This window comes from Lucilia cuprina, chromosome 2, assembly GCF_022045245.1.
Source record: "Lucilia cuprina isolate Lc7/37 chromosome 2, ASM2204524v1, whole genome shotgun sequence".
Classification (NCBI taxonomy): Eukaryota; Metazoa; Arthropoda; class Insecta; order Diptera; family Calliphoridae; genus Lucilia; species Lucilia cuprina.
In genome coordinates, this window is record NC_060950.1 from 807,899 (window position 1) to 859,205 (window position 51,307).

At 28.5% G+C, this 51,307-nt stretch overlaps 2 protein-coding genes across 3 annotated transcripts; both read left to right on the forward strand.

Annotated features, from left to right (window-relative positions):
• Positions 1–1,150: 1,150 nt before the first annotated feature.
• Positions 1,151–1,863, forward strand: LOC111683932 (NADH dehydrogenase [ubiquinone] 1 subunit C2). The gene is made up of 3 exons (XM_023446052.2): positions 1,151–1,371; positions 1,463–1,606; positions 1,680–1,863. The coding sequence occupies exons 1-3, from the start codon at positions 1,212–1,214 to the stop codon at positions 1,727–1,729; spliced, it is 354 nt and encodes a 117-aa protein (XP_023301820.2). The 5' UTR covers positions 1,151–1,211; the 3' UTR covers positions 1,730–1,863.
• Positions 1,864–3,040: 1,177 nt separating this feature from the next.
• LOC124421315 lies at positions 3,041–40,478 on the forward strand. Of its 2 annotated transcripts, XM_046956296.1 has the most exons (4): positions 3,041–4,117; positions 15,521–18,852; positions 18,892–19,521; positions 40,337–40,478. In XM_046956296.1, exons 1-4 carry the CDS (start codon positions 4,109–4,111, stop codon positions 40,461–40,463), a joined length of 4,098 nt encoding a protein of 1,365 aa, XP_046812252.1. In that variant the 5' UTR covers positions 3,041–4,108; the 3' UTR covers positions 40,464–40,478. The 2 variants fall into 2 exon arrangements, with proteins under 2 accessions (XP_046812252.1, XP_046812251.1); XM_046956295.1 differs by having other exon boundaries at positions 15,521–19,521.
• Positions 40,479–51,307: the final 10,829 nt, after the last annotated feature.

The window sequence follows — 51,307 nt, forward strand, 5'->3', positions numbered from 1 at the left end:
TAGTTTATTATATGTACTATTAGGATGTAAGATGACAAATTCAATGTTTGTAAACATATTTAAAATGTAATTAATACCTTATTGTTATATTATATATATTATATATATATATATATATAATATATATATATATATAATATATATATTATATATATATTATATATATATATATATATATATATATATATATATATATATATATATATATATATATATATATAATATATATATATATATATAATATATATTTTTAATATGTAGATATGTATTTACAACATAAAACATTTAACTAAATCGAAAGACTTGCCTTTATATAAATTGTATTCTGATAAAAAAATATATATGTAAGAAATAATTTATGAATTTGACAAATATTTTTATTTTATGAAATGAATTTTGTTTAAATTTAAAATTTGTATTTAGATTGGGTTAAATAATTGGTTTACTGATTTGAAATTTATTAACGAAAAAAAAAACATCAACAAGTGTCTTGTTAAATACAATATGCCTTTTTATGCTTTTTATAATAAAATAATTTTATAAAATTAAAATTTACTTTAGGAAAGAATAAAAAACATTTAAATTATTATTAGTAATGAAAAAATTATGGTTTTGAAAAATGTTTGTGTTTTGTTTAAGGAAAAAACAAAAAACGGTAAAAAAACTTAATTTTAAAATGTACGTAATAATATTTAACAACAAATATTTAAATTTCTTGTATTCGCTCTGTTTTATACAATTCTGGATGCAAAAAATACAGAAACAAAGGTAAAGGCTTTTCTATTTGGGGAAGCCTGTTATCTTTTTAAACATATGTCTTAGTAGTTTAAAGTTTAGAACATACTGTCTCTGTTCCTCTAATTTCTTTCTCATTTTAAATTAAAAAAATTCTAGTTAGATACAATTTTTTGGTGTCCAAAAATTTCAACAACAGGGCTATTTGAAATTAGATTATAATATTTAATATTTTAAGAAATAAATCTGGTCTGTATTTTAATTTTATTGTCATAAATCGATATATTGATATGATAGTTTATAGAAAAATTGCTTTCAAGTCCCAACTCTGATGATAAAGTTCAACTCTGTTTTTTGACGTTTACGCTATTATCGACAAGTTGATTAGTGAACAGCTGTTTGTCATTTGTGTTTTCGTTCATTGCTTTTCGGCAGTGTGTTTGGAATTTTGTGCTAATTGAGAACTTTTTAACAAAATGCCATCTCCAGTTAATGATCCATTGGTTTTGTTGACCAATAAAGGTGAACGTCAACCAAATTTCTTGTCAACTATCTACAATCCGTTAGCATGTGCTGCCGCAGGTTGTGGTTTGGCTATGATTTTGAATTGGGGCTTCCGTAGACCTGTGATGTCTGGTAAGTTTAAAGTGACGTAACATTTGGAAAATTAAATTATATTCATTCTTCCAATAATAACAATCCTGTATTAATTATAATTGTTGAAAAGGTATTCAAAAACATATTGCTTTGACCGCTGCTGGTGGTTTTGTCGGCACTTACCTCGATAAGAAACGCAATGAAGCTTTAGCCACCCGTGATGCCGTACTTAGACATTATGTGCAATTGCATCCAGAGGATTTCCCAGTAGTGGGTGAGTAAAATTGTTTGTATAAAAATTAATAGTTCCTTAATATTATTTTACTTTTTGTTTACCTTTAAAACAGAACGTAAAAAGTATGCTGATGTTTTAGAAAAGTGGGTACCCATCCGTTAAGATGCCGCTGCCTTTTGAAAAGTTTTATCATTACATTGGATGTGGTCGTCTATTAGTTTCTTTTATCGATAAGTTAAATTAATAAAGAATATAACAAAATAAATTAAAATTTGTTCTCTGCCGGAATCGATATATGAAAATGAGTTTTAAAAATAGTGGTACGAAATAGAGACATGGAATTTTAATATTCTCTTACAGATGATCTTAGTAATAAAGCGAAATAAACACCGTAGTAGCTTTAGATCTACTGCAGTTCATGCCAAAACAAAATAAACAAAAATACCGTTTTATTATTTAACAAAAACGAAAAAATGTTCCATGTCTTCATTAGATATAAATACTAAACGATTTATACACTCTAATTAATTTTACAGGGGATAATTAAATTAAATAAATAATATAAAATAGCTTAATTTTGATAATAAATCTTATTAAAAATGAGCAATATCAGTCCAAGTTTTCGTATAGCTCCCATGCAAGTAAGTGGGTCTCCGAAAAAAGCTTTAACAGTCATAACTGTTTTAAAAATGCGAGTTCAGCGTTGGAATTCGACATAAATAAAAAGCCAATTTTTTTGTAGCATATTTTGTGAGGATTGGTCAAAAAAATGTAACGCCCCTTAATGGCTTAAAAATACGAGTTTAACCTTTAGAAATTGTCATATTGGCTTAAAAATGCGTGTATGTATAGCTATGATATTCGGTACACAGAAGTAAGATTCTTACAAGCCAAAATCTTATAATAATATCAACCTAATGTTTAAATTAGACCTTTCCATTTACTGCATACAGTTTGATGGTGGTATATAAGATTCGGCATAGTCGAATATAACACTCTTACTTGTTAATACTTTCTTAATGAAATTTAATTATTTTTATTTAATTTCTTGATTAATTCTTAATTTTACTTTATTAATTTTGTTTTTTTTTTTTTTTAACTTTTAAGTGTGTTGGCGGAGTATTAAACTCACAAACTGCCAGGTTATCCCACAAAAATAGAAAAGTTACATCATTGAATCATCATAATCAGACTACAGGTCTATTTTAGCATCTCTCAGAAATTCAAAAAGTAACTTGAAAACATTAAAGTCACCCGATTTCAGATTAATTTCTTAATTAAATGTTAACACCATAGGTATTTATTCAAAGACGTTGCCAGTCAAAAATTTTCTATAAAAAACAGAGTAGTTATTGGTTAAATTTTAAACATATCTGTATAAAGTTCAATACGCATGTCTCTAAAAAGTACCGTTATCATTTCTCTTACACTTGTTGTTTTTGGGAAATATTGTATATTCGACATTTCTGTTTTAAAGCAGTCGTGATTTTTTCTTAGCTTAGTTGAGTTACGTGAGTTCAACATTAAACACGGTAAAATTGCAATAACAAGTAAATACGGTCTTATTGAAAAAAAAAAACTAATAAAAAATAAGTGGAGCATTTTTATATGCAAAGGAATTTGTGAAGCCTACACACAACCCCATAAAATTAGTGTAATGAAAAGAGAAGGCCTCATTAAAAGCAAAAAGCAAGTCATAAAGTATGAAGATAATGGAATATTATTAAATTATATACAGTTTTATATTTGTGAAAATTATTGAAGGAGGAGCATAAACTAAAAGTAATCTCTGGTGGAAAATACTTTTAAAAACATAAAATTTAAAAAATTATAATATTGGTAAATTAAGTATTAAAATACTTATGAATTTAAATGCATAAGGAAATTTTACATGAAGAAAAAATCGATAAAAACATTCCTTTTTCAATATTGAGGTCTCACTTTATAAGAAAAAAAAATCTGTTACTGCTTCTCCCAATAACAATGTTGATAATGTAGATGAACATTGTCATGTACATTTTAATTGTGTGTTTCTTTTAGTTCGTTTGTATGTTAGTTACAGTGTGTTTTGTATGAACGTGTTATAATGGAATATAAATAAAAGTTATATAAAAGAAAAAGGTGTAAAAATAATATAAATACTAAAAAATCCATTGTATGTCTATTTTGTACTTTAACCGTTATTTAATAAGACAAAAAATAAAAGAATTTTACATGTAAAAAACGCAAATAAGAAACAAAACAAGTGTAAAAATAAAAAAGGTGAGCTGCAGGGGTATGCCTGTATAATTTATGGTACTCCATATTTTTTACATGTGTGGTCAAATCCCTAAAACTTTATGACCATAACAACAAATTAGAATGAAAAATAAAACTACATTCAGCCATTAACCAACATTAATAACTAAATTCCATCCCTGCTTTTGTTGTTGGTATCATTTACATGTAAACGTTAAATAAATTTGCTGTGTATCTTGTGTTTCTGTGTTGGTACTTACTCTTCTGGAAGGAATAAAACCGAACAAAGTAGAAACCAAAGCAATGGCTAAGGTAAGTTTTTGCTCACTCAAACGACATTAACTGCAATATTGTATATTAGCCTTTTCCTGAACATGGTTTTCGGCGGAAAAATTAAAATTATTATTAAAATTATTTAAAAATTACGATTATGAGAAAAAAATATGTAGGTATATGGGTAGTTCCATGAAAAGATAAATTTAATGAGTTAATTTTGTTTGCTAGTTTAAACACCCAATGAAAGTGGATTAAACTTGAGAATGAAAAGCAAAAGTGTAAAGAGCTGAAGCAAAAAATAATAATAATACAAGTTTTATAAAAATAAAATATATATAAGTAAGATTAGTTAATCTAAAAATAACTTTATTCTGATGTTAATCCCCTTTGATGTTTGTTTTTGAGTTCAAGATTTAACTACTCTAAGTACTTACTTCCATACAAAATAACAGAAAACGTCACTGTTTGTTATCAAAACAATGCATGTTTTGTAATAAAGAAGAAGATTGTTGTAAATGTTGTATGAAAATTAATAAAAACTTATATTTAAAACAAAAAAATATATTGTGAAGTGCCTATAATTATACTAATCGATAAATCAATAATTTTAATGTTTATTTTAGTAAAAATTGTATTAATTTTTTGCATCAGCTGTTAACAACTTTCGAGGATTATTTTAAATTTAATCCCTAATCCTTTACCTAAAGATTGGCCCTTGTACATTTTAAATGTTTTTTTGTGTTTTTCTGTTGTTATATTTTGCAGACTTAATTTCAATATATGTAGTTATACATAGATGTGTTTATATATATAAGGAAGATTTTTACAATTCGAGTGATATAATTAATGTACTTTTAAAACATATAAAAATCGTATATTTATTCAAATACATTCGTATATGCAATTATAACTTTGTTTAAAAACTGTTTATAAAAGTTCAAGCCAAAAAACGGGATTACGTAATTACTCGAATTCATTATTCAGGAATTGACCCTATTTTAACGGTTTCAAATTTCCAAAATGCAAATGAAACATTTTGAATACGAGTGTGCTCATTCGAGAACAAGTATGTGCATACATGTGTTACGACATATATTTGACAACAGATATACGTATACAGCTTTTTATCATGTGGATTTATGATGAAATACATATACATATATACAGTATTGTTCGAAACCTAAGCAACTTTTTTTGGCATTGTATACAAAGTGCTATATTTTCTATTTTAATTGATTTATTCAAAATTATATAATTGATAATAATAACATTATGTGTCTACATTATAATAACAACAACAAAAGTTTAATTCCATTTCGCTGTGAGTTACAAGAAAATAATAACTGAATTAACTCCATAAATAGCTGTTCGAAACTTAAGCAACTTTTTGATCTTCTTATAAAAATCTTTGGTCCCTTTGAGTTCCAAACACCTTTATGGAGTAGATTAGTTACTAGTGTAGTTCGTAATTAATCCCAAGCGAATTTTAAGCCATTCGAAAGCTGCAATGTTTTCTAAAACTTCGAGTTTCGACCCAGCGCTTCAGAATGCCGAACAGCATCTCTAATGGACTTGAGTCGGGAGATTTTGATAGGCAATCAATAAATTACTCGATAACTACTCTTAGATCAACTTTTCCAAAGGTTTTGATTCATTATCATGCTGAAAATCGCAATAAAGTAAGTTGTTCTGTTCAATGTACTTAATCCTATGGTTCATTTTGTTGGCCAAAAATGTCCCAGAAAGTAAAACAATCCAATTTTATTTGCATTTCAACATCAGGACTTTCTCTACTCACCAAAAATCTTGCCCACAACCTTAATTGTTTGACCTTCATGTTTTTTAAGCCTTTAATGTACGATCATGTAACCGCATATGAATCCCGTAGTGACATGGCACAGAGTTTACTTAAAGAAATTCGATTTTTTTTACAAATTCTATACAATTTTGGGTAGAATATTGAAATAGATTACGCAAGACTAATAAAAAACAGTTTTATTTATAAACGGGTCCACATTTTCCTTCTTAAATTCAGGCAAAGTATGTGAGGCTCAAAGGCTGAGGGAAATACTATAACATATCCTTTTAGTGAAGGCCCAATAATGAATGGAGAGCAAAAATTTATGGGTGTTGCCATGATGTTTTGAAGAGAAGGGTTAATCCTGATGTTGAAACACAAACAGAGTTGGATTGTTTTTCTTCTTGGGACGTTTTTCGCCAACAAAATGAATTATATGATTGAGAACAACGAACAGAACAACTTAATTTATTGCGATTTTCAGCATGATAATGAACCAAAACCTTTGGAAAAGTTGATCTAAGAGTAGTTATCGAGTAATGCGACCCAAATTATTTGATTGTCCATCAAAATCTCCCGACTCAAGTCTCTTAGAAATGCTGTTCGGCATTCTGAAACGCTGGGTCGAAACTCGCAGTTTTAGAAAACATTGCAGCTTGCGAATGGCTTAAAATCCGCTTAGGATTAATTACGAACTACACTAGTAACTAATCTATTCCATAAAGGTGTTTGGAACTCAAAGGGACCAAAGATTTTTATAAGAAGATCAAAAAGTTGCTTAAGTTTCGAACAGCTATTTATGGAGTTAATTCAGTTATTATTTTCTTGTAACTCACAGCGAAATGGAATTAAACTTTTGTTGTTGTGATTATAATGTAGACACATAATGTTATTATTATCAATTATATAATTTCGAATAAATCAATTAAAATAGAAAATATAGCACTTTGTATACAATGCCAGAAAAAGTTGCTTAGGTTTCGAACAATACTGTATGTATATGTATGGAAGCAAATGCACTAGAGTGTCCCGAGGAACAGCCTTCTTAAGAATTTCATGTAGGAAAACCTCTCAAAAATTAATGTACTAATAACGAGAAAAATAAAAAATAACGATTTAAAACTGTACTCTGTTCCCTATCAGCGATTGAATATCCTGAACTCAGTATTATTTATGAAGAATAAAATATCTTCGATTATTTTGAAATTTAAAAATATTTGAAGAGTATATTTGGTCTACAAAATAATTTTTAGTGGGAGACATATTATTTTTGGTTTTTATTGAAATAGGGGCTAAAATAATTTTTATTTTAAACAGAAAAATTAAAAAAATATTTATTTAGATTATTTTGAATATTATATAGCCCTAAAAATACACTAAAAATCGTTTTGCGGACTAGTAAGAGTCTAAAAAATGTTATTTACTTTTCCCGCGATAACCTTAAAATTACAGAATTTTTGAGACCCATTTCGAAAATATCGCAAAAAACATTATTTAAGGATATTATACTGAGATCAATATCTTTAATTGCTGGTAGGGAAATGATGGACTTTTAAAAAATATTTTTTTGTTTTTCTCGTATTTAGAACATAAATACGCTTCGTTTGAGAGGCATTCCTCTCGAAAATTGGGACATCTTAATATGAACCAAAAATATAATAAACTGTACAGCCATCAATTGCTCCTTCAATTTGGTGTATTTTTTGGAGCCCAACTCAAACAAGCAATAATATGATTTACCATGACGTATGATTAATATTTATACGGGGACAACTCATTTGCTATCACCTTAAAATATGCAATGAATTTATTATATTTCAACTCGTGTCTTTAAATGCGATCCAAAAACGGCATATAAAATCGAAATGTGTAAATAAATATATATTAAGAGGAAATGAGAGTCTGTATTTTTTATTATTATTATTATTTTTTTTAGTCATCGACTATCTCTCAATGCGAACGGTTGTCTTTCTCATCTGTCTGCATTAACTCATATTCGTAATAGTCTAGAGTAACGGTTAACGACTTTATTGTTGTTTTTCTTTTTTATTCGCGTTCTTTTCATTTGTTTTTGCATTAATAACAAAGTTACTTTATTTATTTATTGTTCTATTAAAAACAATAATATGGCGCCGGGCCCACCGGACAAATACTCTAACAATAAATTTTATCCTCTCGGAGATTATGTAAACAACCCTACAAAAAAACAAAAGCAAAACGAATTCCCAGATTTACCAACGCCTCACATTAACAATAAAAACCAGCCAAAATACGTCTTAATCTCATCAACAGACTCAACCAAACAACTTGCAAAGTTAAGCCCCTTTGCCATTAAAAAAGGTGTGGAAGATATTAGCACGGAGTACACCTCTATTTCCCTTTTAAGGGATGGTAATCTACTGATTCTTGCCCGTAATTCGCGTATTGCAGATAAGTTTGTAAGAGCAAAAACTCTCTCAAACGTCTGCTCTGTTTCATGCAAACTTCATGACACACTTAACTCAGTAAAGGGTGTCATATACGCCCCATGCTTAATACATGTGCCTGAAAAAGAAATTGTTGAAGAGATGAAAGATCAAGGAGTAACAGACGTTTACAAATTCACTAAACCCAGTGAAGACGGTAAATCTCGCATTCCAACTGGAAAAATGATCATAACCTTCGATTTATATCGTTTACCGCAATCAGTTGATGTTGCTTGGTACAAATGCAAAGTAGATCATTACTTTCCGAATCCCATGCGATGCCTTAACTGTCAACGTTTAGGACACACACAAAAGCGTTGCCGTGGTGACGCTACTTGTCCCGAATGTAGTCTACCCCCCCACCATAAGGAAAAGTGTCAGCGTACTTTTTGCACAAATTGCCATGGAAAACATTCATCTTCGGACAAAAACTGCCCTAGATATCTCCAGATGAAAGAAATCTTAAAAATCAAAACAATAAATTACTGTAGCATTGGAGAAGCACGTAGAAAATATAGAGAAAGCAATCCAATAATAACAGCTAGCGACAATACATATGCAAATATCACATACGAAACACCTACAAAGCGAAAAGAGGCAAAGAATAACGAGAATAAGCAAAAAGATCAAATTTTTGACATCACAACTCCACTAAATAACACTAAAGTTAACGAACCCCTAGACACACCAAAAACATCAAAACCTAAACCTACAACAACGAAGAAAGTTGAAAATCAAAAAGAAAATTGCAAATCTAAAGAAAACAATGATAACAAAAGTAATAAAACAGAAACAGCTGTTTCCTCAAATAAAAACTTTGGAAACGAAAATAATGCTTTAAATTCTAATAACACATTTATTTCCCCTATTATCAATTCCAATAAAAACTCAAAACTAAGACAAAATAGTTATTTCTTGCCGTCGGTCAACGAGGAATCCCCCGATGACCCTGAAATGGAGCTCTCACCTCTATAATACACTCATTTTTAATAAATCCATCATTTAACAATAATCATATCCCGCCCAGACCATAATCATACTTTTTTGCTCTCAGCTTATGAGTTTTACTGTTTTACAATGGAATATACACGGCCTTTTGAATAACTTTCAAGAGCTACAATTACTTATAAAGGATATGGATCCCTGCTTTATATCGCTTCAAGAAACTCACTGTGCTTACAACTTTACACCTATACCTCCCAAAAACTACAACGGGTACTTCGTGAACTCAGTTCTCAACTCCACCTCTAAACAAGGAACTGGTATTTTCATTAAGTCAAACATACCTCATAGACAAATCAACATAACCTCAGTGTACCAAGTAGTTGCAATAGAAGTCAATCTAAGTAAAACGTTTACAGTCCTCTCATTTTATATACCACCATGCCAGGATATCTCTATAAATGAAATCTCCAACATCATATCATCTATTACCACGCCATTGCTGATTTTGGGCGACTTTAACAGCTGGAACACGATATGGGGCTCGACAAATAACAACAATAGAGGGATCTTAATGGAAAATATTATTGAACGAACCGATTTGTGCATATTAAATAATGGTAGCCCAACCCACTTCTCCACCCATAATACTTACTCCCATATTGATCTATCGCTTTGCTCGCTGGACTTGCTCCCCCTAGCATCCTGGGATGTACTTAATGACTTACATGGCAGCGATCACTTTCCTATTAAATTAATTCTAAAATTGTCAGAAGAAATCTTCAGGCCTGTCAAAGCTAAGAAATTTTTACTACATAAAGCTGACTGGTACAACTTCTCAAATTCTGCAGATAAAGAGATCGCATCCCGTCAAATAACACAATCCAGCAACCAATGTGCCGCAACAGTGACTAAATGCATTCTTTCTGCCGCCAATTGTCACATACCACAACTCACACATAACTATAGACCAGCTAGGTCGCCAGTCCCATGGTGGAATGATGCTCTTGATGATTTAAGGCACCTTAAGATGAAGGCATGGCAAAAATTTAAATCCGCCCCTCATCAAGAGAATTTAATTGCATATAAAAAGCAAAATGCGATTTTTCGTAGAGAGTTAAGGAGAGCAAAAATTCTAAGTTTTAAACGTTTCACTGAGGATATACATAGGGACACGCCCATCTCAACAGTTTGGGATAAAATCAACAGAATCACACGAAAATCATCTACTACCATTATCAAGACCATTAACACACAGCATGAGTCAATCTCTGATCCAAACAAAATCGCTAACCATTTCGGTGAGGAATGGGCCAAGTATAGTTCAGATGAAAACTTCCCACCTTTATTTAACTCGGCCAAGAACTCAGTCAACTCAATAGTCATAAATAGCACACAAGATAGGATTGCCAGTCAGCTTGAAGTTCCAATTTGTTTGTCAGAACTAAACAACTGCCTAAGTAAAGTAAAGGGCACTACGCCAGGCTTAGATCGCATTTCATATCAAATGATTAAACACCTTAAGCATACATCGAAATTAAAACTACTAGAAGTCTACAACACTATTTTTGACAGTGGCGTATTGCCACACACCTGGAAGCTGGCAGTAGTAGTTCCCATACCAAAAAATAAAAATCCTGCAACGGTTGGTTCCTTTCGGCCAATATCTCTTCTACCGTGTCTTTCCAAAGTTATTGAAAGGATTATTGCTGCAAGAATGTCTTGGTTTATGGAAACAAAAAAACTAATCGCTAAGGAGCAAGTTGCTTTTAAAGCCAATAAGGGGTGCGATGACGCACTGCTGCATATGGACTACTACATCACCAATGCCCTTTCTGCAAAAAACCATGTCACTGCTCTTTCTATTGATTTTGAAAAAGCATTTGATAGAATTGGGTCACATGTTATTTTAAACATTTTAAAGTCTTGGTCGATTGGTCCTAAAATATTCAACTTTATAAAATCTTTCTTGGCAAATAGACGGTTTAAAGTCAGAGTTAATGGAACTTTATCAAAATCATTTCCTCTAAGTAACGGTATACCACAAGGATCACCGCTGTCGATAGTCCTATTTCAGATTGCTTTTAACGAAATCAGTAAAATTATTTATGTTCACCGGATTTTAGATCATTGTCTTTATGCAGATGATTTATATATTTTTTGTAAGAAGAATGACAATAGTGAGACAACTGATATTTTAACAGGCCTCCTCCAAGAAATAAACAACTGGACCAAATATTCCGGGGCAAAAATCTCTTTAGATAAAACAAAGAAATTTCATATATGCCGTAAGCACAATTGTGATTCTAATAATTACTCAATACAATCTGATGGTACGAATATACAAAATGTAAATAAGCTAAAAGCCTTAGGCGTTATATTTTCTCACAACTACAGTTGGAAAGAACACCTGCTTCAACTTAAAAACTCTCTGTTGCCTAGGGTAAACATTATTCGCTATTTATCACATAGGAGCTTCGTGCATATCAACACTTTGTCATACTTAACTAAAACTCTCGTTTTATCAAAAATAGACTACGGCCTCATTCTTTACGGTAATTCTTGCAAAACTAGTTTAAATATAATAAAACCAACTTACCACCGTGCTGTCCGGGCATGCTTATATGCCTTTAGAACCACACCGATTAGCAATATGCTTGCTGAAGCGGGTCTCCCCAGTATAGAGGACAGATTTTATGAGGTCAAAGCAAGGTATTTACCAAAACTTCTAAACAGTACCAATTCTGTTATTGACAAGGACATCACCTCTATTATTAATAGTAAAAAGCCAAAGAGAATAATTTCAGCGATTGCAAAGTCTCTTGCTCTGACAGAAGAGTTAAACTTGCAACTTAAAATGTCAAAAAAAGTTATTAAGAAGGCGCCTTGGATATTCAATTACTCCTGTATTGATCTTTCTCTGTCCAAACTCAAAAAGAATGAAACTTCCGATATTACCTTCCTCAGCTTATTCGCAGAACAGAAAGATAAACTAAAAACTGAAGGATGGCACTTTTTATATACGGATGGCACCAAATCGCAAGACACCCTTCCGGCATATGCCGTTGTAGGCGAAGATGGTAGGAACCTCATCTTAAAAACTCTTCAAGACTACTCATCTGTTTTTACGGCGGAAGCTTGTGCCATATACCAGGCGATTCGTCTCGTCTTAGCTGAAAAAATGAAATGTATTATTTTCACTGACAGCCTGTCAGTGATGAAAGCTATTTTAAGTACTTTCAACTACAAAGGGAACATTATCATCAAAATACGCGAGTTACTTATAGGAAACGAGAATAAGGTAAAAATTTATTGGCTCCCAAGCCACATTGGCATCCCTGGCAACGAAAATGCAGATTTGGCTGCTAAATATGCGTCTAGTGCCCCAGTAATTATGGATGCAATAACGGAGAAAATTGATATTCGTCGTTATATTGCAAACCACGTTAAAAACAAACAACAAGAAACTCGTCTTCAACATTCTCACTACTCTAATGTGAACCTCAACAACAAACCGCCTAAGTATCCAATAAGTTTGGAGAGGGACAAAATCAGAGTATTTTCAAAACTCCGATTAGGTCATGCTTCGTTCTCTCACGAGTGGATTCTCAGAAGCCTAAACACTGCACCAAACTGTAATACTTGTAACAGACGTTTTACGATTTGTCATGTCCTTGATGAATGTCAGCTTTTCGCCAGCCAGAGAACTAGACTTTTCCAAAATAATCCTGCCATTGTATTTCTCAGAGAACCTTCTACTCAAAACATAGACAAAATATACAATTTCATCAAACTAACAAAACTGAAAGTATAACTCACTTGTACAATTACGAGCTGATGGCCGCAGATGCTAGTGCTCTATGCTATTTTTCTTAGACTTAGAATTTATTCTTAGGTTTAAGTTGAAATAAATAAATAAATAATAATATTATTTTTTTAGGGATAACGTCATTTTCGTCTAATATTTTGATATTTAATATTTCAAAAAGATGTAAACCACAAAAATTGGTTGAAAATGTGAAAGTTATTAAAAATTTAAAAATAAATAATATTTAGAATTTCCCAATATTGCAAAATTTGACTTTTGACCTCCAAATTTTACGCCTTAAGGTTAAACTATTTATATAAAACTTCAGGGACATATTTAATATTATCCGAAATATAATATTCTGTAAATATTTTGTTTAAAATGTATAACAGTAAAGAATTAGGGCATATTTGATAAAATATTACAAAAAATAGTTTTTCGCCAAATTCGCAGAATTCAAATCGCAGGTAAAGTTTAACTAAAAGACCTAATTTTTTCACCGTTTCATTTCGTTTTATTCAATCAATTTTTGTGTTTCTTTTTGAAATATATTTAGACATGTACATTATGATTTTATTTTCTTTAGAAATTTATACAAGTTTTGTACTATCCAGAAGGAGAACTTAATTTAGAAGGGTGTATGATTAAAATTGGATTATTTGTACTGCCCCCACCAGCCAGCCCTATCTAAGTCGATTTGGAGAAAATTATTTAGATTTAATTTAAAAAAAATAAAAACTCAAAGCGCCGATCCCTAAAACAGGTCACTATTTATATAGCCCATTTTATAAACATATGTTCCTTATATACATTCAAAGTTTTTTTCTATCACACGGTAAATTACGTCACAGTGGGCACTTTTATCAAAAAACAAATCTTTTGGAACACATTTTTTCCACTTTAGGAATTTCGGTATTTGTGTATAAAAATGTGATAACTGGTAGCGGTATTATTTTAGAAAGACTTGGGCCTGTTTATGTCCAAAATTTTGTTCCGATATCTTCATACGTTCAAATTTTACATTAAATTAAATTTTATATTTGAGATTTAAATAAAAAATTGTATTAAGGTTTTTTTTACATTTTGGTAAATGCTGTTCTAATAAAAGATCCGTTTTATTATTAAAGTTTAATCCTTATGTCATTAAGTTTTCAATGATACCAAATACGTATAAAAAATAAACTTAATCTCCAGAAAGTTTAAAACTTATACTCCATTTGATATTTTGAATGCTTTTTTATGATTATTTTTTCATTGCAATGGTATTTTCAAATCTTAATATTTTTGAAAGTACATAATTAATTTCTGTTACATAACTTATCAGAGCATCACTCTCTGGCCCATAGTACCATATCCGTCTATCCGAAATTTTTTTAATTATAAATAAAATTTCAAAAAATTAGTCGACATAATCTGCAAAGTCAGGAATATATTTCCACTAAATTTCATTAAAATAAGAATAAGATCTCAACTAGCTGTAATATAAACAACCGGCAATAGTGTTTTTACTCTTTTGAATATTAAAAAATTGTTACGAATTCTTTAAAGATAAAGTTTAATTTTAATAAAATTTGGTAGGAATATTATCAAAAATAAGTGAATTGTGACCCCAATTTTTTTCAAATTCTGATCATAAAAATTTTGAGGGCTAACCACTGCAGCCCATTTTGTCTTCGACCACAACTGTAAATCAACTCGAAAACACCTCAGCTCCAAACATATAAAATTTAATCGCGATACGAAATCAAAAATTTATAAACCACTTTGTGCAAATCGGAAAAAATGGAAATTTATTTGGCAAACTCTAATATACATTTGTACATATTTAATTTTTCTTGAATTATTTTTAAACATAATGTAATTCAGTTTGGTAAACTTTAAAGATCGCTCTCTTGAGTGAAAATTTTGGCTTAAATCGCTCTAAAATGTGGCCATCCATTAGCATTTGGGTGACACTATTAGAGTTCACATTGTTCGAGAAAGGTTTAATAAAGTGTAATTTGCTTAGAAAACGTTTTACTAAGGAACCACTCATTAGTAGAGTCAATAAAAACTAGCTCCGTGATTTTACAAAACTTATCAGCATTGATAAAGTTTACAGCGTATATAAAATTTCTTACTAGTTGGCCTAAACATTCTCTTCAATCAGCAGTCATATGTGAGGAACAATCCATTTTGAAATGTAATCACTGAATATATGCCAACCATTTACAGCATCATCTAACCAATGCTTAAAACATATCTCAAATTCAATGCGTTCCTTAATGGATTTCCATTTTCCCATATGCTTATTTGCAAAACTGGCAACGTAAACTGAAATCTTTCGTTTGCCGATTTTGACAACTTAATTTTTTGGGAGCCATAAAGTGATATTTTAAACTGAGTATATTAAACATGTGTATTTAATAAAATCTTTTTTCTTGTAGGAACCAACATCAACTCGTTTACCCATGTCAGGACTTTCACGTATACCTTTACCTGGTCTAATACGCCCACCAACAGCTATTTCTTTGCCTAGAACGTCGCTATTAAGACCACCAGCAACATTTGCAAAAACACGACCAATTTCTTATTCTGGCTTAAGGCCGCCAATACAGCAGTCACTCACTATTAAAAAAAGTAGTTCAGGTGACCGTATAAACACGTTAAATAGTACCGTGAATATGGTGAGTAAGAAGACTACAACGGTTTTTAAAAAATTCTTTGCAAAAGCAGATCCAACTCCAACAAAAAATGATGCAACAGTCTCCACAAAATTGCAAAATGTAACTACTGTACTCGATACTCCTCGACCTACGCTTACAAGGTCAGAAACATTTGTACGTGTTGACAGTCCAGAAAACTTAATATCTACACCAATGCCGGTCACTGGTGGAGCAAAAAGAGGAGCTTTATGTGAAAGCACTCCATTATTAAATACAAACACCAACCATTGCCTTTATATTACGCAAAGTTTGGACTCAACGTTTATTCCCAATTGTGAAGTAAACCAAGCACCAATGCAACGAAAACACACTTTAGAAAGCACTCGTTTGTCGAATATAGGTTTCGGCAATACTATGGACATTGATTCACCTAAAAATAAAACACAAGTGGCCAATGCAGGTTTCGGCAATACAATTGATATAGATACGCCGAAAAATATAGCAAAGAAATTTGATACTAACAAGGGCGATGAAGATATAGATGATTGTACACAAACTTTTGATATGATTTCTGAAAATAAAACGTTCAATAAAACTCACTCTATTAATGAATTAGATAGACCAAATGCCACTCATAATATTAATGCTACTGATGTTATGGGACGCACACTTTGTGTAATATCACCGCAAGTTAGCAAAGTAAATGAAAATATCACTAGAACTTTGGATGATACACAACTTTTGGATAAACTTACAAATGTAAACGTGACACAAACTGTTGACAGTGCCGCCAATACTAAGTTAACTGAATATACTGATATCCTTTCACCGGCAACAAATGCCACATATTCTAACCCGGGTTCCAACGAAAATCTTCTTATGATCGATGATGTTTCCATACCTTCAGGATTTGAAGAAGATATTGCCATGGATGTTCAAAAACATTTAGAAAAATTAAATCATCAACAATTTTTGGATATAACTACCGAGAATCTTGATGATACATTAAAGGCGCTGGCGCCCGATAAAGCAAACATGAAACTTCCTTTAAATTCAACCATGAATACCGAGCGTCTTTTGGATATAACAGAACATATGAGTACTCCTGCTAAGCACATGCAATTGATCAATTTAACTAAAGATTATATAGATACACCTAATATTAAAAATACCACCCAGCTGCTCTACATGACACAAACTTCTACATCTTGTACTACTACACCAGATCGAAATGCTTGCAATAAATATAACAATCCCATGTATCAATTAACTCCTATTCCTGTTCATTTGCAATCACTGAAAGGGGCTCAAAGTGATTTGGTATTACCCATACGCACCCCAGATGAAGATGGCCATCAAGAAGTCATGGATATTGACACAACGCTAATATCGTCTGGAGGAAGGACAGATGCATTTTATCAACAGGCCGATATTCCTCAAATAACATCTTCTTTGCAAGACGTCAATAACCCCAACAAGAAAAGCCGTTTTTCTTTCGGTTTGGATCTAACTGAGTCTACATTAGATTGCTCCATAGAACTGGTTGATGTATCTTTGTCATCCCAAGCTATTAATTGTAGTCAAAATAGTACACATAATATGACTAATTCCTCTTCGACCCAACAAATGCAACAACAGTTTCTGAAAAAGCAAAATTCTTTTGATTTGGATGAAAGCTTGGGCATCTTAACTCCAGATCAAATGAAAGAATTCCTTGACTCTGCTGCCACAAATAATACCAACAATCTCGATTTACCACTTTTGCTGAATAATTCAAATAATTTCAACAATCATAGTCACAAATTTGTTTTGCAACAAATGCGCATAGACCAAACACCCTCTCCCGAAGAGTTGCCCTTGGATCCAGTTGAAGTTAAGACCGACATCAATGATATGGTCTTGCAACATCAGCAGTTGCAGTTGCATCATCAGCAGCAAAATTTGCAAAGCCAAATAACATTTTCCAACGAGGATCAACAGCAGCAATGTTTGGAATCGTTGTCATTACATACAGACACCGAGCCCAGTAAAACGGAAACTATTAACAAGTCCATCTCGTCCAGTGTTTCGAAAATTTCTACTAGTTTCATAACCAGTGTTACTAGTGTCACAAGCCTAGATACTGGTTATCAAGGTGATGGAGAAATGTCGAGGCCTGCTTCTAGAGGACCATGTGACCACTCACCCTCAAATGGCCCTATACGCAAAGGAGTGTCGCGGCAGCCCAGTTTCAATCAGCAACAGGGAGTTGGAGGTCATTTACCGCCCGTCAGACGACAAGATCCTATGACGGATTCGGATTTTTTTACAGAATCCGATGCAGATGATGTTTTTCATCGAGGCGACCGCAGAGCCCAAGTAATTGACGGACAACTCTATGGTCCCATGTTACAACCAGCTGCCTCGGTATTTATTTCAGAAGATCCTCAAATGGAAGACTCTTGCATGGAGTCCTCTGGAATATTCACAGATGTTGAAAATCGTTGTGACGAAGATTTGGCCCAAATTCGCCGACAAGATACTCACGAGACAACTAATGATCTATCACCTGACAATGATCTAGATGGGGATGATTCAACTGAAACCGTGAGATCTAATCGCGAGAGTACAACCAAACGTTTACAAAACTTTTCTCAATGCAGCGAAAAGTCTACAGCAACCCCAGGGAGTGTTATGTCAGCAACACATACTTCCAGTGCTGTTCACGGTCAAGGCCATTTAAGCAGTAGCCAAACATCATCCACAATACGAAGTAGTATGAGTACTGATCACCTCTCAGCTGATACTACACTATCCAATCGTACCTCATACTGTAGTGTGGATGGTAGCAACGTCAATATTAATAGTATTGGTGTGGATTTTAAGAGTTTCTGCTCTCTTGATGAAGCTTTCGATGGGGAGCATAACAAAGATAACAACAAATACGATGACGACGTCAACACCGCATACAGACCAGTTAAACTAACAAAAAGCTCAACGACTTCCACAACTTCGTGGTGTGAGCAACCATTGCAGAAACATTTAATGGCAGTACAAAAACAAACTTCGCCGCGTAAACACTCGTCGTTAACGTCGCTAACAACAGAAAACGGCGTGCACAATAAAACAATAACAACAAAACTAAATAATACAACAACATCGCCGTTGTTTGTAACACAAAATAAAATTCTAAAATCTCGCAAACATTCCGATCAAGATTCTTTACGTTCCGAAGCTGTTTCGGTATCCGGTACAGGTTCGAAATCTTCACTCAATGAAAGTGTTAAATTATCTCAAACTCCAATTTCGTTAAGTGGAAAACACTCGCCTCGTTACAAATGTAATACACCGAAAAGTGCCAAAGTACGATCGTCGCCGAGTCAATCAGGTTCAAATAAAAATAATTCACCTCCGGTAGTGCGTAAATACCATCATTCACCCAATAAATGGGATGCCGTTATGAATCAAATTGCTAGTAATAAATCAGTGATAAGAAAAAATTATAATGACGTTAAATCAAAAGTGACCACTCGTATAACAACGACCACTGGTGCGGTTAGTGGTACAAGTACGGGTGGTGGAGGTGCTTCTGGCTCCTCAGCTAGTGTTTCGCCCACACAACGTAGATCACCTTTAAATAATATAAGCATAAATCGTAATCTAAGTCCTAGTGTTACTAAAGTGTCTAAAATAATTAAATCACCAGAGCCAACAGCAATATCATCATCAGTATTGTCAACTCATCCAGCAACTTTAAAAAGTTCATCTCCAAAACGTCTACCACAAAATTCACATATTAATCGGTAAGTTTTTCCATATTTATCAATTTTATTTTAAGACAATTTGAATAACTTTTGAAAAAGCATCTTTCGTTAATAAAAATAACAAATGTCAGTAGAATAAAATACATACATACAAAGCTTGGAAAGAATGAATTCTATTTGGAATTAATTCCCTTATATTTTTAATTCAGCTTTAAATTTTTGAATGTACCATTCTTTAAAATTATTCTTTTAATTTAAATTCTTAAACTGAACTCCTTGGCTTTATATTCCATCGAATTAATTCCTAAGAGAATTCATTCTTTATAGGAATGAATTCAATCGAATGATCACTGTTTTTTAATTTCTTCTATTATAAATTGAATGAAAGTAAAAATGTTTAATTCAATTTTTAATTATAACACAAAATCTCCATTCAATCTATTTCAAATTGAATGGTTGAACAAAAATTTCAATTCAATTTGTAATATATTGAATTAAAACAATATTAATTCATTCATAAGGAATTTAACATTCTATAGGAATTAATTCATTAGAAAATGAATTTAACCACATCGAAAGCTTTAAGAATTAATTGTAGGAGTTAAATCAGAGGGAATGAGTTTGAAGAATTGCTAATTCTTTTAAATATAATTCAATTTCAAAAAAAGAATTAGGGAGCTTTGCATACATATATAAATTAAAAAACATTGCTTTTTTGGAATTTATTAAACATAATTTCCACATAAGGTAAACAAATTTACTAAGTGCTAATTTTGAAGTGGTGATAAATGCAATTGACATTTTTCATACAAAAAATATTTAAACCGGCAGAATATCTAGAGGTTAATGATAACTTGAGGTGGAGTTAACGCGACTAAGAAGAATATAGCGATGAATTTCGACATATCTAAGTTTTTTTGAAAATGGCCCCCTTCAGAAAATGACTTTAACGCTCATTACTCGTTCAAAAATACGAGAAAAGCGGTTTAATTCGGCACACATAAGTTTTAAATGAGTCAAAATCTCTCTACCAAGTTTTGTGAGAATCGGTCGAAAAAATTACTTATTGGCTTAAAAATACGATTTATAAATTCGACATGAGAAAATTTTATACGCACATTAATCTTGCACATTCTTCATGCGGAATTTCTCCTCTACTCCCTATATAAGCCCCCCTCAGAAAATTACATTAACGCTAATTCCCATTACAGGACATAAAATATTTTGGGTATCATCATAAAACAAAAAAAAAAAAAAAAAATAAATAAATTTTGAGAGGGGTAACAAAATCACAATTTTGCTTTCCATACAGAGTGAGTCGGTCTAATATTCATACATATGTATGTATATTGTTAAACAAATAAATGCTAAGCTAAATACGATTCAATAACAAACTGAAATTCTCTATTAATTGCGAATTAAAAGGGTTTTAAGAGGGGATAGGGGAATCTACTTCATCTATTGTGCAAGCAGCAGCTTAGATCACTGTTCTATTTAACCTGTTGTGACTAGTATATAAAACTTGTTCATTGGTAAATGTTTTATTTCAATTGATACTATTGTTTTTGTTGCACTATTAGACTTAATCGCAAAAAATATATTGTAAATTCCCTCATCGATTAATGAGAATAAAGTTTAAAATGAGAGGAAACGATGTATAGAATCGGTGATCGAATGATGGCATGGTGATGATAGTGTAGTGTAGAAGCGTAGACATAAAAAATAGTCTTATAAAGTTGTACCTCGTTAACATTTCAAGTCTAATGAACCATCATCATCACACAATTAAACTTTGGTTTTGTTGTTGTTTTTGTCGTCAACTTTTCTATGTTGTTTCTGTTGTTCATGAGTGTGAGAAAAAAATCCAATCATGTTGTTGTTGGGGTCGTATTTATGTTTTTATGTATATATTAGATCTGTATTCTTCTTGTGGCTTTAAAAACAAGATTTTGCAATTGTATAATATATAAATTCAATATGTTTTCTTGTTTTTATTTTCGTTTTATTAAAACACATAAAAACCATAATCAATAAAGACTTAAGGTTGTTTTTTAATATTGAAATATTTTGCTGAAATTGATAAATAAAAATAACAAAGAATTTAAACCTGGGAGTTTTATAATAATAAACATTATATAATAATAAACATTATAGGTATAATCCATGTGAAAGCCGACAGTAGTCGTATTAAATATCTTCGATTTTAATGAAATTTAACACATTTTTAATATACACAATATGTTCCTTAGATCGTTGATCGTAGTATCCGAAAGGGCGCCTTTAGTAATTCAAAAATTTACAATTACAATAAATTGGCAGTAATATAAATACCATTTAATTAGTACTTCGAATGCATAAGATTCATAAAAAATATTGAAAATTATAAACTTCAGCAAGAAGTTAAAAAAAAAATAATAAAAAATTCTGCTATTTTAATTTGTTGCAAAATTTTTCCGAATTTAATAGGTTTATTTTTTAATTTTGACATAATTGACACTATGGATTTTCAAAATTCATGTAAAGTAGCCATAAATTAAAAACAGACAGCAAAACAAGGCGGAATAATTTAGTAAATTCACAGAAGTAGATTAAATTGAATATTTGAAATTAAATAAAACACTTAGTTGAAGCTACAAAAACAAATATCTGATTAAACGTGAAACACATGTTATCATCAAAAAACCAAAAACAATAAAAGATAAAATAACCAAACAAATCAAACAAAACTTTTAAGTTGGTTAAAAGAAAAAAAATTACACGTCTTCGAAACAATAACGTGGCATAAGGTGGGTAAATATATAGGGGTGTATGTTGTTATACAAATATGTATTTGTATGTCAATGTGTGTCTAGTAAATTTAGATAAAATATGTACTATACTAAATATAACAAAACAGACAAAAAGTAACTGCGAAGGCAATCTTGAGTATTTAATAATTCACTTCAATTCTTTAATATATTTTTAAATAAAGCTTTTACAATTTCCCTGTAACGGTAGAGCTCCTTTAAGAGATCTGTGGTTACTAAAAGTCGAAGCTTTCTTTGGAGCAATAGGAGAAAATGAACTTCCAAATATTTAAAAAATTATTCTTGATGTCCATCCGCATCCCATTAAGCAACTAACTATAAAGCCCTTAAAGAAAATTCAATAAAATTATTAAAAAACAAAATGTCTAATTTTGACCCCCTTTAACTCCGGCTGTTTTAGTCTACTAACCTTGGTGCGAATTCCATCCAAACCGATTTCTTGGGTTTAGTCACTTGGCACGAAATTGCCCATATGTATAATAATCACTAACCCCCGTATTCATAAAGATATTAATCGCTAATTTAAGGTTTATTATGCACATTTTTCATACAAAATTCCTACAATAAGCCATCAATAACATTAATAAGCATTTATGAATATGGGGGTTACACTTTTACAAGGTCATCCCATTTTAGCTAAGTATATATGTACATTAATATGAACAAACAAATGAAATAAAAAAACACTTGTAATTTAGAATGTTTTTTTTTTTTTTCAAATACATATGTATGTTTGTATATTCTGTTATAATTATAATTTGTTTTTGCTTTTAATTTTTTCTGTAAAAAACTTTTTCTGGTTTATTTGTTGTTCTTATGTGTATATCAAAATTTAAGAAAGATTTTCTATTGTTGTTTGTATTTGAGTACATATTTATAATTACATGTAAAATATAATATAAAAACTAGTTACAATATAAAAATGTAATTTAATATGTATTTTTGGTTACCAATGCACTATGGTTCAGACAATCAATTTTCTTCGTTAAAACTATTTATTTTGGTATCGCATTTTAGCAACCTATCAATGTTGTAATGTAGGCCATACTTCGGAGCTAAAGAAAATGTAGGGTAAAAAATATTCCAGCCTATTATTTGTTATTATTATTATTTGAAAACTCATTCATGTATAATTTAACTATCACTGCATCATACTTTTCAAATAATGACGTCATTATCAACACCAGCAACTGACACATATTATTGCCACGGTGACAAGTGTTATAGCACTAATAACAAGTGTAATAATACAAAGTCACTCTGACTGTCTGATTTATCTGCCATACTGTTTTTAACTTCACCAAATGTGCATTTAGTGAATGGATATTTAGAAATCTATATAAGTAATAATTATATTTAACAGTTATTTTAATAGAAAAATTGAATAAAAGATTTTAAAGGAGGTCCCAAACAGGTTTTATGAATTTGTCAGATTTTGACACAGATACCAAACTGTCAAAAGAACTTTGGCCATTCTGACACTGCTAATACAAATGCTATTTAGTTCCAAAGTTGTTCTGTCAATTTTAATGGTTAAGAAAGTAAATGATTTTAAATTTAAATAAATAGCTTCCAATAATGTAATAAGTACATTTATATTTTAAGTATATGTAACAGTATTTACATACAAACATATTTGCTAAAATAACAGCAATCTGTTTTATAAAATAACAATAAGCAGAATTTATATTAGACTGTCTATCTCAGAAAAATATAAGTTGTTTATCAAGTGTATAAGTTCAAAAACTAAAAGAAATAATTAAAATTTCATAAAAAATAATTTAAAAAACGCAATTAATCTATTTTAGTAAGAGAAATACTGCGATCATACATATGTATGAATTTTTGGTTTTAAGATTAAAAATAAAAAGAATAGGCAGTAATGTAATTACACTGAAACGAAATTTTAATGAAAGTTTTCTCCAAAAAATATATAGTCAAAATTGCGAGTTTTCGGTAGACTTTATTTTTGCACCTAAATTTGTGAATTAGACCGTAAACAAATACGACTGAAGTGTGTTCTGCTCGTAAAAAAGTGGTGGAAGCAACACAAGTAAATGCGTTTAAAAAAAATAATGATTTCAATTAAAAGTTTAAACAAACCAAATGGATGGTTGATTGTATATATTCCGGCTTTTTAAATTTATGACTAATTCTTCTTAGTTTACTTGTGTTATTTTCATTATTTATTTACTCCAATGAGTAGCTACTTAGTGATGATCTAACTAAAATTTAAAATATTTAAATAAAATGTATTTAATTATTAAAAAAATAAAAGAAAGTCGTGAGAAACCTTTTGTTAGCAATTCATTGTTTTTAAATTTTATTTTTCTATATTTATGTTATATCTGAAATATTTATGTATTTAAAGAAAAATGACTCTGGATTATATTTAAATATTTTAATTATAAACTTTAATTATTAGGCGCCAAACAACTAATTTGTTTAAAAAATGTTCCTCCCAATGCCACGCAGTTTTATTCTTCTAAAAATTATTATACGAAATTATATACAGCAAACATATAATAACCAAATGCTAAACAAGTTTATCGATAAAATACTTTTATTAATGAGTAGTCCTCACTCTTACGTAGGAAATTGTATATAATATGTATGTCATTTAAGTCTTGATAACCAAAGAATGATAAAACATGAATACAATTTGTATTATTTTTCATGTAAGGGTTTGCAAAATATTATTGAAAAGCAATAAAATTAATAAAAAACAATCAGGTTTCTTGTTATTTAATTAACCGAATAATTTTAAATTATTCGATTATTAACCGCTTTGATTGCATTGATTCAAATCTATGAACGTTTTTGAAAATGTTCTTAACTAAATAACGTATTTTTCAAATTGTTTTCAAATTAAAAAGTGTAGCCTTTAAAATAACCATGATAATTACAAGAAACGTTTAACAAAATATAATGTCTAATATTTATAAAATTTTATTTTTTTCTAAGTTTTGTTTTAATTAAACTTAGAAAATTTTCTTTCAAAAAATAAATTATTTAAAAAAATAAAAACGGAACATTTTTTATACAAGGGAGCGAAAAAAATGTTAAATATAGGAGAAATAATCCGAGATATTTTTGAAAATATGAATTATGTATGAATGTCGTATTTTTATGTGAAAAATATATAAATTTAGCATGAAAATACTACTAAAAATACTTGAAATACGTTTGAAAAAATTTTCAGTTTCAAACTTACTTTCAAATTTGTTCTCAAAGGCTATGTATGAATTTTAAATACTTATGTTTTCAAATAAATATTTACATTCTTTCGAAGGTTTTTGCTTATTGGAACATAAAATAAAAATAAAAATGTAGTATATTGAATTTTGTATGAAATACACATATACATATGTGTATCAAAGTTATTTAATTTTTTTCGGATTTATTTTATTTTTCCAAGTTTGGTGGATTTCCTTAAACAAGTGTCATGGACAGCCGGCCTTCGGCTGGGCGGATGGATTTTAAACTCTCTTATGTATTTTATGCCATTATGATTATGGAAATTGTGATACTTTTAAATGTATCATAATTTCATGGACTCTATGACACTTTAACTAAGTCGGTGTGTGAAATAACAAGTCGGTGTGTGAAATCCTTGCGCCCGCTGTCCAACCCGCTTTCTTATGGAGTTGGGAGCTATTTCACTTATTTTGGGAATAATTTCATTGAAAGTTATTTTACACAAATATATTGGTTAACTTGGGAATTATTTAATATTTTTTGGGATTTGTTTCATTCGGAGTTATTTTGCCTTTTCTAGAACTTAAATTTCGAAACTTTTTGGGAGTTATTTCATTTGGGAACTATTTCACTGTACCGCTTAAGCATCCATACACTGAAAAAAATCCATGCCTAATATATACGAAAAATGTCGTACATTGTACGTAACTTTCGTTGTTTCGCACCACGAAATTCTTTCGTAATATTGTACAAAATATTTTAGTGTAATGCAAAATAATCTTTAAAAAATTCATTTACATTAATTGAAAAAAGTGAATTTTGAATAAATATCGTAAAATTTACGAAATATTAATTTATGCAAACATTTTTGTTCATTTAAAAAAAATTTCTAAGTTTAGTTAAAAATTATTCTCCCCACGAATTCTTCACTTTTTTATGAAAATAGTTTGTGAATTATATTTTACTTTTTCTTAAATTTTATAAAAATGTTGTAGTTTTATTTAATGATAATATAATTAATATCATTATGTTTAATTTCGCTAAAATTTAAGACAAAAAATTATGAAAGGTTTTCGTAAAAATAAAAAAGAGATTCATTAAATAATATTTCGTATTATACAAGAATTTTTTGTAAATATTACGAAAAAATAAGTTTTTTTTTCGTAAAGTTGAGCATGGAATATTTTCATTACCACTTTGTTATAACTTTGGGGTTTAGAGAAACTCTATACTCGATAGCAACAGCAAATACTTTATATACATATCTATAGTAAATAAAAAGCAGTAAATATTTCTATTTTGCAAACGAAACTTTAAAACAAACAAAAACTTAATTAGAACATAAAATAAACATTTCAAAATAAATTTGCTACTACCGCAGTCGTATTAGAATTAGAAAACAAAAAACACTGCTTTGCCAAAAACTATTATACATTTTAAATTTATTAGTTTTTGACGCATATTATAGAAACTAAAATTCTTTGGGAACTAAAGTCTACTTCAAAAACGAAATTTATTTTTCTCATTTGTTGTTAATGAATTAAAATTCCTCATTAAGGTGTTAAATTGTGTGTTACACATTTCGTTTTTTTTCTCCTCAATCTAAAATCGATTTATTATAAAGTTTCATGATTTGAATACTTAAAATCGAAATCAAAACAATTGAAATTTGTACTGAGAGCAAAAGCAGAGAGAAATTGTGATTTATTTGAGTTTTATCTAATGCAGGTATGGGGAATTGTAATTTTAAAGTGATATTAGAATTCTTAATAACTTTCAGTTATTAAACAGAATTTTATATAATATATTGTGTAAATAACTTCCCCTCGCTTTATTTTTCATATATATTGTTTATGTAAATAACAATATTTTTAACGCAATTCATTCACAAGGTAAAAATCGGTGAATAATTTTTAATATACACATATTTATATATCGAAGTCGGTATCTACATAAGTATTAAAACTGACCAGAGTTTCTTTTGGGAATCGTAAAATTGTCATATCCAGCCTTGATCTACAATAGAATTTAAACAGTAAATTAAATATTTACTTATTTAAGTATATGCCAATACATATATATAATGAGATTTCATTGGGCTTCAACCACAATGCTGTTAATAATAGATTTATGATTTTTTGGCTTAATACGTTAAAACTAGTAAAATGAAATTTTAGAATTCAAATTATTAAAGATATCATTCAATGGTATTTAAATCGCGTTTAAATAATTAATATTCACTAAATGGTTTTACATATTCCGAAAATCAAATAGTTGGAAATAAAAAAATTCTTCGTTTGATCATATGATTTGTTTGGCTTCAAATGTCGGAAATGTTAAAAGGTGATAACTTTTAAATTAATCTCTTGTTGGGGAGGGGTATATCAAATTCATGTAACAATGCGAGCGCCTGCTTGCTACTAGTTCGTAATTTTTGAATGACATTAATTGGATACTAAAAGTCAAAGATTAAAATCATAAAAGAATTAATCATGCCAAAAACTTGGAGAGTGTTTTCCTATCTACATAAGTACAAATGTATGTTTCATTTTTCAATAAACTAGGCGGCCTTAGAATAAAAATTGATTGGTATTTAAGGAAATAGTGTCATCATTCAGATATTGTATATTTCTGCTCTAACATGAAAGTGTAAAAGATTTTAAATGATTTTCCAGAACGTTTGAAATAAATGCATGTGCTAGTGTGTGGATGTGTATGAGAGTTTTACTCTTGGGAATTGTTTAGATTTTGATGGTGCCAACAAATCACTAAAATTGTCAAATTTTTTTGTTGTTTTCATTTTTATAGTTGTCTAAAAAATGTAGTAACATGAAGTTTTTCGGTTTGTCTGCTACGACTTTTGGTTTTTGCTGCTGTTTGATTGTTTTTACGCAATTTTCTGTGTCTGAGTGCTGCTGATGCGCATTACTAACGATGATCTTATTGTTGTATTCGTTTTCTATAAAATTTATTGACTCAATTTTTTAACATTATTGTTTTCTAATAAAACGTATCTATATGATATTCTTGGGTGTATTTAACTTCAGAGTTTTAAAGGAGTGATGTTTTTTAAGTAAAAAGTTGTTTAAGCAATAACAAAACAATTAAGAGTGTTATATATTTGACTATGTTGATTCATATGTATGAATATATTAGAATTGAAATTGAAAGTTTTTGGATCAGCACTAATATTGGTGTAATTATTTTGTAAAAATTTCAACTCCTTCATCTGCAATCATATTTCATGACTTTAGTATACAATTCTACAAGAAAATTTAAGATATATAAACTTAATTTGACAGAATTTGGATGCACTGCAATGAGCAAAAGAAAAAATTATAATACCGAATTTATGACAAAACTATTTTAAAAATTTAGACAAAAAATATTTCAATGCAAAACTATTTATATTTTTAGGTTATATTAATGGGAAATTATGAGAAAAATAAAAAAACAATCCCAAACTATTTTGCATTTTTCTGTATAACCTACAAATTTCGACAATTTTGGCAGCTATTTTGAAAAAAGCGAAAATAATATGCCTCTTCAACTCACTTAAAATTATTTTTTGAACCAAAAATGCTCTACAAAAATTTTTAAATCATTTAAATGACGACTTTTTACTTATTTCCTGAAATTTTAAATCTTAATTTTATATACAAAAAATATTTTTAACATTTCCTAACTTTTGTTTAACAATTAAAATTTTTAAATTTTTAAAAATATAATACAGAAAAATACAACTTTTTATTAAGACATAAAAACCGGATAACCTGGTTAACCTGGTTAACCAAAAATCGAGGTTTTCAAAATCTGGTTCACAAAAAACCGAAATTTGCAATAAAAAACATTTTTTGGTTTACAATGATCATGATTTTCTCTCCTAGACAAATATTACGATTTCATTCTTTCGTTTACTGAATTAATGTGTTGTATCATTCTGTGTTTATATCTATATATGTAAAAAATAATGTGTGTTTGTTTGTACATATGTATGTTTTTTGAACTTATAGACTCCTAAACGGCTAAATTCTTTCTTGAAATTTTCACAGTATCTTCCTGTATGTCTGGAAGGAACTACAGACTACTTTTTACTTCGAAATTTTAAGTGGGCGTGTTGTCACATATACATGCAAAATAATTATTAAAAACTGCATATAACTACAGTCGTACCCTAGTATTTATAAAATTATTAATTATTTACATCGTAGCAAAGCACACTGGGCATAGCTAGTTTTCTATAAGATGAAAATATTCTCAGTACAGTATTTATAGCATCTCACGCTGACTGCATTGAGGAAGCAACATTATCATCGTCATCATCAGCAGCATGTGAGCCAAATTTTTAATAATCGCCAGTTTGTCTTTGGATTAGTGACAATGTGTTTGTTTGTTCAATTATTCGGTCGGTGTGAAACCTTTTCCGTCACTTTGTATTAGAGGCGAGACAAAATATTTACGTTGTTGTTGAAACGCGTCAAATAAATTGAAATTACTTTCTAAGGCGATATTTTTATAAATTTTCAACTTGGTTCGTTAAGTGAAAATATGATCATTATTTTGTATATTATTTCTCTACGTAATTTCTTTTTATTTGTAAATGTCATAATTAAAAGAAAAGCGGTTGTTTAACTGTAGACCGTAAACAGATTTAAATGTTAAATGACATTAAAATGTTTACTAACAAGTAAGTTTGCGGTGATGTATTTAATTAATTTATCTATCAATAAAACATGACGGAAAATGAAACTTGCATCGATGCCGTTAATTATGAAATCCAAAGAAACCACTTTCATATTCTTCATGCTTTCGAACATAAATACAACTAAATAAAATATATTTTAAAGTATGATTAGTTGTTTTGTTTGCTGTCAATTCAAAGAAATACATATATTTTATGCATATTGAATATGTTTAAACTAAGATCATAGAATAGAATAGATATAGAGTTGCGAGTTTGATTTAATGTTTCAAAAATATTTCTTACATCCCGATTTCGAAAAAGTCAATAAAAAATCGCATCTTCCCAATTTCTATATATTTTCATCTTTCAGCTCTCGCGACTGTATATTCAATTCTAGATTGGGATAGATGCTGATATATCATATCTAAATTGTAATTTAATTTTTATTTATCTAATATTCATAAAAACATTAAAATATTTTTTTTACAGTTACACCAAAAAAATGTTACCTAATCTAAAATAATAGACATATTTGAAATTTGATATATTGTAGACCTAAGATCAAAAAAATTGAATTTTGAATTATGCAAGTCTTGTAGTAAATAAGCGATATATTGGCAAATATTTACATTAGAGGTGTCAGAAAAATATTGATTTTGCTCAGATGTGTCTTTTTACAGTTTTCAATCAATTTCCGGCATGGATTCCCATTATCCGATTTAAGTAAAATTTTACAACAGTCGAATCAATTAGAAAAAATATATATTTCAAAACTTTATATACACACACATTTTTGATTATGATCTTGTTTGCTATGATATACTGAATCAAAACTAAATCATGGATTATATTAAAAAAGAGCATAGCAAACCTGTCCCTTTGCGGATTTAAGTTATAATTACAATAGTAGTTTCAACTGAATGATCAAAAATCTTATTTCCTATTTAAGTTCGGTGTAAAATCCCTTAACCCTTTTTCAAACGGAATTAGTGCCTGTGAATTTAATCCACTTATAAAATGTTGCAAACTTACAACATGCCTAAAACTATTTGAATTTTTATTGTTTTCTAATTCCTTTCAAGATTCTGGAAGGTTTTCATAATACTTATTTTAGTGGAAAATCTTATAAATGGAGAAGGGTTAGAAAGTGAGTACTTACTTTTGATCTCCAATCGATGACAAATATGTCCTATTTTTAAATATGTGTACTCGTATACACATAGTTGATTCACACAAACCAGCCAGCTATCTATCCAATCCATTATAAATATATGTGCTAATGCAAAAAATTAACAGCAAAATATACTAAAATTAAGTTCAAAATCTATATTTAAAATTTTACGGCGGCTAAAAGCGAAGTGCATCTAAAAACACACTGTAAACAACATGAAAACATAAAAACATCAATTCATTAGTTAAATCAAATAAAAACAAGTAAGAGTGTTGTATTCGGTTTGACTCGAATGAAACTTACTTATGTCGAATTTCATCTATATAGGAGCGTAGGGTCAATTATTGATCGATCCTTTCGTATTTTATTTGTGTCGAATTTTATCACTACACCCTTTTTTTAAGCCATTAATGAGCGTTAATGTCATTTTCTGAAGGGGACCTTATATAGGGGATACGGTCATTTATGGACCGATCCTCATAAAATTTTGCATAGTGATTGTGATACTTATGTCTAATTTCATCGCTATATTCGTATTTTTAAAAAAGTTATGACTGTTAAAGCTGCTTTTCGAGGTGCCACTTGTATGGGGGCTATCCGAAAACGTATCGGTCAACGGTCCCATCTTCAATACCAAACAAACCTTACCTATAAGAAATATTTATGTGAAATTTCAACCATCTAGCTCTATCCATTCGGACTCTATCATGCTTTCAACAGACAGACGGACGGACGGACAGACATGTTCAGATCGTCTTAGAATTTAATGATGACCCAGAATATATATACTTTTGTGGGTCTTTGACGAATATTTCGATGTGTTACAAACGGAATAACAAAATCAATATACCCCCATCTATTTTGATGGTGGATATAAAAAAACCGAAAACACTTGTTTTTCAAATGTTTCTTCTACCAGGAGGAAAATGGAAAAAAACATGTAAATATTTCATAAACTTTTATTATACATAATAACCGATAGAGAGTGTATAAAAAATTCATGTTAATTTATTACGATACTCTATACAAAACATACCTACATGTGGTTTTGCCTTTATGCAATTTCGTGAAGTCGAAAAACATATAGCTAAAAACATATCTTTTTAAAATACCCATTTATTAAAGAAATATATATTGAAATTATGGATGAAAAAACAAAGCTGTTGTAGTATCAACGGAAAAAGTGCAAGGTGGGTGTATTTTTTACGTTGATTTGAGTTGTTTTTGCTATTTTCGTCCTTTTTTGTAGGTGAATTAGTCGTATATGTTTTTTTATATTGTTGATGATGTTTTTGCTTGTAAATTGTTGTAAAATATAAAATCAGTGCGATTCTATTCATTCTTTTTTTTGTTGAAAATCATTACAAAAGAGTCTATTTCTATTTAAAATAATAAAAAATAAACCTTCAAAGAAGGTCCCCACTACACTTAAATAATGACGCTTATTATATAAAATAAATTTACGGGAAGTAATAATGGAGGTATATTAAAAATATAAACATTTTTTTATTAAAGGTTAATAAAACTAAATTTCCATACGAAGTTTGATTTAAAAATCGTTTATAAAGTTTTTAAAAGATAAAATTTTCAAATAAAAATTTGTTACTATTATGATATTTCTTTCATAAACATGCCGACCTGCTGATCTCTTGACAAAAGCTTTAAAATAAAAATATAGTTTACACGAAACAAAATTGTGAATACATGAACAAAGAATTATTTTTGCCAATTTTTTTTAATATAATATAGAGAAAAACGCATAAAATTTTCAAATTGCATGTTTAATAAAATAAAATAACCTAAATTTATTAAAAAAAGTATAGTAGAAATTGTGACCTCATTACTGGAGGTAATATTAAGATCGTTTTTATGTAATTTTTTGCTGTTTTATCTAATTAACATTGCAAAAGTAACAAAAACAAACAATTTTGTATGTAATATAAACAAACAAACCTAAAAAATGTATTGTTGATTGTTGTATTCGTGAGTTGCATGAATGGATGTTTGAAAATTTTGCCTATTTAGCGGTTTAAGTAGTAGATTTAGTGTTTTTTTCTTTTATAAAATTTAAAAGTTTTAAGTGATTAAAAAGATTTATTCTTGGTTTTGAGTTGAAGTTTAAACGAAAATTTTGTATGAAAAATAAATGGAAGTGTTATCTTGTCAACATTGGTCCAACCAAGCAAACTTAACGAGTTTATTTCATATTTATAATAATTTTAAATAAAGATCTTTCTTGCATTGTTCAACTGAAATTTAATAAAAATTACTAATAAAACCATTATTCCATAAAATATCGAAATATAATATCAAACAAAAATATTAAAACATTTTAAACGATAGAGTTTGTGTTTGTTGGGTTATATATTTTTCAACTAATGCATTCTCACGATTAGATTTATTCTATGTAAACCTATTCTATGGTAATAACTTTCGGAATATGGGGTTAGACTTAAAAGTATTTAAACGGCCACTTAAAATTACGATTTTAAGAAAATTTCCTGAAAAACTTTTTAATTTTTTTAAATAGAAATTATAAATGAAATGAAAAACACATGAAATTTGCATTCGTCGTTTTAGTTATAAATAGTTAACATTACTTGCATCTAAACCTAATTACTCAAAGGTGATAATTATTTTTTTAGGTTTGTTTTGGTTTCTTTGTGTATAGGTCAGTCGGGCTGTCAGCATGTCTTTCTATTTGTTGAAGAAACAGGTAGTGGTGGTGATACATATGTATAGTAAAATAAAAATAGCAATGGCTTAAAAACAATTGATATTGCAAATTATGACTAGTAGAAAACAAAAAACCGACAGCAATAAAAGTCTATGGTAATTGCGAAAAATATTATTAGATATGTAGGTCTTTGTAATACAAATCAAACGATTTCTAATTCCTTATATGTTAAGTTTCTGTAATAAGATTAGTAACTGCCACTTGGCTAAGACTTCCAAGCAACAACAACAAACATAACGAACAACAAAAATAACGAACCAACCTATGTACTCAAAAATTATGTAAAACAACAACAGCAACAACAAAAAAGAATCTATAGAGTGGAAAAAATCTCAACATTAAGAGGAAATGAAAAAAATCAACAATAAATTATAATTAATTGCAGTTTATTTCCCTTTGCAAAAAAAACTTGAAAATCTCAACTTAAATTTTAAATTAAATGCAAATGATTTGAATAGCTTCTTCTGTTCTGTTTTGGGTCTTCGAGTTGCTTGTATTTTAGAATTTGCAAGCAGAAGCTCAACTTTCTACTTAATTGTTGTTGTTTTTATGAATTATTAAATTTTATTTTGCATATTTTTCTTATTGTTTTGGCAGAGAAAATCGGGTAGAGTTTTGTAGGAGGCTGGCTGTCCACATATTGAATGTGTGGGCAAATAAAATATTGAGACAAGAAATTGCAATTAAAATTTATAATGGCTTCATTCAAGTATGTATTTTGCATGGTAGTAAAGTAGATCACTGGCACGAAATAAATTTCATGTAAGTTTTGTTGTCTGTTGCGTTTAATATCCAATTTTAGGGCTTAGAGTTCAGCAGAAGTTTTGGATCATATCAAAGAATGTTTCAGTGTAGGTATAACCCGAAAACTCAGCAGGAAACATTATAATAACGTTGTACATAAATGTATACATTTACTGCTACAACTTAGTGTGGTATTAGTTGGCTTAACCACAGCATTATATTGCATAATATCTGTGTTCATAATCAATAACAAACTAAGTCGACATAAGATCGAATTGAGTTATGATTTCCTTAATATATGTATTAAAATTCTACATACACAGGAATTCCTATTTTTTGACGAAATTTCATTATATTCTTTCCCAAAAATGCGATTTCATGGTCTAAAAAATCTAAATAATTAAAAAAAAAACGGAATAAGTATGAAAATTGGCGATTAAATATTTAACTTTTATTTTCCAAAATAAATGGAATTATTAAGCAGATATAAAGATGCAGACAATAACATTACGTTTTAACTAGACAATACAGTAATCAATTTATTGAAACCACTTATAAGCTCTTAATTTATTTAAACCAAACAATATTTAAATTATTCTCAACTATGCACTATACTCTTCAGAAGAGCATTCATTGTTCTCGCATTTTTCGTATTCATTTCTAAATTTTTATATTTAAAAGACCTGGCATGTTGCCCTATCTCACTGTGGTGCTTTTTCAACCACTGGGTGAGTAAAAAGAAATAACTCACCACTGCCCCTTTATGTATCATACACTTTGCTCAAGTACTTGATCCACCCTGACATAATGTCGCCCAACCACACTATTATGGGTCTGTTTTTTTTTTGTTAACGGCACCTAGAATTGGTAGTCCGAAACACAAATCATAATAATGGACAAGACTTTATTTCAGTAGTCATAGAGACCCACTAAGTGATAAGTTGAGCATTCACTCAACCATGTAGGAAAATCGCTAAATAAATCAAAGAGAGGGCTGTGCCGACCTTGCACCACGTCCATCCTTGCCTTCTTATTAGATTAGATTAGATTTTAATATTCAGTTAAATACTGAATATTAAAAACTACAATTTTTTATCGTTATATTCCCTTATTTGCCTTATGGTTGAGAGGGATGGCCAACATTTCTTATACAGCCGTTAACTAAAAGTTTGTTTCTTTATAATTGAAATTTTAAAAGTAAGCAGCATTTTTTGGTCTCAATATTTCGATTGTACTACATTCTACGTTCACACTGGCGAACATATCAAAAATAAAAATGGTAAATTAATTTCATAATATTTGAACTAAGTATATATACAACTTATTATATTTATGAGCGAAATTTCATAATTAATTCATAAATACGAACCATTTTTAGATTTTTTAATACTTTTCTTTTATATTTATATTTGAACATATTTATGGCCATAATAATAGTTATAATGAAGATGTTGATGATGCTGCCACTTCAGAAATCCAAATGTTGCACTCTAATTAATGTGTGAAAATATAAATAAAATAAACGAATGAGTGCCTTTACTTAACTCGCTGATGCTTACTCAAAGTACTTCGTTAAATTCCACGAATATGGACCGAATATAAATTTTAATCAAACAGGTTTAAAAAAATATATTATACACCAATTTGTAGTGAAAAATATATTGAAAAAAAAAAAAATTTTTTCATCTACGAACGACCGTTGTTGGCTTCTATAGCCGCCATTTATGTCAACGTGTTAATCGAAAGTAGGTGAAGATTTTTACATTTGGTTACAAAACAATAATTATAACAAGTAAGAAGCAAAATTCAATCACAGCTAGTATAGAACTTGGTTTTGCAGATTTTTTTTTCGAGATACGAGTATATAAAATATTATTATGAATTTAAAAGCACTATTTGGTGCGTTCAATTGTATGAGGGCTAGGTGAAAGAATGGACCGATGTTTCAATAGGGACATCATAAGTGTTGTTGATAGTTACATCATACCTACAGTAATGTATAAAATAAATTAAAATTCTCATACAATTTTAACTTAAATCAAAATCAATTGTCAATCAGCCATCCAATCCGGCCATTAGTCAGATGTATATGAGTGTGTATCGATTGCATTGCAAAGTATTCTAAATAAAATGGATAATGATTTAATGACTTTAATTTAAATATTTATATTTTGTTTTGATTTTATTGGCTTGACATATTAAATAGAAATTAACACTAATCGCATACTTATTCTAGCACTGGAACGAACACATTACATACATACATCACCCATAATCTAAGGTGTGCAAACAATGTTAAACTAATCGATAACTTAATAGAACAGACATGTTGTTGAACACACAAATCGGAATAATATAAAAGATACAAAAGATTTATTTCTAAAGGGGAGCAGTATCTGATTGATAGGAATTCCAGTTATTGAGACATATTTTATTAAAAAAAACAAAAATCGACATTGCCAATAAAATATTATTGGATTAAGAAATACCTAAAGTTACGTAAATAAACTATTTTCTTTTTTGCGTGTTTAACATATTTGCTTCATATGTATAGTAAAAGTTTTCGTACAAACAGGTGTTTGTTTGATACAACTTCATTAGGATTTATGTATTTCTCGATACTTATGAGACATTTAAAAATAACTATTATAGTTGTTATACGGTTTTGTTTAGTACTTTTTACGAGTAAAAGTTTAAATACTGACTGGAGAATAGAAAACAAATTCTCTAGAATTTTTCTTAACTTTCTCATTCATTTTATTAGCATGTTGGTTTCATTTCTAATATACAATATATATTTTTTACATTTATTAATGCTAATGTACTGCTAGCACGTTATTTCCATGAAATTTTTTGTTTATCATTTATTTCCTATCTTGAAATTGTCGAAGTGCAGCTATTCGTAACTTCTCTGATTGTGATTTTGTTGAACATGCAATAAACTGAAAAAACACACAATAATGGGGAAAATAACAAAAAATAACTATGTATTTTGCCAACACAAATTTTATCTAATACGAGTAAGTAAATAATGTAAAAGTTGAAAACGTTATTTTTATTTTCTTCGCGCTTTAACTGTAATTATATCAATATTTTGTGACAAAACTGAAAGACAACAAATGATACATGTATGGACATAAACCAGGCCTAACTAATCTTGATGCAAAGACAAATAAGAATACAATTCAAAATGTAAAAAATCCATTTACAATTTCATTAACTAAGAAATTATATTTCCCCATATGCAGTCTCGCGTTTAACCTTGGCAATGCAAATGATAAAACGCCCTTTATTTGTTGGATAGGCAATGTGCGTTTGTCAAATGTCCAACCATATGTATGTACATTAGAGGGGTCCAAAAAATATATATTTTGCCTATTTTGTTTATTAGTGTCTGTTACAGCTACACGTGTAAAGTCAGTGTGGCTGGGTTAACAATCCTTAGTCGTTTTTCGTTGAACTCTGAGACGTTCCGATGCGAAGTATCGATTTCCGTGGGAACGCTTATTAGTGTCTAAAACTTACTGATGTTAAATTTTACCAAATCGTTTAAAAAGTGTAAAATTGTGTAAATTTTTTAAAATTTTTCATAAAAAATTGTGTTATTAAAATTACTTACATTTAATTTTGACCAATGTCTTCTGAAGAAAATTACACGTTTAATCGATTTCCGCCACGGGTTCCTATTTGGCTAAAATTTTACACCAGTTAGTTTTTAACAATTATGAACAAAATAAGACCCATCTAAACAAAATCAATTTTTTTGGACACCTCTAATGCACTTCGAAATATTACCTCGTAGTTTTAATTTTTCCAACAAATAAATATTTTTATTGAGCGGTCTCATATTAAACAAATTATTATGTATGCGAATGTGTGAATTGGCACATTGAACACCTTTGGGGGATTTTTTCATGGCAAATTGATGTGCAACTTGTAACGTAATTAGCCAATGTATTTATTCATTTATTTAAGTGCACGTACATAAACTTGTACATATTTGCAACAGTGGTAGTTGAAGTTGCAGTAACACTATTTAATTGTTTATAAAATGTTTTATTTAAAAGAAATGTTTACTTTTAGTTTTATATAGTTTTTATTTGGCAATAAATGCGAATAATTCAAAGAAAACTGGAGTTTTATAAAATCATTTAAATCTTGAATAATGAATACAATTTTTCTAATAATGTGACCTAGGATAAAAGTGAGGTTTATGTAAAATGCCTAAATAAAATTTTATACTGGGAAAGTTGTATACGTAACATTTTGGTATGTTTTCATAAAAAGTATCCGTTTCCATTTCAATTACTGGCTACCAGCATATAAAATCATATAATTGTCTTCTCTGCACCAAAATTTTGTTTCATTTAATTACTTATGTATGTATATTTGCCCAAATAGCCCGTAAAAATCTCTTTTAAAATTTGGTTTATGCCACGTTTTAAAGTAAACATCTTATTTGTCTGTTGGTCTGTTGTCTTCTTTACGCTGTAAAAGATTCTAATTTTCCATCCATTTGCCAGCAAATTGCAAACCCACTTTTTATGGGTAGTAGAGCATACACCGGCGTTTTTATTATTTACTCTTATAATTTTGGCTTAAAGTTATGGTTAATATATTTTTTAAAGTACGTGTATGTATGTATATATGTATGTGTGTATATATGTATGTATATATGTATGGGAGTGGTGACGAAATACTTTATAGTCTTTTTAGGATTAAAGTGATCTTTCAACCCGATTTTAGTTTTTTCGGTAAGACCAAAAAAATCCTTTTAAAAAAGTTTTATATATACTTTGGTTGAAAGATCACTTTATTCCTAAAAAGACTATAAGGTATTTCGTCACCACTCCCGATTGATTTAAATAAGATTCTATATTATTAATTTCAATTATTATGTTTAAACATGCATACATATTTATATATGTAAATTTTTATTAATTAGCATGTCGAAATGTTTATAGGTAATTAATGGCCTTTATATTCAAATTACGTTTATTTTTTTAAATTATTTTAATTCTTGTTAGAACTTTAATGAATATTATTAAGTCTTAATTTTTTACCATAACGAGTAAGTTATTAAAGTTTATGTTAAATATTCTGTATTAAAAATTGGGCATGTTTAGATTATTGTTACATTTGCAACAGAAAATAATATTAAACAATAAAATATGATTCAAATGATAAAAAATTGTAAAATTTGTTTTAAAAATAACAAGTTATTATTTCTATTTCATAGGGAGCGTTTAATTCGTTACCTTTTTAACTTTGTTCTTCTTTAAATTGTATATTTTTATTTCACTTTGTGGTTTCGTTTCAATTCTATTATGAATTTCGTTTTGTTTAATTTGTTCGCTGTTGTTGTTAAAATAAATATCAATATAAAGAAGAGTTAACAAAAGTGACGACAAAAAAGCTATAATTATTTATTTTACACTTATACCCATAAGACTATAATAATATTATTTACTTACATATTTGTCTAATTTCTTATCTTTAACTTTTATTTACAGTGGTCGTTCCTACAGCAAAGACAGCCAAAAAAGTTCACAAAGTGATTTGAGTTTGACAAGTGTCAGTGGTGGTGGAGTGGCTGGATCACCAAAATTATTGGCTAAAACTCCTTTGAGTAAGTATTAAGTATTAAAAGAAAATGTTATACACATTAAATTGCCCTAAATTAGGCAACATTTCAGTAACATTAAAATTAATATTACTGCAGTTTGAGAAGCATTATTTATAACTCTAACAGAGTTTGAGAAATATTTTTATATTTAGTATGAATAAGGTATAAACAATTTAGTACATACTATATAGGTCATAGTAGTACCCACGTCTGATTTTTAATACATTTTACTTAGAAGACTTGTAGATACAATGAGAACGTAAAAATTGTTTTTGGTTTCGCTATGTTAAGAAATATTTACTTGGTCTTAGTCAAAATTTGGGGGTATATGCGTCTTCAGTTGGTTTGTAAATAACAAATTTTTAATCATCAAAATATAGATTTTTCATGATTGACAATAAATGAAGATTGGAAAAATAATAAAATTAAATTGCCAATAAAAATTCATGGATTGAAATATCAGATCACAATAACGGGATCTATAATAGAGTAAAGTAAAAAACGAGCTGCTAACTAACTAACAGCTTGTTAGTTAGCAGTTAGTTAGCAGTTAGTTATGCATTAGGCCGTTAGTGGCTTCTGTCATTTAATTTTTTTGTCTTAATTTTTATATACATTTATTTAATGTTATTTAAAATATATATAGTTAGTCCTATATATTATAACCAAAACAGATTTTTTATTGTTCGAAATACAAACTAGATCAAATTTTATTTCATATTTTCGAAACCAACATCCAAATCGTGGTATAATAATGTAATCAAAATATTATTTACAATGGAAGTGCTACAATAAATTGAGTAAGTATTTTAGTTAACCTGAAATACACATTTTTCCTTTAAATATTTGTTAAAATCTAGCATATTTTAAGGCAGACGATAATATAACAAATGTTTATAATCATGCCCCTAATGTTGTTTAATAATGTTGCGCTTAAAAAATTTTCTCTTTCTATTATTTAAAAATCGTTTCCATCATTCGATCTCTTTGTGCTCTTATAATAAATATTTATTTTAAAAAAATAAGTTAAATAAGTATTGTATAATCTTTATGTTCTGCTCAACAACAAAAACCGGCTTTTTCATTGGGCAAGTGTATTTCATAAAAAATCAAATATAAAGAGTTCTGTCTGCTTGAGTTCGACTTCAATAATGTTATGATTTTATTTTGATATGTGTATTCATCTCTTAAGTTGCTCACCTTTTGTGTGACTTGGAACTAGTGCTTTTTCTGGTTGTTGTCGCTGACAGTCAGATGTTGTTGTGTGCACAAAAACAAAGCAAGTTGAAATGAAAATGTTGTAAGCAAAACCAGCGCAAGTATCTTTTTCAACAATTCAATCAAATTTAGTATGAGTTTGTAAACGGTTGTGATAGAAACTTATGAAAGTGTGTAGTTAGTGGATTTTAAAATTATACCGACAGAATATAGTATTTAGCGTATATTATTGTTGCGATTTTCAAATTTAAATAATAAAAAATATAATTTTAGATAAAAATGACAACAAAAGAATTAAATTAAAGATTTCGAATATCAAAAAATGTCTTCATTAAAATTATTTTTTTTTATTAAATTGAAAAAGTGTTATAAATTAATAATGATGTTGACGATGATGACCTGTGATGATAATAAAATTTAAAATAACAATGAAAAATGGAAAAACTGTAAAAGCTAAATGAAAAAATATGTTTGTGTTATGTACGTCACTATAAATAAATTACCACCAAAATTTAAACAAATAATAAATATTAAAAGTGTATAAAACAACATAATTTTATAAATTTGTTCATGTAATTCTTAATAATTTTAATTGTGGTTTGTAAAAATCAAACACCATTAAAAACCATAAGAAAATTTTAATAAATGAAAAAGTGTCTAAGTGTTTTTCAAACTCCATGATCATTTGGCTATGGATATGGTAATGGACATACATAAATGGTTTTTTATTGTTGTTGTTTTTAGCTGCTGTTATCTAAATTTTCTCAATATATATGATAAATATAAGATAATTTTTTTAATTTAATTTTTTAACTAGTTTCCAAATTCTGACATATAAAGTGAAGGAAAATTTTAATAACATTTTTAAAATTCTATTGAGGTTTCTATCGATTACGAATGTAAAAATTTGTCCCTAGTTCTTTAAATTTTTTTATGCTTTTTTGCTAATAGCTTTTATTTGCATTATAATTGCATTAAAACTCCTTTTTTGAAATAAAAGTTGTATAAAAAGTTAATAAATAGTTTGCCTTTCTAAATGAAGTTTTTTACCATTTCTTGTGCAATAATTACAAAATTAGAAAATTTAAAAGAAAATATAAGAAATTTTGTTTTGGACATTTTGTACTGAGATCAGATTTGCTATCTCTTTTTGAACAAATAATGTCAAAATGGGGTTAGGGTTGATTTTATAATTCCATTTTAATGCAGTTTTTATATGAAACCAATTTAAATTAGTTAGTAAAGTTGATGTAGTAGGAAAAAGTTTCATGTTTTTGAAAAAAAAAAATGTCTTATAATAAGACAATACTTAAAAACATATGATCTTATGTATTCACTCTCTTCCTATAAAATTTTTAATCTCCAACACAAAACAAGTATTTTTCACTGGTAAATTTTAAAAAGAAACAATAACAAAAAACAAAATAATGACCATGATTTGTAATCTGGGCTGGTTATAAGTACGAGTATCTCTTTCCGACATTTTTTCTTTTTTTTATATTTTTTCAAATCATTAAAAAGATTTGAACTTGTTTCTTTTTATTCTTTTTATTTTATCGTTCGTATTTTGTTGTTTTGCACTACAACATTTTGCGGTTTTCACCTTTTTTAGTAAAATGTGTGTGTTTGTGTGTGATGTGATAAACTTCTCTAAATGAAATAAAATATAAATACAAAAACAACTACAAAAAAACATTCCTTTTACGTTTAATTCTCGTACTTTATTTAACGTCTTTCTATAGTTTCATCATTTGTTTCGTTGGCGTTAAACAACTTACTGTCAAGTTGAATCTTGCCACTGCTAGCCATCATATACTACTACATATGTACATGTTCTACGATAATGTCTGTCGTTCACGAATGTCAAATTACCTTTTTGGTCGAAGATGGAATTTCTTAGTTGCCATTTTTATTACTAGTATTTCCCAACACATTGATTTGTCATTCCAATAGTGAATTATTTGAGTATTTTTCATACAAATATAGAATTTTAATTTTGTTGTTGTTGTTGTCTTAAGGGTACAATAATTTTGAATTAACACCATGAAAGTAAAAATTCGCTTAAAATTCTGAGAATGTTTGGGATTAAAATAATCCTTGACATGAAAAGGCAAAATAATTTTAAATGTAGAAAATAATATTTATTATTATTGGTTAAGAATTTGGTAGTTTTATGTTACTTGGGTTAATATGCCTTTTCTTGAACCCTTTTAAGATACAATTTGTATTATGTAAGATAAAAAAATTAAAATTTCAATGTTTGTTTATTTTTGCAAAACAAATACAGTTTTCTTCAATATAATACAGGTTCAATTCAGAGAAAAATTGATAATAAACATTAAATAATTTAAAAAAATTAACCGAATTTTAAACAATAAAAATGCGTATGCTTATGTATACATATGTATATAAACAAAAATGTTATAATATATTATATAATAAGTTTTATTTCGATAAAATGTATGCTATGAATAAATCATAAATATAAGTACTTAAAAATTCATACGCTATTTAAACATGAAATCGGTAATGTGAATACACATAAATCATTATTTTTTGGTTATCTTAGAAATAATGAGGAATTATATTTAAGCTAGAAATGTTTAAGTGCTATTATCTTAAGCTTGAGTATGTTGGAATTTTTATTTTATATCGGAAACTATATGTTTTGAGTTGTCATAAACCTTTCCATTTCCAGTACTACAGTTGGTTCTAGTTGTGATTATAGAAATTGTAGATAAAAGTTGAAAAACTCAGATGTTCTGTTTTCGTAATTATATCGTCTTTTTCAAATAAAAATTCTAATATAGTCAAATATCTCAGTTACGGTCATTTAAGTAAAAAAGAATACAATTCGTCATACTCTACGTTGGCCATAAAGCATACTAAATATGTATGTACTTACTAGTTTAGTTTCTAATAACAACTATAAAACAATAAGAAGGAAATTAAAACCGGTGAAAGAATTAAAATTTATAAATTCAAACATCTTATACAAAGTTGGATTTTATAAATCAAATTTTATTTTACAAATATTTTAATTTTTTTTCAATTTTGCTCGGTTATATTCATATATTTCTTTGGTATGGGAAAATATTGAAAAGATTTTTTATTACACAGTTTTATAAAAAAAAATCGGATAGAAAATATATTTTTTGGATCTATAAATAATTATTTACTACTTACAGAAAATATGAGTTTACAATGACTTAAGGTCCAACATAATTAATTGTTAAACTAATAAACTTGTTGTTATTTCTTAAAGAAAACTATTGAAAATTACTTAAAACAAAATCTGTTAATTTATCAGTTGATTTTATTTTATTATGTTTTATTTTGTTCACTTAATGTACTTATAGGAAAATTAATATAAATAATGCATATTACTTATATGTATAATGAAATTTTGTGGCCAATGAAATTTGACGAGTCATTTCTCCCCTTCTTAAAATCACCTTTTTTACTCGTATAACAAAATTATATCTTCATTGAAGAAATACGATTCAAGCTTAATTTGATAAGTAGATAATTGTTTCAATTAATGTTTACAGCTACAACAATTTTTTTCATACATATACATATTTTCAAAAACTAAATTCATAGTAAGAATAGTAAACTTAAAAGCTAGGTTTTAATTTTGCTGACTTTAAAACAAGACCAGTTATTCTAGTAGATATATTTGTAGTTGTATCTTTATCTACGTTTTAAATAAGAATAAATTTTGTTCTTTTTTGTTTTTGTTAGTTTTTCTGAATATTGTGTTAAACTGTGACATTTTTACTAAAAAAGCACAAACATACCAAACTACGTCGATTCATACATATATAAATACCTGCATACATATGTACGTAAATGTACATACATATAAAGTACATTGTCGTACCTACCGACCATATGATATCCTACACCAGTCAGAAATTTTTAAATAAAGCATTTAATTTGATTTTAACTTTATTCCGAAATATTTTTACTTATTGTTGACAAAACAAGAGATATTCTACAAAAGGGCCCATAACGGAGTAGGAGTAAATATGGGCCTATCCTTACAAATATTGGTGGAAGAATTTATGTCTACTTCAATGTTATTTATTTAGAATTTAATCATGTTATTAGTGTTTATAAGCGAATTTTGACCTTCAAGTCATCTTTTGAAGGGGAGTTTGTAAGGGGGCTAGGGTCAAATCCGTAGTGTCATTTAAAGTTCTATAAAACTAAGTTTTGACTATTTTTGTTAAAATAATAGAATATTTAACGTTATTATTAGCCCAAAGGCTCTTTTTCGGGAGGTACGATTGTATGGGGCTAGGCGAAAAAATGGACCGATTTCAATATCGTTTTTTGATCTTTGGACAAAAGAAGAGCATGTATCTTGAAAATTGAGACCTGTAGCGTGCGCACAAGGTATCGACTCAGAATGTGATTCTGATTGGTATACTTTAAGGTGGGTTTGAAACCAATATTTTTTGGTGTTACAAACATCAGCACAAACGAATAATACCCTCCCCACTGTAGTGGTGTAGGGTATAAATACATGCGAACTAAATGTACATATATTTTAAGTTTTTATATAATGGAACGAACGAATGTATGGACGTACATACATAAATATGTACATATAAAAAAAAATTTGTCAAACTTGAGTGCACGTGATAATTGTGTTTTATTTCTTTCAAGTGGTAGTTTTTGCGTTTTTTTTTTTCATCAAACGACCTTCGTTTATGGTCAGTTGACAGAGAGTGTAGTGAGAACAGTAGTTTGAAAATACATAACAAGATGCTTTACTTAATATATAAAATTTTTTATAATATATTAAAAGAAATTTGTAAAAAGTTAATTAAAACGTTTAATTTACTTTTCTAATAATAATAATAATAATAATAATAATAATAATAATAATAAAAATAATAATAATAATAGTTTATATATTCCCATTTTTCTCTCACCCAAACTACTGTCCCACTTTAAAATCGTATTTAATTGGTCAGCAGTCAATAGCGGTAATTTTTGTGTGGTTTTATAACTAAACGGAAGTGGTACGTTCCCCCTTAAAAACCTTCAACTTGTGCCAAAAGGGAAATTTACAATTTCTATAAAATCAAAGCAAAGCAATATAATGTTAAAGGAAAGAAACTATTCACAAAAATATATCAATTACACTACAAATCACATTCTTTAAGCACTGATGCATTTGTAAAGAGATTGAACAATGAAAAAAACGCAACTATCTTACCAGGTAGTTTTAAATCATTATTTTACTTTTGTTATTTTCTTTCTTCTGGTCTACTGATCAGTAGTTGTTACACCGTTTTGATTATTTTGTTATTGTTGATAAGTCTATTTGTTGTTATAGTTTTGCTCTATAATAAATTTATGTCCAATTGCAAACGAAATCATTGTAATGAAAATGAAAATAATAGATAGACAGATTTGATGAAATTTTGTGAAATAATAGACAGACGGCCGACCATATGAAACCAATTTATGATGGTTGTTGTTGCTGCTTTAAACACAGTGAAAGTATATAATTGTTGTTGTTTTTTATTTCAATAGATCTTATAGAAGAAGTAGCATGAGTCTCTATTGTCTAATTTAGGAAGATGTTTTTTTTCAACTTGATATTACAGTTTTTTAAATTCATTTACACAAGAGCAGGCTCTTTTAAGTGTTGTGTGCTGCCTCCATTGCATTCGATTGTGTTTAAATCACTATATTCAGACAAGTGCATGGGGTTTAATTGAAGTCAAATTTAAATTTTATTTATCTATCTACGTTGATTATTAAGTTTTTGTTAAATTTGCATTTATTTGCATTTTGTATCAATATTGCATAGAATTTGAATTTAAATGTTTGTTTTCGCACAAAAAATACGGATTTTATTTAAATGGCAGTTTATAATAACATTAATATATATTCAAATGAAAAGGTAATCATATACAATACTTGTTGCCAAACAAAAATTTTCCATTCAAATTAATACCTGCATAATATGTCTGTTTAAATAATGAAATAAAATACAGGTTAAAGAAATTTCTTAATTTTCTAAATTTTAAATCTCAATATTCCAACATCCAAGTTTATACCATTTGAACCCATTCCTTACTTATTTATTTAATTAATTAAAGAAGTAGTTTACTTAATTTAAAATTAATTTATTAACAACGGGTTTTTAATAGAATGTTTCCAAACAATTAACAACAGTCATAAACATATTTTGCCCGTGCTTCAAACGAAAGTGTCTGAGTATGTTATTTAAAGTATGTCACCGGTTTGTGTTTAATTAAACATCGTCGTCATTGTGTTTATTTAAATCACTTGAACAAATATATTTTTTTACAATTTTGCTACTTTATAGTAGTACTGATGCCATTAACTGAAATGTAGTTAAATTTAATGCAGAAAACTGGCTTTAGGTGTAATAAAAGGGAAATTAAGTTTATGAATATTTGATTGCAAAAGAAATCATATTTTAATGTATAGTAATCACATTTTCAATACAAATATATTTAAATGAAAGTTTTAAATGTGATATAATTCTAAAAAAGTAGAGTTAAAAATGCGCAGATTTAGAGAGGTTGGGTTTTGAATTTTTTAATTGCGATTAGCGTTCAATATCAAATATCAAGTAAAAACATGTAGGTATGTATATAATTTGGCAGGTAGGGTTGTAGGGGGGGCTAGGCGAAATAATATACCGATTTCAACCAAGTTATCTTGAAATAGCTACCTGTAGCGTGCACATAAGGACAGACAGACGTACGTAGCTAAATCGACTCAGAAAATGATTCTGAGACGATTGATATACTTTAAGGTAGGACCAATATTTTTGGGTTACAAACAAACATCAGCACAAACCCTACACCCACTATAGTGGTGTAGGGTTTAACAAATAAATATTTGTTTTCAAGTCAAAAATTAAAAAGTCCTTTGAAATAAATCTCCATTTCATTGAATTTTCCATTGATAAGCCATAAATGCTTCTTCTTAGAAAAGCATTTTTTGTAAAGTTATAGTTATCTTAATATTTCAAAGAATTTTTCATATTTTTGAAACAAACATTTGCATTTAGCTAAAAATATGCTTGCATTTCTTTTCCTTTTGATTATATGTATGTATGTTTATTATTCTTAGAAGAAGATTTTAATCAGTTTGATTTAATCACTCCAGCTGCAAAGTTTTTCATAAACAATTCAACGTCCATTTGATTGTTCTATTGTTATTAAATGTTTTTTATTTAAATTGTTTAATGCGAAATGTTGTAATTTGTATTTTTAATTGTTGCTTCTTCCGAGGTTAATTTAGTTCATGTTTCTCAAAATCATTTATAATAATTTCTTAGTAAAAAACTTGGTCTCTAGACTTCTATTCAATTTAAGTATATTTTCCTTTTCTTTATTTTTCATTCCATTGAATAAATAAAATACTTGTTTGCAAGTTGCCAGCTAAAATGGTCTTAGTCTTAAAAGTATTATTATTATGATTTTTTTTTTTTGCTTTAAATCAGTTTTTGTCTGGTAGTTAGTTATTAATGTTTCCATACTTTGCTTATAATTATGGGCGATTTTTATTATAACGATTTTAGCATTTTATTTATAATATACATATTTGGGGTTCTGTTGCTTCTTGATGTTTTCTTGTTGTTATTTTTTTTGTACACGTATGTGGTTATGCTCTAAGTTATATACTAAATTTTAAAATATTAGGTCTACTACAATGATATTTTTAGTTTTCGTAACAATATAACAATATATTATTATAGCAATGATATTATTGAATTTCTCGTTATAATGTTACAATTATGACCAATCATTTTTCTTATATATAGTTACTCGTTAATTTAAAGTTTTGTTAGATTTCTGCTTTTAAGTATTTTATTGTAGATTTGCTAACAAAATATGAAAAATTTACCAACCACCTGAACACTACTTTGGGTGTTCTTTATAGTTGTTTTGTAGTTACTGTAGTTTTTTTGGAACATTTCATAACAACACTCTAAATAAAAAATTGAATAAAGAAAAAATAAACGTCGCCTGAAGACGCGCTAGCTACTTTCAAAGAACAGAGAAACAAAAGTATGTATTCATTATGGAAACAAGTTATATTTGAAGTATTTGTCGAACCTTTAAAATACTCTTAGTTAAACGAATTAATTCTTTTACTAATGCACTTTAATCACTATGTAACAATATATAAATTATCTATCTAGTTTACTTTTTTATTAACTTTTGCACAGTTATACATACTTCTCATATATACTTCTCATAATGCAATGAGATGTAAGTGTTTAGCCTTTTTTTCAGCTGTTAACACTCTGGTGTTATTTTCAGCATTAAGAAAATGTTGCTACAACTGCAACTAAATACATATTTACATTTCCATTGTTATTTTATGAACAAGATATTCACAATTCAAAACAGTTCTCGTACACATTGTTAGTAGTAAATCTCCCATTAAAAATGTTTCATGTTATTTTTGCATACATACATATAACTACTAAGGTATTTAATCGACTAATCGTTGTTTGATTATTCGATTAATTTATGCCGGTTAACTTATTTATAAAAATTTGAATGATAATTTTAAATTATTTTACATTTTCTGAAGGGGAACTTGTATGAGCGGTAGGGTCAATTAAGGACCGATTTTTATAAAATAAGATTAGATCCCTTTTGATTCGCAAAGAACTTGTTTATGAAGAATTTCACAGCTGTACTCTCATTTTTGAGAAAGTAATGAGCGTTAATGTCAATTATGCCAATTATGAATCCATCCTCCTAAGATTTAAGAAAATGTTTTTAGATCCTATAAAACCTTTTGAAGTCGAATTTTATTGTTATATATGCTTCTTAAGGTCAGTTATAAGCATTAAAGTCTTTTTCTGAAGTGGACCGTATATGGAGTAGGGCTAATTATGGACTGATCCTTATACAATTTAACAAAAATATTTAGGTTTCTATAAAATATGTTCCTGTGGAATTTCACCGCTATAGATGTTTCTTTCAGACAGGGTCTTAGATCAATATTTCAATGTGTTACAAACGGAATGACAAATACAATAAACCCCCATCTCTTTTGATGGTGGGTATAAAAAGTTGAAAAACAATTTCACTGCGGTATTTAAATCCTGTACACATGTAAAATATTGTAACAATGCTTATTTATTTTTACATCCTAAAATATAGAAACGTTTTGAAACAGTATGGTCAATACTTTGTACTACGGCATTATGAAACACACTACTTTGTTCGTGGTCAAAGCAACTGACATTTTGGATGTCAGCCTAAAATTTTTTCTTTGTGTCTAATCAAACTAAGCTTTATTTTGAGAAAATTTGTGTGATAACAAAAATTCGATCATTTATCCTTTAGATGTGATCATACTTTCAATCTTCAGATTTCAAAGTAATGTTTCAATAAATTCGGAGGTGGTGGTAAACAAACTTTTGTTAGATGGGGAATTATTAATATCATAACACCAAAACTTATTAGAACAAGTAAAAAATGTTAACACTATTTTTTTAAGGGCATGGAATGTTATATTTACGTTTGGTAAAATCGTTCTTTCAACTCGTTTGGCCGCAGAGTTTAAATTTTAACAAAATAATTACTCCAATATTAATACTGAATGTATATATATGTATATA

Coding starts and splice junctions, on each gene's coding strand:
- LOC124421315 (XM_046956295.1), top strand. Junction 19,522..40,336: donor CAAAATTCACATATTAATCG/GTAAGTTTTTCC, acceptor TTTTATTTACAG/TGGTCGTTCCTACAGCAAAG.
- LOC111683932 (XM_023446052.2), top strand. CDS start 1,212: ATGCCATCTCCAGTTAATGATCCATTGGTTTTGTTGACCAATAAAGGT. Junction 1,372..1,462: donor CCGTAGACCTGTGATGTCTG/GTAAGTTTAAAG, acceptor ATTGTTGAAAAG/GTATTCAAAAACATATTGCT. Junction 1,607..1,679: donor AGAGGATTTCCCAGTAGTGG/GTGAGTAAAATT, acceptor CCTTTAAAACAG/AACGTAAAAAGTATGCTGAT.